This window comes from Procambarus clarkii, chromosome 22, assembly GCF_040958095.1.
Source record: "Procambarus clarkii isolate CNS0578487 chromosome 22, FALCON_Pclarkii_2.0, whole genome shotgun sequence".
NCBI lineage: Eukaryota > Metazoa > Arthropoda > Malacostraca > Decapoda > Cambaridae > Procambarus > Procambarus clarkii.
In genome coordinates, this window is record NC_091171.1 from 19489935 (window position 1) to 19562023 (window position 72089).

Here is a 72089-nt window from a genome sequence, read left to right on the forward strand (position 1 = left end):
TTCTCCTGTTGGTGTTGTCTGTTGTTGGTTCTCCTGTTGGTGCTGTGTGTTGTTGGTTCTCCTGTTGGTGCTGTCTGTTGTTGGTTCACCTGTTGGTGCTGTCTGTTGTTGGTTCTCCTGTTGGTGCTGTCTGTTGTTGGTTCTCCTGTTGGTGCTGTCTGTTGTTGGTTCTCCTGTTGAGGCTGTTTGTTGTTGGTTCTCCTGTTGGTGCTGTCTGTTGTTGGTTCTCCTGTTGGTGCTGTCTGTTGTTGGTTCTCCTGTTGAGGCTGTTTGTTGTTGGTTCTCCTGTTGGTGCTGTCTGTTGTTGGTTCTCCTGTTGGTGCTGTCTGTTGTTGGTTCACCTGTTGGTGTTGTCTGTTGTTGGTTCTCCTGTTGGTGCTGTCTGTTGTTGGTTCTCCTGTTGGTGCTGTCTGTTGTTGGTTCACCTGTTGGTGCTGTCTGTTGTTGGTTCTCCTGTTGGTGCTGTCTGTTGTTGGTTCTCCTGTTGGTGCTGTCTGTTGTTGGTTCTCCTGTTGAGGCTGTTTGTTGTTGGTTCTCCTGTTGGTGCTGTCTGTTGTTGGTTCTCCTGTTGGTGCTGTCTGTTGTTGGTTCTCCTGTTGAGGCTGTTTGTTGTTGGTTCTCCTGTTGGTGCTGTCTGTTGTTGGTTCTCCTGTTGGTGCTGTCTGTTGTTGGTTCACCTGTTGGTGTTGTCTGTTGTTGGTTCTCCTGTTGGTGCTGTCTGTTGTTGGTTCTCCTGTTGGTGCTGTCTGTTGTTGGTTCTCCTGTTGAGGCTGTTTGTTGTTGGTTCTCCTGTTGGTGCTGTCTGTTGTTGGTTCTCCTGTTGGTGCTGTGTGTTGTTGGTTCTCCTGTTGGTGCTGTCTGTTGTTGGTTCTCCTGTTGGTGTTGTCTGTTGTTGGTTCTCCTGATGGTGTTGTCTGTTGTTGGTTCTCCTGTTGGTGCTGTCTGTTGTTGGTGCTGTCTGTTGTTGGTTCTCCTGTTGGTGCTGTCTGTTGTTGGTTCTCCTGTTGGTGCTGTCTGTTGTTGGTTCTCCTGTTGGTGTTGTCTGTTGTTGGTTCTCCTGATGGTGTTGTCTGTTGTTGGTTCTCCTGTTGGTGCTGTCTGTTGTTGGTTCTCCTGTTGGTGCTGTCTGTTGTTGGTTCTCCTGTTAGTGCTGTCTGTTGTTGGTTACAATGTCATTCATTCTATTTTCCTCTGATGAAGGCGAATTAAACTGAAAACGCTTTTAGCAGTCTCTATTTTTCACATGCGTTTTTTTCCGCATTTACATATGTGTATATATATATATATATATATATATATATATATATATATATATATATATATATATATATATATATATATATATATATATATATATGTCGTACCTAGTAGCCAGAATGCACTTCTCAGCCTACTATGCAAGGCCCAATTTGGCTAATAAGCCAAGTTTTCCTGAATTAATATATTTTCTCTATTTTTTTCTTATCAAATGATAAAGCTACCCATTTCATTATGTATGAGGTCAATTTTTTTTTATTAGAGTTAAAATTACCGTAGATATATGACAAAACCTAACCAACCCTTCCTAACCAAACCTAACCTATCTTTACAGGTTAGGTTAGGTAGCCGAAAAAAGTTAGGTTAGGTTAGGTTAGGTAGGTTAGGTAGTCGAAAAACAATTAATTCATGAAAACTTGGCTTATTAGGCAAATCGGGCCTTGCATAGTAGGCTGAGAAGTGCGTTCTGGCTACTAGGTACGACATATATATATATATATATATATATATATATATATATATATATATATATATATATATATATTTGTATATTTTGGTAGCAGTCTTTCCTGTAGACATATATTATTAAATATGACCGAAATAGTAAGATTAATAATTCTAACACGAATTTTCTCAATCTTTCGTACATTTCTTTTCACTGTTGGAGGTAAATCAAAAATCAATTCTCCAAAATTCATTTTTATTTCTAGTCTGACGCGACACGAGCGCGTTTCGTAAAACTTATTACATTTTCAAAGACTTTAGTTCACAAATACACAACTGAATAGAACTTACGCATCTCCGATTTTATATCTACATTTGAGTGAGGTGGAAGGGGTGATGTGGCATTAACACAAGACAGAACAAGATGTGGCATTAATAGGGTATTAATTTCATCAACACAAGACAGAACAAGAAGTGGTATTAATAGGGTATTAATTTCATCAACACAAGACAGAACACGAAACAATGGATATTGAATAGAAGTGTTTGTAGAAAGCCAATTGGTCCATTGGTCCATGAAATATGGACCAATAGGCTTTCTACAAACACTTCTATTCAATATCCATTGTTTCGTGTTCTGTCTTGTGTTGATGAAATTAATACCCTATTAATACCACTTCTTGTTCTGTCTTGTGTTGATGAAATTAATACCCTATTAATGCCACATCTTGTTCTGTCTTGTGTTAATGCCACATCACCCCTTCCACCTCACTCAAATGTAGATATAAAATCGGAGATGCGTAAGTTCTATTCAGTTGTGTATTTGTGAACTAAAGTCTTTGAAAATGTAATAAGTTTTACGAAACGCGCTCGTGTCGCGTCAGACTAGAAATAAAAATGAATTTTGGAGAATTGATTTTTGATTTACCTCCAACAGTGAAAAGAAATGTACGAAAGATTGAGAAAATTCGTGTTAGAATTATTAATCTTACTTTTTCGGTCATATTTAATAATATATATATATATATATATATATATATATATATATATATATATATATATATATATATATATATATATATTGTGACGATAATCTCTTTCAAGCGAGATTGAGCCTGCTCTTCCCTACATATTTACGTCGTACAAGATACTATATTGAAGATACGTCCACCAGTATCGCCAAACGTTTTGCCCATTAAGCAAATCTTACCATGCACACCCCAACACACCGGCTACAGCCCTCCGTAACCAGCAAACTGCTCATTCTCCGCCTGCCTGTTGCTGATTGGCTGGTGTCTCGCCGCACCTGCACTCACGCCACCACCAAGAGTCGACGTCTGGGTCAAGAGTCGACGTCTGGGTCAGCAGCCGCCGTACTCCTCAGAATATCTCTGTGCTCCTTGGAGTTGACATCTCTCGCTAGTAGACTAAGCCTTGGCTGTCGTGTACTAAGGGAGGTGGCAGCTTGAAGCCAGTATTCCCAGCACCTCACTTATTTGATTTATTTTAACTTGCATTCTTGTCTTAGAGTAACTTTTCATTGCCAGTAATTATTCATGTTGTTTTGTTTGTTGACCTGTGTTGAATTTTACGAGATTGTCTTTATTCATGTCTTGTTTTCTAGAGTAATAAAAATTTCATTGTTTATATACTTTGTGTTTTGTGTGTCTTCCCATTACCTTACCACAGACGAAAGGACAAACTTCTCTTTTTTTTTATGTGACGAGGCCCTGCTCCCAGCTTTTGAAACAGCCGAACACCAACGCTTTACCGTCACTATATATATATATATATATATATATATATATATATATATATATATATATATATATATATTCATCTAACTTTATTTGAAAATGTCATTACACAAAAAAAGTTACAATATTGATTACATACAGGGTACAAGGCTGCTTGTCACAAGTTGAATAGCTCCTCCAGCTCCTCAGATGGCGGGCAGGAACCATGGATGCAGTGAGCATTTCCTCTCTAGATTGCCACACTAAGGCGCTGAAAAAGAAAACTGGCAGCTCTGGGGTCTCTAGTTGTTTCGATTAGCTTAGACCCCAAGATTAGCTTAGCATTCGATTATTCGATTAGCTTAGCTCATTCGATTAGCTTAGACCCTTACACGAGAAATGTGCTATCCAATATAGCACATTTCTGTGCTATATTGGATATAAATAAATATATCATTTAATCTGAATACAAGATATCAATATTTACAGCATACCTGAATTTGCCTTAGGGCCAGCATCTCTAATGGCCTAGACGGGGACGGGAAGCCGGCGGCTTGCCAAAGGTCCACAATTAAGGTTAGTTACTCATATTTACAAGTTAAATTAGTTTACATTGAGATGGGTGTGGAAGTGAAGTCAAGCAGCTGTAAGGGCCGGTGCTGACCTGGAGCACCTCGCTGCTGCTAATGTATTCTGCCTCGTACTCCGCTGACATCATACTCCAGTGACATCACCAACGGTCTCTGCTCCATCAGGGGGCGCGGCCGCGAGTCCTGCCTTCCCCCTCCCCCCACCCCCCACCATACACCTCCCCCCCCCCTCTCTCTCTCTCTCTCTCTCTCTCTCAGTAGCGTGTAATAGCTCATGAGATCATTCAAAATGTGATCTTAATATCACTAATGTCATCTCAATGTTGGATAAATAACTAACACAGATGTCTGCATGGCATAAATGGCATAAATGCCTGCATTCCTAAGTGGAGTGTTGCCCACACAATGGAAACACGCAATAATCGTTCCAATACCGAAGCCTAGTGACCTTGGCAATTACAGACCTATCAGTCTCATGTCATGCACTTGCAATTTGATGGAAAGGATCATTCTAAACCGACTGTTGCACAAAATAGGCAGGCTAGGGGAGGGGGTCAATGAATTTGTTAAACGACGGAGCACATTAATTTGTATACCTAATTACCTGGCTAATGGCAGTACTAGGTACTCTTTATTTGTTGACATCAAAGGAGCTTTCGACAAAGCACAAGTGATTGCGATCCTGGAAAAAATCTTGCGATCGTCGCTGAAATTAAGAGAGCTGTGAGGGTACTAACCAACCAGGGAAGAGTCATCAAGTTCTGTGGATCCCCTCCCATGTTGGAATATGTGGGAATGAACGAGCAGATGTGCTGGCTGCTGAAGGCGCTGAAGGAGACCATATTGAATACTTCATACCCAAGACTCTGCTACGAATTAGAGGTATTGTCAGGCAACATCACAGTGACAAGGTAACTGAGGAAACGAGGATAGAAGCACAAATCATCGAATCTGTACGATGGTACAACATGGTTGTAGCTGGCAATCCCAATCATTATGGACGAAGAGGAGGAGGACGAGGGAGAGAATCAGTCATAGCAAGAATCCGGCTTGGATACAAATATCCATGGCGATTCGGAATGGAAACAGTTGATCAGCGGAGTTGCAGAATCTGTGATGAGAGTGACGGACACCGCCTTGACCACTACCTACGTGAATGTGAACACCTGAGAGACATTAGTAATATGTGTAGAATAATACACCCCACATTGTTTGAGTTAGGAAAATACTATTTCTCAAATATTGATACTGTCCTTAAAAGATTCCCCCATTTTACACCCGCAAGATAACGTAAGCTTTTAAGGGTTGACAGATGTTAATCTTCTTGTTTGAAAAGCTGTTCACTTGAGACAGTTAAGCAAGTCCCAGCTGTGTCTGGGTACAAGTGACAGGATGAACAACCCGGCGGGTTTTCTTCCTATTGGAGAGTGTTGTACATGCTGCTATGGCTGTGTGTCCACTCACAAGATGAGTGGCGCTGCCCAATAAACTCGCCCCTCGCGGCAAAATTTTAAATAAAAAAAAAGTACTAGCCTGGTACAGTGTGTCGTCTGGTAGTGTGTGGGTGTAACAACGCGGTTAGTATAGAGCAGATGTACTGTGATCATGGCCGGTTATCTTGAACCTCTGAGTAGTATGAATCATACTGGAATGTTATCATTGAGTACTGAGCAGGAGGTGTAAGGTGTCTCAGTGTGTCCTGCAGTGTAGTGTGTCTCAGTGTGTCCTGCAGTGTAGGGTGTCCTGCAGTGTAGTATCTCAGTGTGTCCTGCAGTGTAGGGTGTCTCAGTGTGTCCTGCAGTGTAGGGTGTCCTGCAGTGTAGTATCTCTGTGTCCTGCAGTGTAGGGTGTCTCAGTGTGTCCTGCAGTGTAGGGTGTCCTGCAGTGTAGTATCTCAGTGTGTCCTGCAGTGTAGTATCTCAGTGTGTCCTGCAGTGTAGGGTGTCTCAGTGTGTCCTGCAGTGTAGGGTGTCCTGCAGTGTAGTATCTCAGTGTGTCCTGCAGTGTAGGGTGTCTCAGTGTGTCCTGCAGTGTAGAGTGTCTTATTGCCTGCTGCTTATTGTACGCTGCCTACAAGCTTCTCACGTATCACCAGAAAGTTGACGTGTGAACTACTGAATCTGAACAATCCGGAAACCTTTTGTAACCACAACATAAATATAAGACCTATCCTAACTTCTCCTAGCATTCTTTGGCCTAATACATGCTATCTTGGGTCTAATACAGTGCATATATGTGCTATGCTAGGCCTGGGAATATAAGTTTGCTTTTTTAGATTCATTGTTTCTCTATAAAATTAATTGTACACAAAAGTGGTTTATCGGTAGTTCATCACTACATGTGAGGTAGTTTCCATCAACTAGTTACTGTAAGTGAGTGTTGTTGCCTGCCTGGCTGCGTGCTGACGTGGCCGTTTTTGACATGGGGGGCCTGGCCATTCCTCCTGTGTTGAGGGTAAATTCCGTGGGCCTGGAATTCACGTGTAAGGCTGGTTATCCGGCCATTGGGTTAGTTATGTGCGACATGCTTCGTGTCCCGGTGGAAGCTGTGTATGGCGTTGAGCTTGTTACGGCCCACCGGGTGATTGTCAAGTTCGTGGGGGAGGAGGAGTATCGGGATTTCCTCCGGCGGAACGAGGGGCGTTCATTGCAGTTGCCGGATGGCGCCGGCTCCGTTACGATCTCGGACCGAAGTGGTGCCCTGACATATGTCAGTGTGCACGGTGCGCCCCTGGAGTTCCCTGAAGACCTCCTCCGGCGCTTCTTCGGGAGGTATGGTGTAGTCATCAGTGTGCGGGTGAACAAGCTGTCCTCGGGGAAGTATGCTGGGAAGCAGACGAATGTCCGTACATTAGGTATGCGCCTGCGGTCGGATATCCCATCTTCTGTCCGGCTGCTGGGCTACTACGTTCGGGTGTACTATGCCCGGCAGCCCCGTACTTTTTTCCGGTGTGGCCAGTTGGGGCATCAGGCTGCCGGGTGCTCTGAGACACCTGCTGCACCTGTTAACTTATTCCGGGAGGAGGATTTCCCGCCGCTCCTTCAGGGCGTGGATTCCGGAGATGAAGTGGAGCAGGTCCCAGTCGCTGCTGATGCGGCCCCCCCTGCGTCACCCGACACGCCCCCGGTGCTTGTTGTCCCTCAGCCGAGTGCGTCTGCGTCTTCCTCGACTCCTGCTGCTGCGCCTGGTCCTGCACCCTCGCCAGGTGTTCCGGCTGTGCTGGGTGTTGGGGGGGGGGCTGCGGAGCATCCTGTTGTGTGCGGCCCGGTTCCCCATGTGATTGAGGCTGCTGCGGTACTGCGACGGGCGTTGGTTCGCCCGGTTCGTGAGGGCCGTGGTTCTGGGTCCGCCTCCGGCTGTGAGGATGTGCGGCCAGTGCCCAAGCGTTCTAGGCGCTCTTCTACTGCTTGGGCTGATATGGAGGACTACGACGCGGGTGGAGCTTCGGGAGATGGTGTGGCGATTCCGGGTGCCTCGTGCTCTACGACGCTGGTGGTGGCTGATGTCCATGTGTCAGCTGTTGACGATGATTGTGCGTCTAATTTACCTCCTGTTCTTTCTCCTGCAGAAGGTTCTCCGCAGTGGGAGGTGGTTGCTCCTACGGGCGTGGATGGTGTGGATCCTGGTGCGAGCCGAGGCATCAAGCTGGTGCTGAAAAAGGATGCCAAGCGTGGGGGGTCCCAGCAGGTACAACGTTCGGTGGTTGACGAGGGGCCCTGTGAGGCAGCTGAGGAGGCTCCCAGTGTGCTGCCCATTGCCCGGCCTCTTGGGAAGATGCCTCTCCCTCTCATCTTGGCCTCCGGAGTGGCGAATGATGCTGACCATCCGTTGAGTTTTGATATTGTTGACCGTGTGCGTCCTGATCCGTGGTGCCCTTCTACCATCTGGATTCGTCGGGCTCAGTGTTTTATTGTAGGTGTGCCAGAGTTAATGCCTGATCCTCGTACGCTCAATAGTGGCCATGTTTCGGAGGACATTATGCTACTTTGGGAGGCGTATTGTATTCGCTTCCCGGCGGACGAGTGGCCGGACAAGTATGAGATCTTTTCGTAGTCTGTGTGCTTGCTGTGTGTTTGGTGTGGTGTTGTGATGTTTTGGTGTATTTTTTCTTGTGTTTTCTTGTGTTTTTGATGTCGGCCCTTCAGGCCGGTGTTTTGTGACTTTGTATGGTTGTGTATTGATTTGTTTGTTTCTTGATGTACTTTGTTGTTGCATTCTTGGTCCTTCAGGCTAGTTGTTGTGTTTATGCCTGATTTGTTTTCAGGTGTGCGTGTTTATTGTAATTGTTTATTTTGGCCTCGCCTTTTGTTTACGGGGCGGATGGCTTGGTGTGTGTGTTTTTTTTTATTAATGTATTAATTTTATGTTGCTTTACCTGTTGTACGTGTTTGGACAGTCTTGTGTTTGCACTGTTCTGTTTCCTGCTATGCCTCTTGTTGTATGTTTTGTTTTTCTGGAGGTGTTGTTTTGTACTGTGATTGTTGGATTGCCATTGTATTCTGTTTTGTGCTTTGATGTATGCTGTATTTTTCATGTTTTTCTTGCGTATGTGTTTTGTTGTGCTCGGCTGTCGGCCCTTCTGGCCGGTGGTCTATTGTTTTCCTTTATGTATTCTGTATTTTTATTGTATTTAATTTGCATGTTCTGCATGTAAAAATAAAAATAAATAAAAAAAAAAGTTACTGTAAGTACTATTATTTGAGGAAGTTGGGCTGGGTACTGTCCCCCAGCCCACCGCAGCACGGCGGCCCACCGCACCCCAGCACGGCGGCCCATCGCACCCCAGCACGGCGGCCCATCGCACCCCAGCACGGCAGCCCATCGCACCGCAGCACGGCGGCTCATAGCACCGCAGCACGGCGGCCCATAGCACCGCAGCACGGCGGCCCACCGCACCCCAGCACGGCGGCCCACCGCACCCCAGCACGGCGGCCCACCGCACCGCAGCACGGCGGCCCATAGCACCGCAGCACGGCGGCCCATCGCACCCCAGCACGGCGGCTCATAGCACCGCAGCACGGCGGCTCATAGCACCGCAGCACGGCGGCTCATAGCACCGCAGCACGGCGGCCCATCGCACCCCAGCACGGCGGCCCATCGCACCCCAGCACGGCGGCCCATCGCACCCCAGCACGGCGGCTCATAGCACCGCAGCATGGCGGCCCATAGCACCGCAGCACGGCGGCCCATCGCACCCCAGCACGGCGGCCCATCGCACCCCAGCACGGCGGCCCATCGCACCCCAGCACGGCGGCCCATCGCACCCCAGCACGGCGGCCCATAGCACCGCAGCACGGCGGCTCATAGCACCGCAGCATGGCGGCCCATCGCACCCCAGCACGGCGGCTCATAGCACCGCAGCATGGCGGCCCATCGCACCCCAGCACGGCGGCCCATCGCACCCCAGCACGGCGGCCCATAGCACCGCAGCATGGCGGCCCATCGCACCCCAGCACGGCGGCCCATCGCACCCCAGCACGGCGGCCCATCGCACCCCAGCACGGCGGCTCATAGCACCGCAGCACGGCGGCCCACCGCACCCCAGCACGGCGGCCCATCGCACCGCAGCACGGCGGCCCATCGCACCGCAGCACGGCGGCCCACCACACCGCAGCACGGCGGCTCATAGCACCGCAGCACGGCGGCTCATAGCACCGCAGCACGGCGGCTCATAGCACCGCAGCACGGCGGCCCATCGCACCGCAGCACGGCGGCTCATAGCACCGCAGCACGGCGGCCCATCGCACCCCAGCACGGCGGCTCATAGCACCGCAGCACGGCGGCCCACCGCACCCCAGCACGGCGGCCCATCGCACCGCAGCACGGCGGCCCATCGCACCGCAGCACGGCGGCCCACCACACCGCAGCACGGCGGCTCATAGCACCGCAGCACGGCGGCTCATAGCACCGCAGCACGGCGGCTCATAGCACCGCAGCACGGCGGCCCATCGCACCCCAGCACGGCGGCTCATAGCACCGCAGCACGGCGGCCCACCGCACCCCAGCACGGCGGCCCATCGCACCGCAGCACGGCGGCCCATCGCACCGCAGCACGGCGGCCCACCACACCGCAGCACGGCGGCTCATAGCACCGCAGCACGGCGGCTCATAGCACCGCAGCACGGCGGCTCATAGCACCGCAGCACGGCGGCCCATCGCACCGCAGCACGGCGGCCCACCACACCGCAGCACGGCGGCCCATAGCACCGCAACACGGCGGCTCATAGCACCGCAACACGGCGGCTCATAGCACCGCAGCACGGCGGCCCATCGCACCGCAGCACGGCGGCCCACCACACCGCAGCACGGCGGCCCACCACACCGCAGCACGGCGGCCCATAGCACCGCAACACGGCGGCCCATCGCACCGCAGCACGGCGGCCCACCACACCGCAGCACGGCGGCCCATAGCACCGCAGCACGGCGGCCCATAGCACCGCAGCACGGCGGCCCACCACACCGCAGCACGGCGGCCCACCACACCGCAGCACGGCGGCCCACCACACCGCAGCACGGCGGCTCACCGTCTCACCCGCCCTCCTAATCTCATCAAAAGAATTTATTAGAATGAATTAAGGTTACCCGGTGGTAAAATGCTGGCCTCCATGTGTGCTTGTGGTCAGTTACCAGTTGTGACCACATGATCAGTTTCTTCCCCTCCCCCTGGTCACGTGGTGAAGGCTGGTTCAGCAGTTTGCGTGATATTACGTTGTCTCATATCAAAGAGTATCATGTCTGGGTACCGCGGCAACAACGCTCATGTTCACCACCATCACTCACATACTTCTTTTAATGGATTAGATCTCCGGCAACGCCGTAAAATGTTACCCTTGTGTTATGTTATGTTGTTGTTGCTGTTGTAGATTTTGGAGGCGATGAGGATCGTGGGATCGGATGCGCCCCGGCGTAAAGGGATAATCGCGAAGGCCGGAAAGGTGAAACGCCAAGCCTAATCGCGAATCGAGTGACGCCAATCACTGGAAACTAATATGTCTCGCGGCAAAGAAACGCAGACAGGCAGATGATTGGGGAGCCCCAGGACTCAGGGTGACAAGCACCGGCCCCGCCCCACACACGGTGCTTGTCACCCTGTGTGGGGCACAAGCACACGCCCCGCCCCCTCCCCTCACTGCGAGACAGAACAGTTAGAGGAGACATGATCACCACATACAAGATTCTCAGAGGAATTGATAGGGTAGATAAAGTCAGACTATTTAACACAAGGGGCACACGCACTAGGGGACACAGGTGGAAATTGAGTGACCAAATGAGCCATAGAGAAGTTAGAAAGAACTTTTTCAGTGTCAGAGTAGTAGACAAATGGAATGCATTAGGAAGTGATGTGGTGAAGGCTGACTCCATACACAGGTTTAAATGTAGATATGATAGAGCCCAATAGGCTCAGGAACTTGTACATTAGTTGATTGACCGTTGAGAGGCGGGACCAAAGAGCCAGAGCTCAACCCCTGCAAGCACAACTCGGGAAGTACACAGGGAACACCGGGTAGCAAACCAAAATCTCGGCCCCCAACTAGAACACAAAAGTGTTCCAGTGCCTCCTAGCAGAGCAGACGCCGGCCGCCCACCACGGCTGAGGGCCTCCCTGGAGCCCACCAACACCCGCCAACCCCCGGCACCTCTCGGCCAAGCCGGCGCCGGACACCGTCACCCCGTCGGGAGAACCAGCCACGTAAAAAAAAAAAAAAATCTACCAACAATCCCGTGACCCAAGGCAATATGTGCGCCAGGCGTCGTACAAACTGGACTGTTGAAGAGGAATGCTAAATGGCAGTAGCAAATTCAAATCGCAAAACAAAACGTGATAGGCGACTCCCAGGCGGAGGCGGAGTCCAGATGTCCGCTCGGCGTTAAAACCAGGAGTCCCCTTGTGGAATGTGCCTTTTCCGAGTCGCACCACTGACGAGATGAGCTGCTCATGTCAGAGAACAATTACCAAGTTGGATAGTCAGATAATCTCAACCATTTGCCTGCGCGACGGTGGACCTGTAAAGGGCTGACGACAGTCCGCGCCAGTTCACTGTGACAGTCACTAGAGTTCCCGGATAAAATTTGGATCCCAATAGACTCCGGACCTTCACGACATGTGTATATGCGGTTAGTTATGTTTTTGTTTCTTATTGGTGAAAGCTAGCAGCGCCATGTCTGGTGGCTGGTAAGGTCTCTATACATAATATAAATCATGGTTTACTTTTGTAAATCCAAGCAGCTTGTGTTACATTATCAAGGTGTAATCTAGAGCAGGTACACCCGCCTTGCAGTAAAGGTGATATGAAAGCTGTCTGAACCTCAACACAAGAACAACCATAGCTGGCAGCTGTCTCCTGGTGGAAAAGGCTGACTTGACCAGCTGTCAGCTGCTGGTCAGGTGGAGTGGTAGTGACAGTTACTGTAGGTCGCTGTTTGCTACCGCTCCTGGACAGTCCTGTTGTCTGCCTCATGCTACCGTTGCTGGACAGTCCTGTTGTCTGCCTCATGCTACCGTTGCTGGACAGTCCTGTTGTCTGCCTCATGCTACCGTTGCTGGACAGTCCTGTTGTCTGCCTCATGCTACCGTTGCTGGACAGTCCTGTTGTCTGCCTCATGCTACCGTTGCTGGACAGTCCTGTTGTCTGCCTCATGCTACCGTTGCTGGACAGTCCTGTTGTCTGCCTCATGCTACCGTTGCTGGACAGTCCTGTTGTCTGCCTCATGCTACCGTTGCTGGACAGTCCTGTTGTCTGCCTCATGCTACCGTTGCTGGACAGTCCTGTTGTCTGCCTCATGTTACCGTTGCTGGACAGTCCTGTTGTCTGCCTCATGCTACCGTTGCTGGACAGTCCTGTTGTCTGCCTCATGCTACCGTTGCTGGACAGTCCTGTTGTCTGCCTCATGCTACCGTTGCTGGACAGTCCTGTTGTCTGCATCATGCTACCGTTGCTGGACAGTCCTGTTGTCTGCCTCATGCTACCGTTGCTGGACAGTCCTGTCGTCTGCATCATGCTACCGTTGCTGGACAGTCCTGTCGTCTGCATCATGCTACCGTTGCTGGACAGTCCTGTTGTCTGCCTCATGCTACCGTTGCTGGACAGTCCTGTCGTCTGCATCATGCTACAGTTGTTGGACAGTCCTGTTGTCTGCATCATGCTACCGTTGCTGGACAGTCCTGTCGTCTGCATCATGCTACCGTTGCTGGACAGTCCTGTTGTCTGCCTCATGCTACCGTTGCTGGACAGTCCTGTCGTCTGCATCATGCTACCGTTGCTGGACAGTCCTGTTGTCTGCCTCATGCTACCGTTGCTGGACAGTCCTGTTGTCTGCCTCATGCTACCGTTGCTGGACAGTCCTGTCGTCTGCATCATGCTACCGTTGCTGGACAGTCCTGTTGTCTGCATCATGCTACCGTTGCTGGACAGTCCTGTCGTCTGCCTCATGCTACCGTTGCTGGACAGCCCTGTTGACTACCTCATGCTACCGTTGCTGGACAGTCCTGTTGACTACCTCATGCTACCGTTGCTGGACAGTCCTGTCGTCTGCCTCATGCTACCGTTGCTGGACAGACCTGTCGTCTGCCTCATGCTACCGTTGCTGGACAGACCTGTCGTCTGCCTCATGCTACCGTTGCTGGACAGTCCTGTTGACTACCTCATGCTACCGTTGCTGGACAGTCCTGTTGTCTGCCTCATGCTACCGTTGCTGGACAGCCCTGTCGTCTGCCTCATGCTACCGTTGCTGGACAGACCTGTCGTCTGCCTCATGCTACCGTTGCTGGACAGCCCTGTCGTCTGCCTCATGCTACCGTTGCTGGACAGTCCTGTCGTCTGCCTCATGCTACCGTTGCTGGACAGACCTGTCGTCTGCCTCATGCTACCGTTGCTGGACAGCCCTGTCGTCTGCCTCATGCTACCGTTGCTGGACAGCCCTGTCGTCTGCCTCATGCTACCGTTGCTGGACAGCCCTGTCGTCTGCCTCATGCTACCGTTGCTGGACAGACCTGTCGTCTGCCTCATGCTACCGTTGCTGGACAGCCCTGTCGTCTGCCTCATGCTACCGTTGCTGGACAGACCTGTCGTCTGCCTCATGCTACCGTTGCTGGACAGTCCTGTCGTCTGCCTCATGCTACCGTTGCTGGACAGACCTGTCGTCTGCCTCATGCTACCGTTGCTGGACAGCCCTGTCGTCTGCCTCATGCTACCGTTGCTGGACAGCCCTGTCGTCTGCCTCATGCTACCGTTGCTGGACAGCCCTGTCGTCTGCCTCATGCTACCGTTGCTGGACAGACCTGTCGTCTGCCTCATGCTACCGTTGCTGGACAGCCCTGTCGTCTGCCTCATGCTACCGTTGCTGGACAGACCTGTCGTCTGCCTCATGCTACCGTTGCTGGACAGCCCTGTCGTCTGCCTCATGCTACCGTTGCTGGACAGTGCTGTCGTCTGCATCATGGCCGCACCAGGTGCCCATCACCTAACCCTTGCCAGCAGCGTATGTCATCAACATTCAGTAATGTTGTCATGGCCTTGAGGCCCACCAGGAGCAAAGTTGATCACTGGTGCGGCAGCCGGCACAGAGTGCACACCTGTTGCAGGTGTTCTCGCCTCACTCCACTCCTGGACTCACCACACCTTTACATACCGTCTAATACATTCGATGCATCTGTTCACCAGCAATAAATAGGTAGCTGAACGTTAGTCACCTATTGTGAGTCGCATCCTGCAAAATGGTCAGTCGATGGCTACGGTGATCTGGATAAAGGCGAGTCTTCCTGTTAGGCTTCTGGAAGACTGGTGGACTCTGCTCCCACGACCCCTCCCTCACGACCCCTCCCTCACGACCCCTCCCTCACGACCCCTCCCTCACGACCCCTCCCTCACGACCCCTCCCCCACGACCCCTCCCTCACAGCTTTCTGGGCGCCTGACATTCAGGGCGCTTCGGATTCGTAGTCCTGAGGTTCCGTGTTCGATCCCCGGTGGAGGCGGAGACAAATGGGCAAAATGTTTCTTTCACCCTAATGCCCCTGTTACTTAGCAGTAAATAGGTACCTGGGAGTTAGACAGCTGCTACGGGCTGCTTCCTAGGGGTGGAGGCCTGGTCGAGGACCGGGCCGCGGGGACGCTAAGCCCCGAAATCATCTTAGGATAACCCACACCTCGTCTGAAGCCTTGGTCATCTAGTTTTCCCTGGAAAACAACTCTCCGGTTGATTTACAACCAGGTCCCCAATTACTGCTGGGGGAACATTTTGGAATTAGTGCTCCGTCACCTTCCCCATCCAAGGCATGAACCCTGGTGACGTTGTTGGTGGCGAGAATGTTACCAGTGCGCCACAGGGAAGTGTTGCCGGCGCTGATCTACAGTACACACGCATTGTTACACACACTACGTCACACTTATTATACAAGCTACCAAGTGGAAGATGAACTCCCTCAGGAACTAGATAGGAAGCTCTGAGGGTCGACATCACACCAGCCTGTCCCTTGAAACCCACATCAAGAAGATAGTATGAGCGACATATAGTCTAACATATGAGCTATCTTTTAAAATATGTATCTATCACGTATGTCAGACCCATATTGGAATATGGGGCTCCAGCGTAGAGTCCATATCTGGTTAAACCCATGACGATGACAGTTGAGCAGTGTGCCGCCAAACTAGTCCCAGAGCTAAAACGTAAGAATTACGAGGAAAGGCTACAGGAATTTTACTTAGCGTAACTAGAAGACAGAAGACTTAGGAGAGACATGATTATCACATACAAAATTATCAAGGCAGTTAAAAGAATAGTTAAAGACAATTTAGTGTGGGAGGTACTAACAACTCTTCCTCTTACAAATTACGTCACTTTTCGCTCATATTCGTTACGGCCAAAAGAAGACGTAATTTGAAAATGATAAATAATTGTAAATATATTTTGGACTATTTATTCTTCAAAAGTGAATGTTAAGGGTCCTCTGGTAGGTTAGGAGGGCAGGAAGTTCTCCTAAGGTAAAGAGTTAATTAAGGGTTAAAGGGTTAAAGGGGCCTCGTAGCCTGGTGGATAGCGCGCAGGACTCGTAATTCTGTGGCGCGGGTTCGATTCCCGCACCTGGCAGAAACAAATGGGCAAAGTTTCTTTCACCCTGAATGCCCCTGTTACCTAGCAGTAAATAGGTACCTGGGTCAGCTGTCACGGGCTGCTTCCTGGGGGTGGAGGCCTAGTCGAGGACCGGGCCGCGGGGACACTAAAGCCCCGAAATCATCTCAAGATAACCTCAAGATAAGGTTTCAACACGTCATGAAAATCGTTAATTGAAAGTTTCGTCTCCTAACCTAACAGCCTAAGCCAAAGGAGCCAATCAGAAAACGGGACATTAGTACGTCACTTTCGTGAGCAGATTTAATTTTGAATTACGTCCTTTTTTTTAAGCCTGAGTGCGCATACGAGCGAAGAGCGACGGAATTTAAAAGAGGACGGGTTGGACCAGCCTGTTGTGGGTCGCATCCTGGGGCGAGGTCAGTAATTCGACCTTCGGGGGGAGGGGGCAACGATATAAACTTAATATGTATATAAACACAGGCTGCCTGTCTCCGGGCACAATGAATTATAATAATAATTGTTAATAGTATTATCTTTATTGCTATTATTATTATTATTATTATTATTATTATTATTACTAGCAGTACCCGGACACGCATTGGTGTGGCTCAGCAACTTGAGCCACACCTTCATGCTGAGCCACACCTACACCCAGGTGGTGTACACCCAGGTGGTGTACACCCAGGTGGTGTACACCCAGGTGGTGTACATGGTTCCTGGCGTGTGTGTGTGGGGGGGGGGGGGGGGGGGAGCAGTCACACTCATGCCTTGCTCTCCACCCACCTGGACCCTTCATCACCCACCTGGACCCTTCATCACCCACCTGGACCCTTCATCACCCACCTGAACCCTTCATCACCCACCTGGACCCTTCATCACCCACCTGGACCCTTCATCACCCACCTGGACCCTTCATCACCCACCTGAACCCTTCATCACCCACCTGAACCCTTCATCACCCACCTGGACCCTTCATCACCCACCTGGACCCTTCATCACCCACCTGGACCCTTCATCACCCACCTGGACCCTTCATCACCCACCTGAACCCTTCATCACCCACCTGAACCCTTCATCACCCACCTGGACCCTTCATCACCCACCTGGACCCTTCATCACCCACCTGGACCCTTCATCACCCACCTGGACCCTTCATCACCCACCTGGGCCCTTCATCACCCATCTGGGCCCTTCATCACCCACCTGAACCCTTCATCACCCACCTGGACCCTTCATCACCCACCTGAACCCTTCATCACCCACCTGGACCCTTCATCACCCACCTGGACCCTTCATCACCCACCTGGACCCTTCATCTCCCACCTGGACCCTTCATCACCCACCTGAACCCTTCATCACCCACCTGGACCCTTCATCACCCACCTGGACCCTTCATCACCCACCTGGACCCTTCATCACCCACCTGGACCCTTCATCACCCACCTGAACCCTTCATCACCCACCTGAACCCTTCATCACCCACCTGAACCCTTCATCACCCACCTGGACCCTTCATCACCCACCTGGACCCTTCATCACCCACCTGGACCCTTCATCACCCACCTGGACCCTTCATCACCCACCTGGGCCCTTCATCACCCATCTGGGCCCTTCATCACCCACCTAGGCCCTTCATCACCCACCTGGACCCTTCATCACCCACCTGGGCGCTTCATCACCCACCTGGGCCCTTCATCACCCACCTGGGCCCTTCATCACCCATCTGGGCCCTTCATCACCCACCTGGTCGCTTCATCACCCACCTGGGGCCTTCATCACCCACCTGGGCGCATCATCACCCACCTGGACCCTTCATCACCCACCTGAACCCTTCATCACCCACCAGGGCCCTTCATCACCCACCTGGACCCTTCATCACCCACCTGGACCCTTCATCACCCACCTGGGGCCTTCATCACCCACCTGGGCCCTTCATCACCCACCTGGGCGCTTCATCACCCACCTGGGCGCTTCATCACCCACCTGGACCCTTCATCACCCACCTGGGCGCTTCATCACCCACCTGGGGCCTTCATCACCCACCTGGGCGCATCATCACCCACCTGGACCCTTCATCACCCACCTGGATCCTTCATCACCCACCTGGGGCCTTCATCACCCACCTGGGCGCTTCATCACCCACCTGGACCCTTCATCACCCACCTGGGCGCTTCATCACCCACCTGGGGCCTTCACCACCCACCTGGGCGCATCATCACCCACCTGGACCCTTCATCACCCACCTGGATCCTTCATCACCCACCTGGACCCTTCATCACCCACCTGGGCCCTTCATCACCCACCTGGACCCTTCATCACCCACCTGGACCCTTCATCACCCACCTGGGGCCTTCATCACCCACCTGGGCGTTTCATCACCCACCTGGACTCTTCATCACCCACCTGGGGCCTTCATCACCCACCTGGGCCCTTCATCACCCACCTGAGCCCTTCATCACCCACCTGGACCCTTCATCACCCACCTGGACCCTTCATCACCCACCTGAGCCCTTCATCACCCACCTGGGGCCTTCATCACCCACCTGGGCCCTTCATCACCCACCTGGGCCCTTCATCACCCACCTGGACCCTTCATCACCCACCTGGACCCTTCATCACCCACCTGGACCCTTCATCACCCACCTGGACCCTTCATCACCCACCTGGGCCCTTCATCACCCACCTGGGGCCTTCATCACCCACCTGGACCCTTCATCACCCACCTGGACCCTTCATCACCCACCTGGACCCTTCATCACCCACCTGAACCCTTCATCACCAACCTGGACCCTTCATCACCCACATGGACCCTTCATCGCCCACCTAGACCCTTCATCACCCACCTGGACCCTTCATCACCCACCTGTACCCTTCATCACCCACCTGGACCCTTCACCCACCTGGACCCTTCATCACCCACCTGGGCCCTTCATCACCCACCTGGACCCTTCATCCCCCACATGGGCCCATCATCACCCACCTGGGGCCTTCATCACCCACCTGGACCCTTCATCACCCACCGGGACCCTTCACCCACCTGGACCCTTCATCACCCACCTGGGGCCTTCATCACCCACCTGGGCGCTTCATCACCCACCTGGGGCCTTCACCACCCACCTGGGCGCTTCATCACCCACCTGGGCCCTTCACCACCCACCTGGGCGCTTCATCACCCACCTGGGCCCTTCATCACCCACCTGGGCCCTTCATCACCCACCTGGGCCCTTCATCACCCACCTGGACCCTTCATCACCCACCTGGGCGTTTCATCACCCACCTGGGGCCTTCATCACCCACCTGGGCGTTTCATCACCCACCTGGACTCTTCATCACCCACCTGGGGCCTTCATCACCCACCTGAGCCCTTCATCACCCACCTGGACCCTTCATCACCCACCTGGACCCTTCATCACCCACCTGAGCCTTTCATCACCCACCTGGGGCCTTCATCACCCACCTGGGCCCTTCATCACCCACCTGGGCCCTTCATCCAAACCTGGACCCTTCATCACCCACCTGGACCCTTCATCACCCACCTGGACCCTTCATCACCCACCTGGACCCTTCATCACCCACCTGGGCCCTTCATCACCCACCTGGGGCCTTCATCACCCACCTGGACCCTTCATCACCCACCTGGACCCTTCATCACCCACCTGGACCCTTCATCACCCACCTGAACCCTTCATCACCAACCTGGACCCTTCATCACCCACATGGACCCTTCATCGCCCACCTAGACCCTTCATCACCCACCTGGACCCTTCATCACCCACCTGTACCCTTCATCACCCACCTGGACCCTTCACCCACCTGGACCCTTCATCACCCACCTGGGCCCTTCATCACCCACCTGGACCCTTCATCCCCCACCTGGGCCCATCATCACCCACCTGGGGCCTTCATCACCCACCTGGACCCTTCATCACCCACCGGGACCCTTCACCCACCTGGACCCTTCATCACCCACCTGGACCCTTCATCACCCACCTGGGCCCTTCATCACCCAACTGGGGCCTTCATCGCCCACCTGGACCCTTCATCACCCACCTGGACCCTTCATCACCCACCTGGACCCTTCATCACCCACCTGGACCCTTCATCACCCACCTGGGTCCTTCATCACCCACCTGGGGCCTTCATCACCCACCTGGATCCTTCATCACCCACCTGGACCCTTCATCACCCACCTGGACCCTTCATCACCCACCTGGACCCTTCATCACCCACCTGGACCCTTCATCACCCACCTGGACCCTTCATCACCCACCTGAGGCCCTTCATCACCCACCTGGACCCTTCATCACCCACCTGGACCCTTCATCACCCACCTGGACCCTTCATCACCCACTTTGACCCTTCATCACCCACCTGGACCCTTCATCACCCACCTGGACCCTTCATCACCCACCTGGACCCTTCATCACCCACCTGGACCCTTCATCACCCACCTGGGGCCCTTCATCACCCACCTGGACCCTTCATCACCCACCTGGACCCTTCATCATCCACCTGGGCCCTTCATCACCCACCTGGACCCTTCATCACCCACCTGGACCCTTCATCACCCACCTGGGGCCTTCATCACCCACCTGGGGCCTTCATCACCCACCTGGACCCTTCATCACCCACCTGGGCCCTTCATCACCCAACTGGGGCCTTCATCACCCACCTGGACCCTTCATCACCCACCTGAACCCTTCATCACCCACCTGGGCCCTTCATCACCCACCTGGGGCCTTCATCACCCACCTGGACCCTTCATCACCCACCTGGACCCTTCATCACCCACCTGGACCCTTCATCACCCATCTGGACCCTTCATCACCCACCTGGACCCTTCATCACCAACCTGGACCCTTCATCACCCACCTGGACCCTTCATCACCCACTTGGACCCTTCATCACCCACCTGGACCCTTCAACACCCACCTGGACGCTTCATCACCCACCTGGACCCTTCATCACCCACCTGAACCCTTCATCGCCAACCTGGACCCTTCATCACCCACATGGACCCTTCATCGCCCACCTAGACCCTTCATCACCCACCTGGACCCTTCATCACCCACCTGTACCCTTCATCACCCACCTGGACCCTTCACCCACCTGGACCCTTCATCACCCACCTGTGCCCTTCATCACCCACCTGTGCCCTTCATCACCCACCTGGACCCTTCATCCTTCACCTGGGCCCATCATCACCCACCTGGGGCCTTCATCACCCACCTGGACCCTTCATCACCCACCGGGACCCTTGACCCACCTGGACCCTTCATCACCCACCTGGACCCTTCATCACCCACCTGGGCCCTTCATCACCCAACTGGGGCCTTCATCACCCACCTGGACCCTTCATCACCCACCTGGACCCTTCATCACCCACCTGGACCCTTCATCACCCACCTGGACCCTTCATCACCCACCTGGACCCTTCATCACCCACCTGGGTCCTTCATCACCCACATGGGGCCTTCATCACCCACCTGGACCCTTCATCACCCACCTGGACCCTTCATCACCCACCTGGGTCCTTCATCACCCACCTGGGGCCTTCATCACCCACCTGGACCCTTCATCACCCACCTGGACCCTTCATCACCCACCTGAGGCCCTTCATCACCCACCTGGACCCTTCATCACCCACCTGGACCCTTCATCACCCACCTGGACCCTTCATCACCCACCTTGACCCTTCATCACCCACCTGGACCCTTCATCACCCACCTGGACCCTTCATCACCCACCTGGACCCTTCATCACCCACCTGGGGCCCTTCATCACCCACCTGGACCCTTCATCACCCACCTGGGGCCTTCATCATCCACCTGGGCCCTTCATCACCCACCTGGACCCTTCATCACCCACCTGGACCCTTCATCACCCACCTGGACCCTTCATCACTCTCCTGGACCCTTCATCACCCACCTGGGGCCCTTCATCACCCACCTGGACCCTTCATCACCCACCTGGACCCTTCATCATCCACCTGGGCCCTTCATCACCCACCTGGACCCTTCATCACCCACCTGGACCCTTCATCACCCACTTGGGGCCCTTCATCACCCACCTGGACCCTTCATCACCCACCTGGACCCTTCATCATCCACCTGGGCCCCTCATCACCCACCTGGGCCCTTCATCACCCACCTGGGGCCTTCATCACCCACCTGGACCCTTCATCACCCACCTGGGCCCCTCATCACTCACCTGGACCCTTCATCACCCACCTGGACCCTTCATCACCCACCTGGACCCTTCATCACCCACCTGGGCCCTTCATCACCCACCTGGGCCCTTCATCACCCACCTGGACCCTTCATCACCCACCTGGACCCTTCATCACCCACCTGGACCCTTCATCACCCACCTGGACCCTTCATCACCCACCTGGACCCTTCATCACCCACCTGGACCCTTCATCACCCACCTGGACCCTTCATCACCCACCTGGACCCTTCATCACCCACCTGGGCCCTTCATCACCCACCTGGACCCTTCATCACCCACCTGGACCCTTCATCACCCACCTGGACCCTTCATCACCCACCCGGGGCCTTCATCACCCACCTGGGCCCTTCATCACCCACCTGGGGCCTTCATCACCCACCTGGGGCCTTCATCACCCACCTGGGCCCTTCATCACCCACCTGGGGCCTTCATCACCCACCTGGACCCTTCATCACCCACCTGGGGCCTTCATCACCCACCTGGGCCCTTTATCACCCACCTGGGGCCTTCATCACCCACCTGGGCCCTTCATCACCCACCTGTGCTTTTCATCACCCACCTGTGCTTTTCATCACCCACCTGGAGCCTTCATCACCCACCTGGAGCCTTCATCACCCAACTGTGCTTTTCATCACCCACCTGGACCCTTTATCACCAACCTGGACCCTTCATCACCCACCTAAGCCCTTCATCACCCAAGTGTGCTTTTCATCACCCACCTGTGCTTTTCATCGCCCACCTGGGCCCTTCATCACCCACCTGGGGCCTTCATCACCCACCTGGGGCCTTCATCGCCCACCTGGGCCCTTTATCACCCACCTGGGCCCTTCATCACCCAACTGTGCTTTTCATCACCCACCTGGACCCTTCATCACCCACCTGGGCCCTTCATCACCCACCTGGACCCTTCATCACCCACCTGGGCCCTTCATCACCCACCTGAGCCCTTCATCACCCACCTGGGCCCTTCATCACCCACCTTGGGCCCCTCATCACCCAAACCATCGATCCCGAGCTCGATTCCCGGGTGGAACAGAAATGGCTGTCCACATTTTCTTCTCCAAATGCACCTGTTCACCTTGCAGTGAATAAGTACCCGGGAATTAGGCAACTGCTTTGGGGTTGCATCCTGAGAAGGGCCTGTGGTTCGACCTTCGGGAGGACCTCGAAACAAGCGTATATCCACAGGCGTCCTGTCCCCAACAAAGGGACTTAGCAGTGTGAGGTGAGCAGTGCCCCAACAAAGGGACTTAGCAGTGTGAGGTGAGCAGTGCCCCAACAAAGGGACTTAGCAGTGTGAGGTGAGCAGTGCCAGAGGTGGTGTGGGCGCCCTCAAGTGAGGCAGCTTCTGCAGTGCTTCCTCGTGTTACCCACATGTTTATATTATCCTCCTCCTCCTCGTTCTAACCATGCATGTCATTCCTCTTATTTATATTACTCAACGAACCAGTCGTCGTCATCATGTCTAACGAGGCCCTCATGTCATGTCTTGGTGTATATAGATGTGTAAACAAACTTTACCTGATAGTGGCAGTGCCAGTGGAATACATTGCCTGTACATATTAACTGTTATTTTTGTTAGATTTGGTTAGACTGGTTAGGTTGGATTGGGTTCGATGGGTTGAGTTGGATTGGGTTCGATGGGTTGAGTTGGATTGGGTTCGATGGGTTGAGTTGGATTGGGTTCGATGGGTTGAGTTGGATTGGGTTCGATGGGTTGAGTTGGATTAGGTTCGATGGGTTGAGTTGGATTGGATTCGATGGGTTGAGTTGGATTGGGTTCGATGGGTTGAGTTGGATTGGGTTCGATGGGTTGAGTTGGATTGGGTTCGATGGGTTGAGTTGGATTAGCTTGGGATGAGCTAGGCTAGGCTGGGTTAGATATAATAGGACCCATTATCACCACACCAGAAATAAATATCTCTTTGATATCCCCAGGGTCAAACTTAATCTGTGTAAACACTCTATGCAAATTAAGGGACCTAGTCTATGGAACTCACTCCCTAGTGAATTGAAAAACTGTAAAACTTTTGCCTTATTTAAAAGCAAAACCAAAAAGTACCTAACTTCATCTTCTTAGTTTCCTACACTGAGCTTTAAATTTGCTCTGTATCTAGTGTTACCCAATCTCCTAATTTTTATGTAATATCAAACAACCTTATCATTGTGTTCATTGCTGTCTTCTTTTATGTGCTAGCCATATGCTGCATTGTGACTACCAATTTTTGTCAACTACCATTCAAGCTGTCATTGCAATCAATCTTATATTGTTTCTGCTGTATTGTGCCTACCAATTTGTTGTCAACTACCATTCAAGCTGTCATTGCAATCAATCTTAGCTACCTATGTACCTACAATTTTCTCTCATCTTCTTTTTTTTAATTTCATGTAACTGTTATCATTTTTTTGTCTATAAATTTTGCAAGTATTTACCTCCTTAAAATTTTCTTAGATTAAGGACCTGCCCGAAACGCTGCGCGTGCTAGTGGCTTTACAAGACTGTAATTACCATATTTGTATCCTCACATTCCTTATGTACATTCTTGTATATGCATAAATAAATAAATAAATAAATAAATAAATAAATAAATAAATAAATAAATAAATAAATAAATAAATATGTTTTTAGAGTAGCGATGACAAAAAGTAGAGCATACTTTCTCAGGCATGAGACCCTACTCAATACTTCCTCTATGGTGCACACACGAATCACCGCAACAGGTGAGCCCCGAGCTGCGCCTCGAGGCAGTTTACAACAAAAGCACGCACGGAGCAACACTCAAACTGATCACCAACATTCAGTACTAAAGCAACAAGAATTACAAATATTTATTACTATGTACCAAGTCCTCGAGGAATATTAGGACATAATGCTGCAGATGAAGAGGCAACAAGTGTCAACCAGTAGCAGAAATACAGACACCAACGTCTCACAGAATCTCGCACAAATAAACAATTAGATTTACAACAATATAGATGTGAAGGTGATATCAGAACACAGCAGTTACTAGGTCAGCATCTGCGGGATGGCACAGAATGTTGTCTGGTCCTCATACATGCAGATTCAGTTATAAAATGACCATTATCCACATTTTTCATAGTTCTTGATGCACTTATAAAAGGTGTGGTGTCTTCTGCTGTCTTCTACAGTTGTATACTCACCTTGTTTACGGTTCACTTCACCGGTGATGTGTTCCTTCAGGTGAACACAACACACCAACTCTCCATATTCAACTTTAGTCTGGTGAATGGTACAAATACGTTACTTATAACTTATCCATTCATATACATATGAATGTCATCCTAAAGCGTGCCAGCATTGTATGGAAGCTCGAGATAACTTCAGTTTGGTAAATGAACAAATCCACAAGGACCGTGACGAGGGTTCGAACCTACGTCCGAGAGGATCCCAGACGCTGCCTTAAACAGCATGATGCATTACGCTATTGTGATTTCTGTGTGTGTGTAATTCAATTTGGTATTTGTCGTTGTTCTTAGATCCTCTGCTTGTCTCGAAGGGTTTAGAATCCCCCAGTCTGTGCACCAGGCGCTTGTCTACACTCAGTACCTCAAGTCATTTTGTTCTCCAACCGAGCATCCCATACACGACTTACTGTAAGACACAATCTTCCTGATTCTAAGTTTCTCTACCTATTTTATAGTCATCAACAAACATGCTCATATAGTGGTTTATTGCGTTAAGTCATGTATATACACTAGAAACACATGTGGCGCTTACAACAATAGTTTGGTTACTCCACCTGGAACTTTTCTCTATAATGAATATTGTCTGCTCACTGCTGGTCGTATTGACCACTCATTAAGGAAATGTTTCATCCAGCTGAGGAGCCTAAGTTATGACAATATTTGTTATTTTCCAAATTTGCTTTCAATGTGGCACATGAACTTTCAGATTCGTCAGTATGCACTTTGCTCATCCATCACTTTCTTGAAACATTGTCATGAATATCGATCATTGTCATGAAAACAGTGAGTTTGATGCCCATTAAACTATGTGCATCACATTCCACGCACATAATTTTCTATACCAGACTCCAGATTACTTTGGAGTTCAAAGGGACTGGAAAGACTTTGCACATTCTTTATCCCCATTTCCCTTGTGATTCTCCTAGGTATTTTGCTCAATACCAGAGAGAATATTGATAATGAGAAAGTGAGAATTCAGTTTCTCATTTCCTTCAATATTTTTAATCTATTCATGTCTTCGTTATTGTTGGTATTCTTCCTTCCAGCAGGGAAGTGTTGAAGACTGTCTGGAGGGGACAGCTTAGTTCTTCAACACATTCTCATAACAAGTAGGATATTTGTTATTGTCTTGGTACTTTATTTATTGATAATGTTTGAAATAACTTTATCACTCGAATAACTTTTCTCCATTTGTTGTAAGAGCTTGTTAGTTCCCATGTTTCCTCTCCTCAAATGATTCTTCAGTATCAAATACAAACTAGAATTTTAACTAAGATTTGGGGCATTTCTTCGTGTTTCAGCACAACTGTTGTCCACCGTTAGTCTCTGCGTGACGCCTCTTACGTCTAACTTATCACAATATTAAATTATTCACTAGGATTCCGTTTATTATTTTCTGAAATTTCGTTATAATAATACAGTAATTCCCGTTGTTGGGGACTGGAAGCCAGTCGGGTGGGGGTGTGGAGTTGGGACCTAGATTTAAACCTATATTACTTATATACACAGCCTTCCTGTCCCCGAGAAAATTTATTATATACTTTAGGCTTGTATCGAGGTCTCCAGGGCCGAACACCTGCCTCCCGGTATGCAATCTCACAACATTTGCCTAACTCCTATTCCTATTTACTGCTAGGTGAACAGAGGCATTAGGTGAAGGAAACGTGCTCAACCATTTCTGTCCCTCAAGGGAATCGAACCAGGGATCCCCCGATTGTAACTGGTAGTCATGTCTCTTATAAATGAGGTCTTTTTATATTTAATTTCCTCCCCTTTGCAACATATTTAAGCTGCCAGTTAGCTTCTTTCTGTCTTAGATTTAATATATGTTAATTATATCACTCCTTTAGTATATACTTTTCACACATTTACACGCATGTCATTTATATCACATCCATTACGAGCTCGTATCTTCAATCAGCTGCTGTGAAAAGCAAATCAGTTCAGCATGATTCCCACTGAGTTAATCTAATCTATTTCGCCCCTGTGTGATAGTGTGTCGTCACTCACGTGATAATATCATACCATAGTTATGTGTCGACGAGCTCCAGCCTCTGGTATACGAACCCTGACACTTCTGTTCGCATACAAGTCACAGTGGACCCAAAACTTAACGGACTTAAAACCTTCCTAACTTTATCCAACTTAACCCAAACTAGCCTAACCTAACTCAACAATGAGTGTTGAGCAAGGTTGTGTGTTGGGGAGTTTGTGTGTGTTGTGGGAAGTGTGTTGTGGGAGATTGAGTGTATGTGTACATTTGTATTATGTGTATATGTATATAGCTAGACAATGTATTCTTTGATAATAATAATAATAATAATAATAATAATAATGATTTTCTATATAATAGGAGAGAATGTGTGTCTGTTCAAAGTTGGAGGCCAGACATAGCTGACCTTACCAAAATTGGCATGATATATGTTCTGGGGTTGGGGACGAACATAGGCTGGTCGGGGTAGGCCGAAGTTAAATGATGTAAGACGTATTATTAATTATTCCCTCCCTCCCCCCCCCCATCATCCATTTCTCACGGATACAATGCTGGTCAACTGAGAAATATTGGGGAGGTGACCCAAGACTTTTTCACCATCAGAAAAAATTATTTCCTTAAACACATAAAGTAGTTTTATTCCTCCTTACCATTACGTAATATTTTACGAAAGAGGGGCTAAGCCGCTGGGGGAGGGGGGGACTGGGAGATGGGGGAGGGAGTGAGTGATGGGAAGGGAATGGGTAATGGGGGGGGGGTGATGGAGGGACTGGGTGATGGGAAGGGAATGGGTAATGGTGGGTTGATGGAAGGACTGGGTGATGGGGGGAGGGACTGGGTGATGGGGAGGGAATGGGTAATGGAGGGGGTGATGGAGGGATTGGGTGATGGGGGGAGGGACTGGGTGATGGGGGGAGGGACTGGGTGATGGGAAAAGGGGTACGAGGGAAGGGAGGGAGGGAGGGAGGGAGGGAGGGAGGGGTGAGTGTGAAGGGCGAGGAGTGGGGGGCGGAGGGGCGGGAGTTGGGGAGAAGTGGGGAGGACTTAGATGGATGAATGGAGAGTTAGCTGAGTAGATGGGTAGATAAGTAGATGGATGGATAGAAAGATGGAAGGATAGATGGATTGATAGATGGATGGATAGATGGATGGATAGACGGACAGACAGACAGATACATGCATAGATAGCTGGATGTATAGATAGATTGATAGACAGTTGGATAGAGATAGGGCGGAGGGATAGATAGATGTACAATGTATGGATAGAAGGAGAGGTGGGTAGATGAACTGACATATTTATGGAAAGATGAATAGATGGCTGGATACACACAGACCCGGGCAACGCCGGGTAGCGCCTCGTAATAATATAAATAGTTGTTGTTATATAAATCGGTAATATACCGTAGAAAGAACAGTTTCAGTACCTATAACCATCTCATATATTATCTGGATATATCAATAGAAGAAAGTCTTTCGTTGTTTAATCCAAGAAATAAGTATTTTCTCCTAATATAATTACTATATTAGCCTTAGGGGCCTGACGACTGAGTAGACAGCGCTCGGGATTCGTAGTCCTAAGGTTCCGTGTTCGATCCCCGGCGGAGGCAGAGTTTCTTTCACCCTGATGCCTCTGTTCGCCTAGCAGTAAACAGGTACCTGGGAGTTGGACAGCTTCTACGGGCTGCTTCCTGGGGATGTGTAACAAACAGGAGGTCTGGTCGAGGACCGGGCCGCGGGGACGCTAAGTCCCCGAAATCATCTCAAGATAACCTCTAGATATATTAGATTATATTTGTCAAGGCTATTTATTGTGCGGCAGCGGGACGTCTGCATGTGGCCCGTATGATCACTACTTGGTGATGAGTACACTTTATAGGGAACGACAGCAGCATTTGTCAACATTTGTGTGTAATTTAATGCGTATCCGGCAACATATATAAATAAGTCACATTAACTAAGAAAAAAAAATAAAAATGACGTCAGCGGCAGCCAATGAGCGTTCGCGTAGTGTGAGGTAAAAGGGCGAGTCGCGGCCGCTCACCATCAGTTGCCCCCAGACCTTCAGTGTGCATACACGCAGTGTCGTACTCTCTCCTCCCACTACTGCATTATGAGCCGTGCTACTAAGTCAGGACTTGCCGCTGAGGCTCAGTCCAAGGTAAGATGTTAGTGAGCCTCGAGACCCGAAGATCACGTCAGAAAATATTTGATAATCGGAGTTGGTAGTATTGATCCCATGTCTTATCCTCGATGCTGGTGCGAGACCGCCTGGAGGCGCGTTTGAAAATGTCCTGACGTAGGTTGTGGTGCTGACGGTGGCTGTCAGCTCCCTGGTGGCCGGGTGCTGCTGACGGTGGCTGTCAGCTCCCTGGTGGCCGGGTGCTGCTGACGGTGGCTGTCAGCTCCCTGGTGGCCGGGTGCTGCTGACGGTGGCTGTCAGCTCCCTGGTGGCCGGGTGCTGCTGACGGTGGCTGTCAGCTCCCTGGTGGCCGGGTGCTGCTGACGGTGGCTGTCAGCTCCCTGGTGGCCGGGTGCTGCTGACGGTGGCTGTCAGCTCCCTGGTGGCCGGGTGCTGCTGACGGTGGCTGTCAGCTCCCTGGTGGCCGGGTGCTGCTGACGGTGGCTGTCAGCTCCCTGGTGGCCGGGTGCTGCTGACGGTGGCTGTCAGCTCCCTGGTGGCCGGGTGCTGCTGACGGTGGCTGTCAGCTCCCTGGTGGCCGGGTGCTGCTGACGGTGGCTGTCAGCTCCCTGGTGGCCGGGTGCTGCTGACGGTGGCTGTCAGCTCCCTGGTGGCCGGGTGCTGCTGACGGTGGCTGTCAGCTCCCTGGTGGCCGGGTGCTGCTGACGGTGGCTGTCAGCTCCCTGGTGGCCGGGTGCTGCTGACGGTGGCTGTCAGCTCCCTGGTGGCCGGGTGCTGCTGACGGTGGCTGTCAGCTCCCTGGTGGCCGGGTGCTGCTGACGGTGGCTGTCAGCTCCCTGGTGGCCGGGTGCTGCTGACGGTGGCTGTCAGCTCCCTGGTGGCCGGGTGCTGCTGACGGTGGCTGTCAGCTCCCTGGTGGCCGGGTGCTGCTGACGGTGGCTGTCAGCTCCCTGGTGGCCGGGTGCTGCTGACGGTGGCCGGGTGCTGCTGACGGTGGCTGTCAGCTCCCTGGTGGCCGGGTGCTGCTGACGGTGGCTGTCAGCTCCCTGGTGGCCGGGTGCTGCTGACGGTGGCCGGGTGCTGCTGACGGTGGCTGTCAGCTCCCTGGTGGCCGGGTGCTGCTGACGGTGGCTGTCAGCTCCCTGGTGGCCGGGTGCTGCTGACGGTGGCTGTCAGCTCCCTGGTGGCCGGGTCGCGGGTGCTGCTGACGGCGTGTACACTCGTAAAGCTGTAAATGTGTAAGAGAATTCCGTTAATGTAGCTTACGCTGTGGTGGTGTCCGTCTCAGCACTGAATATTCCCAGCTAATAGGTTGTCCAACTAATCCGTGCTCTCCCACCCAAACAAGATGTGACTGCTTCAGGAGCCCCACTTCACACACTAGTGCTTGAATCGTTGGGGGGTTTGCTTCATTGTGCACCCCATACCAGTCTTAAGAGTGGTAGTAGGTAGGGTTAAACACTTTATATTATTAACATCTTTATTGACAAAATTAATTACAATTTTGCCTAATCTGAGGATTTTGATAGTCTTATTAAAGTGAGGATAATGCTGGTATTACCTGCACATAATGGGCTAGCTGAGGTGCTAAACCCTGAAATACGTTGAGCTAAACAACGCATTTTGCAGTTTTGATAATCTAGTTGATGTGCTCGCTTGTGTTGATTGTTACTCAGTTTATCAAACTGAGGCCGTAACACGTGTTAGGAGTGTATTCTCGGGTTAGGTAGTGTAGGTAGGCGTGGCAGGGTGTTGAAGCAGGTGGGCGTGGCAGGTCCCGCTCGGGGAGGTGGATACGGAGCGCCCCTGTTCTCTAAGGTGTAGCGAGGCATTCTTCCATACAGGCCGGGTTACAATACAATACAATTTTATTTAGGTAAGGTACATACATACAATAAATTTTTACAAGGATTGGTTGACTTGTAGGTAGAGCTAGTACATACAATGCCTAAAGCCACTATTACGCAAAGCGTTTCGGGCATGATAAACTTAAATGACAAGCTTAATACTAATTGAGCATAATGAGTAGAATGAAAACATAGATGAAAAAGCAGCACAAATACAATTATGTCGACAAACAGCGCTCTTTAAAGAAAAAAACAGACATTGGTTGACAATAGAAGGGTAAGGTAGGTTACAGGGAATTTATTAGGTATAGCTTCGCTTTTAACTTAAACTGGTTGAGAGAGGTACAGTCTTTAACATGGTTGGGAAGGTCATTCCACATTCTGGGCCCCTTGATTTGTAGAGCATTTCTAGTTTGATTAAGTCGTACTCTAGGAATATCAAAACTGTATTTATTTCTGGTGTGATGCTCATGGGTTCTGATACAACCTTCTATGAAGCTTTTGAGATCAGGATTGGCATTATAGTTTAGCGTTTTATATATGTATAATACACATGAGAGAATGTGCAGTGACTTAATGTCTAACATATTCAGAGATTTAAGTAGGGGTAGGTTAAGTAGGTTGTTGCGCCCATGGGTGTATACCTAGAAATTATTCGGGGAATTATCCCTAAAATACAGGCGTCATTAGGATGGAGACCATAGAATACATTATGACAAACTCGAAAGATAAGTTATGAACTGGTGTAAGTGGTAACTGTTTTTTTCTTTGTTCATAATATAATTTATTATGGGGAAATATTAATTTAGGTTGCCTGCGGTACCCCTTGTAACATCTTATCAATGAGTGGTGTGCAACAAGATTATGTAGGCCTATATGGACAAACTGTTAACCCTAATTAAATTATACGTCCACTAGCTGTCACCGTGTCTTGCCCCACATTGCTCTGCGCCTTTTGACTCTTGCTCTGCCGGTCGCATTTACAGTTTTTACTCTTTAGTTGATTATGAACCCCCATCTACTAAACCACTGAGCAATAGTGGAAAGATTATTCGCAAATGGTTACCTTGAGGTGCTTCCGGGGCTTAGCGTCCCCGCGGCCCGGTCGTCGACCAGGCCTCCTGGTTGCTGGACTGATCAACCAGGTTGTTGCACGCGGCTGCTCGCAGTCTGACGTACGAATCACAGCCTGATTAATCAGGTATCATTTGGAGGTGTTTATCCAGTTCTCTTGAACACTGAGGGGTCTGCCATTTATGCCCCTTATGAGTAGTGGAAGCGTGTTGAACAGTCTCGGGCGTCTGATGTTGATGAGTTCTGAGTACCCGTTGCACCTCTGCTTTTCAACGGGGGTTATTCTGCACATCCTGCCATGCCTCCTGATCTCGTGTGATATTTCTGTGTGCAGGTTTGGGACCAGCACTTACTTTAGTTTCCTCGTGTAAATTATTATGTATCTCTTCCGCCTGCGCTCAAGGGAATAGATTTAGGCTCTTTAGTCGGTCCCAGTAGTTTAGATATCTTACTGAATGGATTCTAGCAGAAAAGGATCTTTGCACGCTCTCCAGGTCGGCAATTTCTCCAGCTTTGAAAGGGGGCTGTCATTGTGCAGCAGTACTCCACTCTAGAGAGCACAAGCGTTTTGAAAAGTATCATCGGTATATCATCTCTAGTGTGAAAAGTTTGTTATTCAACCTGTCATTTTTCTTGCAGTTGTGACGGCTACTTTGTGTTCTTTAAAGGTAAGGTCTTCCGACATGAGTACACCCAGATCCTTTACATTGCCTTTTCGTTCTATGTTATGATTTGCCTGAGTTTTGTACGTGGTTTCCGTTTTTATATTTCATTTTTTTTCCGTAGCGCCTGAGCTGGAACTTGTCTTCGTTAAACACCATATTATTTTCTGTAGCCCACAGAAAAACTTGATCTACATCTGATTGGAGGTTTGCCGTGTCCTCTGTTGCCTACTCATATAAATCCGTGTCATCTGCAAAGGATGATACAGTGCTATAGATTGTGTCCTTGTCTATGTCCGATATGAGAATGAGAAAAAGTACTGGAGTACCCTGGGGAACTGAGCTCTTCACGGTTGATGGGCTGGATTTTATTTTGACTATTACACATTGGGTTCTGTTACTCAGGAAATTATAGATCCATCTGCTTATTTTTCCGGTAATTCCTTTTGAGCGCATTTTATGTGCAATAACACCATGGTCACATTTGTCAAAGGCTTTTGCGAAATCTGTGTAAATTACATCAACATTTTGTTTGTCTTCCATGGCATCTAATGCCATGTCATAGTGGTCCAGCAACTGTGACAGGCAAGAGTGCCCTGTTCTGAAACCATGTTGTCCGGGGTTATGGAGATGCTGTGATTCCATATATTTTGTGATCTTACTACTTAGCGCGCACTCAAAGACTTTTATAATGTGCGATGTTAGTGCTATCGGTCTGTAATTTTTTGCCTCTGCCTTATTTCCAACCTTTATGGAGTGGTGCTATCTCTACTGTTTTTAGTATGTCGGGAATAACGCCAGTATCTAGGCTTTGTCTCCAAAGAATGTGAAGGGCCTGCGATAGTGGTTTTTTACAGTTCTTGATGAATATGGAGTTCCAAGAATCCGGGCCTGGTGCAGAGTACATAAGCATACTGTTTATGGCTTCTTCAAAATCTAGTGGGGATAGGGTGACGTCTGATATATGATTTGATGTTGGTATCATCCATGAAAAATTTATTTGGGTTCTCAATCTTAGTGTGTTTAGTGGCTCTCTGAAAACAGTCGTACTGCTTCCTCAGTAACTCGCTCATTTCTTTGTTGTCATCGGTGAAAGTTCCATCTCCCTTTCGCAGGGGCCCGATACTAATGGTTTTTGATCTTGATTTTGCATACGAGGAAAAAATATTTCGGATTTCTCTTTCACTGATGGCCTTTTGCTCTCTGCCTCTCCTGGATTTTGTATGATTCTTGTAACTAGAGTTCAATTGTTTCTATATCTCTACCTAACCTTCTTCACCGTTCTTGAGATAGGGTGCGATTCTCAAGTTGTTCTGCGATTCATTTTCTTCGCCTATAGAGGGAACGACGTTCCCGTTCCAATCTGCATCTCCTTTTTTTTTTTTATTAGGAGTATGCGGTTTGAACAAGTTTCTAGTGCTACTGAGCTTATTTTTTTTCCACGCACTGGTTCAGGTTTGCATTTTCTAGCTGTTCTTCCCAGTTTATTTCTGTGAAGTCCTGGTTTATTTGCTCCCAGTTTCTGTTTATTATTGAAGTTGAATTTTTTTATATATACAAGAGTTGTTACAGTCTTGTACAGCCACTAGTACGCGTAGCGTTTCGGGCAGGTCCCTGGAATACGATCCCCTGCCGCGAAGAATCGTTTTTTCATCCAAGTACACATTTTACTGTTGCGTTAAACAGAGGCTACAGTTAAGGAATTGCGCCCAGTAAATCCTCCCCGGCCAGGATACGAACCCATGACAGCGCTCGCGGAACGCCAGGCGAGTGTCTTACCACTACACCACGGAGACTGTTAATTTGCTGAAATTTGCTGAATTTGCTGAAATCTCCTCCATCGGGAATGGTTTTGAAGGTCTGTTCCCCATGCTTGTCAGAACTTCAATTGAATTAAGTTGTGAACTGAGTAACAGGTATTTGTAATCATTGTTCCTGATCAATTTATCATTATTGGTGAAAATAAGGTCCAGCGTGTTCTCCTTCCTAGTTAGTTCTACTATTTGCTGGTTTAAGGCAAACCTGTCGCACATCCGTAGCAGGTCATTTGCATGTGCCTGTTCATTTAGGCTACTTCCTGGTATTCTTTGATATTACTGTATTGGCCAGGTGCTTCCATTTCAGGTGTCGTAGGTTAAAGTCCCCAAGCAGGATGATGTTCGGGGCTGGATTTGTGAGGTTTTCCAAGCAGTGTTCTATTTTCATTAGTTGGTCTTTAAACTGCTGAGGATTTGCCTCCGGTGACTTGTATACTAGGACAATAACTGCATTTAGGATCTCTATTTTGATTATCAGCACTTCCACCATATAATTTGTGGTGTTTAGCAGCTCAGTACAGATGAGCGTCTTTGATGTAGAGGCTGACCCCACCCAGTAGTCGGTGTTTCCTGTTACATCTGAAAAGATTGTAATCTGAGATCCATATTTCACCATCATGGTAGTCCTTTTGTGAGTTTCAGTTAGGGCTGCAAACACTGCATTTGCCTCATTAAGGAGACCATCTATAAAATAAACTGTTGTATTGGCATAGAAATGTAGCAAAATTCATTTTAGGTAAGCTTGTTATGAGGAACTAGGTTGGACATGTACAGTCTATTTACAGCCTTAAGTGTTCCGTGTATGAAAAATGAGGTATTTATTGCCACAAGCGGTTACCACTTTCAGGAATTAACCAGACCCAGCCTGAGCTAATTTATACAGTAATCTATTACTATACAATAGACACCCTCCCCATTCCTTTCCGCCAAACATACAAAATCTTATCCTTCGTTTTGAATGTTGTGCATTAAAGCAGTGCCATAGAAAGTTCAGTGGAGCACCATTTGCAATTTCCGTAGAGATGGGCCTAATCCATTGATTAATGCAGTAGAAGCCTACATTTATTAACTTTCACTCGCCTCGAAAAGATTTAAAATATTTAAAATGTGTTAGAACTATAATAAAGTTGACAGGTGTGTGTGGGATTACCTTTTGCTTCAGTTCATTGCCGGGACCCAACCTGCTCGTGTACACAGGTGTTAAGGGGCTCCACTCTAGTTTATTTCTACCTGCACAAGTTGGTACAACGTTCTCACAGCTCCCTGACAAGAGAGAGCAAGCTTAGCTTAGTTGCCAACACCCACACATCGTGTCAGCAAGGCGGACAGCCCGCCTGCTTTCATAACTCGCTAAATAATAAAATAAAGAGCCTTAAAGAGAACATGTGCGGAAGCATCGGAGTGTGTGTATATGAATGCTACACAGTATTCATCTATAGACATCCATATATGGAGAAACACATGCAAAGAACTTCTCACACACTCAAAGCTACCTGACAAGAGGGAGCAAGCTTAGCTTGGCTGCCAACACCCACACATCGTGTCAGCAAGGCGGACAGCCCGCCTGCTTTCATCTCGCTGTATTTCCCACTTCTAAACTTCCCTTCGCCTAAGCCTCTCCTTCCTCTTTACTCCCAAAGGGAAAAAAATGGGGAGGCATTGCATCCCATGCCGCTGGGTGTCCGGGAGGAGGGGGGGGGGCATCGCATTCCCTGCCGATTAGTGTCGGGGTTTGGGGGGGAGAGGCTTTGCATCCCCTGCCGTTGGGGGGTCTGGGGGGGGGGGATCCCCTCCCATCCCCTGCCCCTGGGTTATAGGGGGAGGAGGCCTCACATACCCTGCCGCTGTGAGAGGTGGTATGCATTTTATATTATACTAAAGTACCATACACGGGTACATGTATTTCTATATGTTATAGAGTATCCAAGTCTTTTAATACCACATGCGTTTGTGGGCTGTGAAATGCGTGTTTACCGCTACATCCCGTTGGGTAACTTGGAGGTGAGGTTACACAGACGTTCACACAGTGTGCGGGGTCCCTAGCCGCGTGACCTCTGAAAGACCATGAAGTCACCACTGTTGCTAAGACGGTACCGGCTCTGAACGATGCCGTATGGGACGGCAGCAATCTGGCAACTGCTCATTTTTAACCCCTGGCTAGGCTCACGATAAGTGTTGAATTTGAATGCACGTTTTACAAATAAAACCAGAATAAGCCATATAGGAATTATAAGACGACTGGTGTGCAGAGCAGTCAAATGTGCCGAATTTTAATAATTGTGTAAAAGCTGGCAAACGCTGGCAACTAGTGATTAGGTGCAGCAGATCCGGGTTTGGAATGACGCGCAATGCTTATCTGTTTTGTTAAGCCGACGAACGTGCAAGTTCTAACGTTATGACGTGCAAGTACTCAGTTTGTCTTTTCTTATGGAAAGGTTTACCAATAAGTACAATTTATACACACGAACTGTGGTAAAATTGTCGCGTTTGACCAGAGCCATAGTATAGTACTTCATTAGTTGATAGGAAAAGTATGCAGGCGATGAGTCACAATAACGTGGCTGAAGAATAGAAGGTGAAGGGACGACGACGTTTCGGTCCGTCCTGGACCATTCTCGAGTAGATTGTGATAAGGAATGATTGATTGATGAAGATTAAGCCACCCAGGTGACACGGGCATGAATAGCCCGTAAGTGGTAGCCCTTTTGAGCCATCTCTAGTATCAAGAGCTGATACTGGAGATCTGTGGAGGTTCGACTGCACCCTGCATGACGGGAGATGTCTCCCGTGGTGATGAGGAATTGATTGATTGATGAAGATTAAGCCACCCAAGAGGTGGCACGGGCATGAATAGCCCGTAAGTGGTGGCCCTTTTGAGCCATTACCAGAATCAAAAGATGATACTGGAGATCTGTGGAGGCGCAACTGCACCCCACGTGACGGTAGATGTCTCCCGGACTAAATGGTGTGATGAGGAAGTAGAGACAGGCAACAAATAGGCTAGAGAGGTGAGCAAAGTGTAGTAGAGGAGATAGTAGTAGGAACTGCAGAGGGCCTATTGGCCCATACGAGGCAGCTTCTATTATAACCACCGAATGAGAAAGAGATAGTAATAGGAATAAGAAGAGGATAGTAAGGGAACGTAAAGAAAACCAAAGAACAAAAGAGAGAAGAAAGAATCTTCATCAATCGTCAATCTTCATCACAATCGACTTGAGAATGGTCCAGGACGAACCGAAACGTCATCGTCCCTTCACCTTCTAGTGTGTGGTCCAGTCAACATAGGAAAAGTATTCAGTTGAGGCACAGTGTGTGTGCTCTGATTTCTGCTTTTGTGGCATCTACTGCTTTTGTGCTACCACTCTGGTAAGAAAATTGGGTACATTAAACTTGGCGGCCAATGATTGTTACTCAAAATATACCAAATAAGACTGCATTAGCCGAAATCTTAATTATGACATCGGTTGTATGTATTGACTGCCAATGGTTGCAATTTTAGTTTGCTTAGCTAAGATGTTTAGGGTATAGTTCCTGATCCCTTGTGCTCCTGAAACTTGTACACCGCCGCCGCCGATGACAACGCTAGAATATTATCATACTAACGACCTGCATATTTAATATAGAAAAGCTGCTGCTGCGAAATCTGGCCAGATAGTTGACGTTACTCTCACAACAGTAAGCAGAAAAGTACGAAATACTGCAGATGTGAAACTAAGCAAAAATTTGTTAGCTTTTTTGGGTTTGATTTCTGACAACTTGTGCACCAAGTGGTAAATAGGTACCAGACTACTTGTGACCCATATGGGAACCTCGATAATTATTATTAACAGACCTCATGGTACTGACAACACGCAACACTTAAATAATGACTAAAATATCTTTATCGTTCATATGGAAAAATAATTGTAGTTATATTGTACAATGAAAGCACACCCCCTTGTAATGTTTATTACTGACAAAAAATAAAAACGGTAAATTTTCTGTGTCTGTCTCTGTCTCTGTCTGTCTGTCTCAATCCCCCCATCCCCCATATACAACCTCTGCATATTCTAATTCTGACCTCGCAAACGTTGTGAACAATTTCTTGATTTTGCCATCTATGTGCTTGGAGGTTATAAAAGTTAGAAAGCATAGCATGCCGGCCTCAGTGTTTCTGGTCGTCAGGTGACGGAATGGTTCTACCCAGAACCATCCCAAAATCGTTCCTTATCAGAATTCTTTAAAAAAAATCACTTGATAGGGTGTGGGGCCTATTTTCTTCTATTCAACTTTCCATAACGTAGCATTTATTCCCATTGAATTTGTGAAGTGTTGCTTCACTTAAGTCTTCTTGAAGGGCAAGACAATTGTCTTAAGTTTCTTTCCAAGTAGCTTAGCGTCATTGGTAAACATGTTCATATACACACAAATCACAATAGCGTGATACATCAAATGAACAAATCCACAAGGGCCGTGATGAGGGCCCGTGGCCAATCAAGGGCTTAGCAATCGACTAAGATGCATCTGGGATCATCCCGAACGTAGGTTTGAACCCTCATCACGGCCCTTGAGAATTTGCTCATGTTCATATACACAGAAATAGTTCATTTGATGTATCATGCTATTGTGATTTGTGTGTATATGAACATGAACAAATCCTCAAGGGCCTTGATGAGGGTTCGAACCTTACTTCAGAGATGATTCCAGACACGCCTTAGTCGACTGCTCTACAACCTGGTCATGGGCAAAGAGGTAGAACCTCTGGTTGACAGAGCCCTGGTGCATGGGTAAATTGTGTAAAACCCCAGTTTGTGTCTCGGAGAGGCTGTGGGATCCGTGTGAGGGCAGTAGCACTCTCTGTTGCAATTCTTTTGACCACGTCGTGGCGCAGTCGACTAAGGCGCATCTGGGATCATCCCGGACGTAGGTTTGAACCCTCATTACGGCCCTTGTGGATTTGTTCATGTTCATATAGTTGTTCCTTCTGGTAGATCGTTTATAGTCAATGAGCATTACTGGTGCAAGAACTGAACCCAGTGGTTACTCCACTAGTGACACTTCTCAAATTTTACCTTGCCTCGATTACTGCTCTCCTTTTTGTTAGTTCTACTACAGTACTTCAGTAGATGTAGTACAGACTTTGCTAAGACTTTTGATAAAATACCTCACGAGACTAGCAAGGAAATTACAGGGACATGGAATAAATGGTTGAATAGTAGAATGGATAAAATAATGGTTAAAAATACAAAACAAAGGGTCGTGCTAAACAGGAATGAATCTAACTGAAGAAATGTAGTGAGTGGGGTACTTCAAGGGTCCATGTTGAAGCAAACCCTTTTCGTCATGTACATCAGTGATATCTATAGAGGAAAATATTACAAACCACATCAAATTTTACTAATAATTCATTGTGTTGCGGGACATAACGGCTATATAGCCTACCTGAGAGAAGGCCGTCCTGTGTTGCGGGACAGGCAGTCAGTTTACGCATACAGTATGTTAGGCTTCTATAGAGGTCCCCTCCCCCAGGGTCGAATTACTGACCCTCCCCAAGATGCAACCCTACAACAAGCTGACTAACTCCTGGGTACACATTAACTGAAAGGTGAACAGGGCATTAGATAGGAAATGTGCCCAACTGGTTCTGTCCCATCTGGGATTTGATCCTGGATTTCTCGATTGTGAGTAGAGATTGAACCAGACTGTGTTATTTGGACCCTAAAGATGGCACTAAAATTTATGGTGAAGTGGGAAGTGAAAGACCTGACATGTGGGGCATAACAACCTACATCACAACTACCAAATTAACATTACCTTGCAGCAGATTGAAGAAAAGGACCTTGAAGTCAGAATCCATCATTTGCTGAAAGGTGTAAAAGTGTACCTTGTACCTCTTAACAGAGGCAGTAAAAAAAGTGACCAAACCATAAAAAATAATAGAGCATACTTTTGACTTTAAGGAAAAGGTGTTATTCAAATGTTTAAATCTCTGGTGTGCCCCCATTTGGATTGTACAGTATTCAAGCCTGGAAGACATCTTTTATAAAAACATGGTTGCTTTGGAGAACCTTACCTTGGAGTTTTTCCGGGGCTTAGCGTCCCCACGGCCCGGTCGTTGACCAGGCCTCCTCGTTGCTGAACTGGTCAACCAGGCTGTTTGACATGGTGGCTCGCAGCCTGGTTGATCAGGTATCCTTTGAAGGTGCTTGTCCAGTTCTCTCTTGAACACTGTGAGTGGTCAGCTAGTTATGCCCCTTATGTGTAGTGGAAGCCTGTTGAAGAGTCTCGGGCCTCTGGTGTTGATAGTTCTCTCTGAGTACCTGTTGCCCCTCTGCTTTTCAATGGGGGTATTCTACACATCCTGCCATGCCTCCTAGTCTCATGTGGTGGTATTTCTGTGTGCAGGTTTGGGACCAGCCCCTCTAATATTTTCCACGTATAGATTATTATGTATCTCTCTCGCCTGCGCTCAAGAGAATACAGATTTTGGCCCTTTAGTCGGTCCCAGTAGTTTAGATGTTTTACTGGGTGGATTCTAGCAGTAAAGGATCTCTGCACACTCCAGGTCAGCAATTTCTCCAGCTTTGAAAGGGGCTGTCATTGTGCAGCAGTGCTCCACTCTAGAGAGTACTAGCGTCTTAGTGTCATCATCGGTATATGGTAAGAAGATACACTGGGCTGTCAAAGTACTGTACATATCGGTGATTATATGGTACATTTTTACAAAACTGCTAACTAGTTGGTTTTTGTCATGAAAAGGTTTATTGCTTGGTATAGTTAAATAGACAATATGGTATTATTAAAAAATGGACTACAATACTGGTTTTCTTTAGTTTTTAGATTGATAAGATTTTACTGTTTTAGTAGTAGTAGTACCACTGGAATAAGCATGTCTTTTTCTGTGTGCAAATATTAAAGAACATTTTTTTTTTCTAATCTATAGAAGAGTACAGTATAGGGAAGAAATGGCAAACTGTAGTCAAAGTATTGACTACTGTACAGTACTGTGTTTTTCAAGGATAATTTGTAAGTATGTTTCATACATAGTAAGTGATGATAAAATGGTATTGTAAAGGAAACAAAATGATTTTGTGAATTTAAATGCTATGTATGTTTGGTTAAGTGTTTACCCCTTTATATCTTTAAAAAATTTAATGTAAATTATTTGTTTATGCCCGAAACATTGTGTAATAGAGTAACGTGTAACTCCTATCCCTACAATTGTTTTACTTTTATATTCTTTGTACACGCACTCTTTTGAATAAAAATTATTGTACTATTTTTGGTGGTGGTGAACAAAAATCTTGCATCGATATACAAGCAAATACAGTACAGTATTTAGTTTTCGTTTGTATTTTTTCAAAACTACTAGATAAAAGTTAGTTTTTGTTGTATTTCGTTGTATTGATTATGAATTTTTTTTTTTATTATTTTTCTACCACAGACGTGGCCACACATTTACAATGCTAACCAGCATATATATTTTCTTCTGTCCTCCATGGACAGGGTTAGAGAAGTGTTAAACATACAGTTCAAGGGTTTATTGAACGCTCAACCACAGAAGGTGATTCGGTGCTTTTAAAATGCTAAGCTAACCTACATACGTAAATACATAGATACACAGATTAGATTATGAAGTGGTAGAGAACCACTTCTCAACCATACCACTGAAAGTGGTATGAATTAGGCAGAGAACTTTAATGTATTAATCTTTTCAGGTTGAGGCAAAGTACAATGAGGATCAGGCAGCAGAGTGCTTGGAGTGGATTGCTACCATTACTGGGCAAGATTTTGACAAGTCAGGAGCTGCAGACAATTTTTATGAAGTTCTGAAGGATGGGCAATTGCTTTGCGAGTAAGTTCAGTGACAATTTTTTTATACCATTGTATTCAAGGTTTAAAATTAAATAAATCTACCAACTTTTAAATATCTAAAGTTAATCTCATTAATATGGCTGGTTTAATATGTAATAGGTACAAGAAAGTTCTGTTGACACATTGTAGTGACAATGCTAATTGACGTTGTCCCAGTGGTAGACTTTAGAGCACAAGCCAAACCATATCTACCTACCTTGCATGATGCCATGCTGTACCTAAAACTTAACTGCTTTCAAATTATTTGAGCTATAAATTAATGGTAATGAGCTTTATCAATGGTTCTAGTGTTGATATTGCTAAAAGATGTCCAGATTTTGCCTTTTCTTGGTTGTAACAAATATTAATAGGCACTGAATGTTGACCATCAGCTTTCCCATGATGTGTGTACAATTACTCTGCCGGAAAACTATTAGTGTAAAGATTTAAAGTGATTGCCTGAGCACAAAACATCTTGAACGCAAGAAACCTTGTTCCTCTTGGTGCATGATTAAACCCAAAGGGGAATCTTGCCCAAGGCACAGTGGTCAGTACTATTACTGTGTATTTAGGACATGCGTCCCGAAATAAGTCTGGAGGAGGGGTTTGGCCCACAACAGTTTGTCAACATTTATTCAGAGTAGCAATGGGTCAGTAGCAAGGGATCAAAGATATATGCAAAAAGGAAGATGTATTACTTAGTCTAAACACTAAAGGTAGTAGTAGTTTATTTACACTATATACATAAACAAAGGGGCAGTTGCATTCTTGTCAATGCAATGCCAAGTCTTGCAAATGGCCCAAATAAGCGAGTTAGGTCATAATGAAATCTACCTTTTCATACAAATTGGTATCCTAACTTAACATTAGTTTGACCCTGCTAATTAAAAAGAATGTGGGAGGGAGACAAGGGTCCTGAATAAAGGTACACGAGAACATATGACATACAGAATAATATATGGACTGTGAATGCACCCTACCTCGGAAGCTAATCTTGGCACCAAGGTGTTCGTTAATCATTCACTTCCTATAGATGATGACCACTTTGGAAATTTTCCCTAGTTGTTTGTATAAGAGGTTGGGTGTATAGTCCTACACGCTGTAAATTCTGCTGATTCATGTTGCATCAATAGCAGCGAAATTGGACAGGTGAACATAGGGCTCATCATGTATAAAATAAATTAACACTTAAGCAATAAGCTTTGAAAACTGGTACTCATTTCTTGCAAACACGGTCATTCTTGGAAGATATTAGTGATGTGATATATAAATGAAAATCATTTTGAGGCAACGGAGTAGTTCTGGCTTGGGCTATAATGGTACAACAGCCAACAAGTTGGGTAGAACAGGTGTCTGGGAATCAACAGAATACAGCTTTGAGTCGCTCCATTGCTTCAGTGATTTTTCATTCTTGATGCCCACAGCCTTGCAAATCTACAAACATTACATGTGAAAAAGCAGTTAGGACTAGTCATTCCTTCAGAGATACTACTGTGAAGTTATATTGTGATGGCTTTCTTACTGCTAGAAACACTACTACATATACAATAGTGTATATATACGTCTTGTGTACTATCCATAACAGGATCACAACCCTATCCTATGAAAATCTACTAATATGCTTAGCAGCTCGAGTCTTGAGCTAACATGATTGAGATTAATAATTTACCTGAATTTACCTGAAGCCCACTAACATTAATAGCCACAAGGTTGTAAGGCACGAGGTTGGAAGCCGTACTCTTAGAGTACAACTAACAAAACCCGTTCTTACTTTCTTATAAATAATGTGAGGGATGTTTGTCTGTGTCTCCCTGTCTGTGCTTGTCTGTGTGTCTCGGTGATAATGGGGTAAGTGTAATTCTTTAGGGTGGAAATGTTTTAATTTATTAGCCCAATCTCTTGCCTTACAATGAGAGCAGGAAGCTGGCAGCTTGTCAAGTCCCCCCCCCCCCCTAATTGTCCTTGTCTTTTAAAGATGGATTTTAAAATGTAACAGTTTTGGCAGTTACGGCTTCGGCAGGTAGGTGGTTCCATGGGTTAACCCTATGGGTGAAAACACATCTTCTGTTCTCAGTCCTACATTGTGGCTTGTTGAGCTTGAAACTGTTACTCCTTGTTTGTGTTATATCTGACCTTTTGAAGAAATTGTCTGGATCAACAGCCTCCAAATTGTTCAGTACTGTATGTATTTTAATTTTCAATAAGATCTGCCCTGTCATGCCTAGTTTGCAAGGTTTTTAGCCCTTTGGCCCTCAGTTGTTCCTAATGTGAGAGTTGACTTGGCTCTGGAATGATTTTTGTTGCCTGGGGTTTCACTTTCTCCAGAGGAGCCAAGTCCTTCTAAAGATGAGGTCTCCGTGCTTGGATACAGTAATCGAAAGGGGGGGGGGGGCTCACTGGAGATTTATACAGTTGAATCACTACCTTGTTTGACTTGGTCAAGGATATGCTTGATTATTCCAAGGAGTTAACTATTTTGACTGCTGCTCCTACCTGTTGTGCACATATTAATGAGTGGTGGATTTTGACTTAAGATCCTTTTCTTCATCAATATGCTGTAATGTTATTAATTTGGAAGTTTGTAGCATGGGTTGCTATGCCCCACATGCAAGAGGGCATAATTTTCTTGTCATAGATGTAAATTATATAACAAAATGGGTTGGGCCCAAAATGAGAACACCCCCCCCCCTCCCCCACCCCCCGTGGTGCTCCACTTACCTCATTTCTCGGGTTAGATTCATTCCCATTTACCATGACCATTTTTTTTTGTTTTAACCATTGCTTTATACATTCTAGTATTCTACCATGTATTCCATGTGCCTGTAATTTCCTTGCCAGTCTTTCATGTGCTACCTTTTCAAAGGATTTATCAAAATAGCAAATTTAGCACAAATTTGCAGATGGTTTAGAAACTGACAGAATTACTGTACAGGTTTTTATTCTTATCCAATTTTGTGTAGCCCTTACTGTAGGGCTGTACAAAATGGAATAGGGTTCAAATTGAATAAGAAATGGTTCATTTTTAAAACTCTCATAGACTCCTTGAGTATCTATATAATATGCCCAGTAGTGAGCATGTCACTAGATATCTTTGCCAGTCTAATTTAAGTGTGTTGATTTTTATTATTGTCCTGTAGTCTTAGCAGAAGTTATAAAAAATCCCCTTTTCCCCCCCCCTTTCCTTTCCCAAGTTTGGGTTTCCCTTCTCAAGCTTGGGTATGATTGTTGTATGTGCTAGCAATTTACTCTTATTTTTACTTTGGAAATATAAATAGATTATTTTAATTTACTGAAGCTTTTTAAGTTTTTATTTGCTTCTTTTTTTCAGAGTAATTAATGCCCTGAAGCCTGGACAAATAAAGAAGATTCAGAAATCCTCCATGGCATTCAAGTGTATGGAAAATATAAACCAGTTTGTGGATGGTGCCAAGGCTTGTGGCGTCCCCTCCCAAGAGACATTCCAGACTGTTGACCTGTGGGAGCGCCAAAATCTTAATTCTGTTGTCATTTGCATTCAGTCACTTGGAAGGAAGGTAAGGGTTATAGATTAATCTGCTTTGGTAATTTCTATTGCACTATTTTAGTGTAATATATTAGAGCGTGTCGACGTGTCAAATGAGAAATGCATTAAACAGCTAGGCTATTAAAGTTCTACATTGTCAAATGCCCGACAAATAGTCGGGTAATTTCTTTACTCACAATTGCGAAGTCCTGGTTTGAATCCCAAGTAAGACAGAAAGGGTTAGGTGCATTTCCTATTACCTAGTGCATCTGTTTACTTAGCAGTAAATAGGTACCCAGTAGTTAGTCTCCTTGTTGTGGAGTTGCATCCTGGGGTGGGTCAGTAATTTGAACCTCGAGGGACCTAAATATAAGCCTAATGTATGTGTGTGTATACATTGCCAGCCTGTTTGCCGACACAATGAATTAAAATTAAATGTAAAAGAATAGCATGTAGCAATTGTATCCTAGGAGGCGGAGGTTAAATCGGGAATAAGAACGTGGAAGTGGGAATGGTTTTTTTAGAGTAGGAAAGTTTGATGTGCTAGATCCATGCAAGATATAGGGAAAAGGAAATGAGAGGAATGTATGTTAAAAGAATAAGAATGAAGGAAATATGAATGAATGGAGTGTATGAAAATAGTGGCATGGAATAATGAAAAAAACTTGTACCTAATTAAAGGTGATTGTGTGCGAGATAGTTTGTAACCGTAAAGATGGTGGTTACTGCATGTGCACCAAGTGATACAGGTGAGAATGTATGGGTTTATTTGAAGCAGCCAAAGATAATAATTCATATGATACTCATAACGTGAAATGATTATTGTTATGGGGACCAAAAATGTGTGACAATGGAAAGGTTTTTAAAGTACAGTATAAGTGCAACAGGGAGACTGTTTAATGGTAACTGATATTCTCTAAAGATGCAGGTGGTGCTTATACCGTGTGTGTGTGTGTGTGTGTGTGTGTGTGTGTGTGTGTGGGTATGGTTAAATGTAGAGGCTGAACCAAAAATGGAATGTGTTAGAATTTGAAAGTTGGCATAGAGGGATAGTGGCACTGTACCAGATAATTGGAGAAAAAAAAACCTATTGTACTGTACTACTAGCAGCCCGTCCTCCAAAAATGGGGAAGTAAATGTAACAGCACAAAAGTGCAATTATGTACTATTCATAGCAGTCAGGAATTGTACTTATTTTCACTTAGTATTAAATCGTACCTGTACTGTCAAATATACATTGAATATTTGAGTTTACCTGGAAAGCTAAATAGAAAACCACGACCTTATCTGACCGTCTTAGTGCTTGAAGATAAGCATTTTATTGCTTTTTAATTACAATTAGTACTTAACCTATAGCTACATTGATATTACAGCTTTATAAAACTAACAAAATTTAAATATATCAATAAATTGTAAAGTATCTCGGGATATTTTCAAATTTTGTATAAAATCTCTTGTTTAATAAAACTGAAAAAATTCCTGATATTTAAAATTTGTATATACAGTACTGTAGTATTTGAACTTAGTCGTTCTAAAATTCTGAGTGTCTTAACAGAAAACGAGGAGAATAAATGGGGAGGTAAATGTAACAGCCCCGTAGGTGCAATTATGTACCATGTATGACTGTAAGGAAACGTACTCATTACACTTAGTTTTAAATCGTACTGTAAATTCGGAGGATGGGTTGACTACTAGATAGTAAAGTAAGGTATATGGCAGGATAGTGATTAGAATTTTAAAGGTATTTAAGGAGAATTGTTAAAAGTGAACAAGGGGGGGGGGGTCGCCTGTGGTGGAAGATGTGATGCGTGGATATAACTGCATCAACGCCTTTTTGTGAAAGTATGTAACGTTGCAAGGTGTAAGAGCACATGACAGGTCTTTTGAACATGTATTACATGTATGCAGTTGTCTGTTTTGCTAAATGCTGTGAAAAGTTAAGTATGAATCAATACAGTGATGGGTTTTGTATTATCTGTTCAGTGGCTTAGGAAAGTTTATAACTTACACAATTAAATAATTTCCTAAAATGGTACATTACTATTAAAACACCATTAAGTTTTTTTTTCTTTAGCCAGTGTATATTAAAGTAAACATCAATAAGAAAAATTGCAGAAAGGAATTCTCTGGATATTTTGTTTGATTACTCCAAACATCTGGAGGTAGCAGTTTATTTGAATAATTAAGACAGCACTGTAAGTGAATAATAATTAATCATTGGTTTTGTCAGGGGCAGGCAGCCTGTATGTGTATACAGTATATATGTTAGGTTTGTATCGAGGCCATCCCCAAGATCAAACTACCGACCTTGCTTAGGATGGAATCCCGCACCAGTTGAATAACTCCTGGGTACCTATAACCTGCTAGGTGAACAGACATTAGGAGAAAGGAATGTGCCCAAGTATTTCTGTCCTACCTGGGATTCTCAATTGCAAGTTGAATGAACCCAACTGTACTACCAAGTATGGTATTGAATGACAAATATGATGTTGTAGAGATGAAAGTTAATGTGAAATAAGAACACAGGATGTGTTAATAATTTGTGCAGTACAAGTTCAGAATACAGTAGGGAAAAAGGTAAGACCTGGTTAGAAAATGGTGGGAATATAAGCAGCCAGAGGGCAGCTTGAAGGAATGGTAGTACAGATTCTTGTTGGTTGCAAGACGGTGATCTAGTTTTCTATTGTAAGGGGACAGGAAGGTAATTAGGCTTAATGAGGTCCCAATAAGTCGGTAACTGACTGACCTTAAAGATGCTACCCCATATTAGTTACCTAGCTCCCAGATGTATATTTACTAGGTGAACAGATTAAAGATAATTTGCCAAAACATCTGTCCTGCACTAGTCAAACCTGGGGCCTTTCTGGTTGTGAATTAACTGCTCTGACCACTGCACTTCAATAAAGCTATAGCATTAAAAACTATATAATCTGTGGGGCATGTGTGGTGTTGAGAATAAAGAAATGAAACTTCATAAATTGAGAAACTCCATAATAAATGTTGACCAAACCACACACTACGAAGTGAAGGGACGACAATGTTTTGTCGTGAAATCTAATCGAATGGGAATATAATTCCCTCCTCCCTTTTCTTGACGTTCACAGCTCTGGGTTCTCTTTTTATGTCTACTGCAAACCCATGCATCGTGGCATGTACATTCCCGTTTTCTCTACAATCCTCCTTCTGTTAAGAAAAGTGTCCTCATCTCTCTTCCTCCGCGCTCTACGCATCAGAGACCCTCGGTGTCTTGATTCTGAAATTGCTTTTATCTACAAATCATTCTCTCGCCTAGGTTACCCTTTGCTTTTTATCAACTGTGCCTACTCTCAAGCTAAACGAAATTTCTTTCACCCTAAACCTGCTTCCAACACTAGTAGCACTGTGCTCTGCCTTCCTTTCATATCTGAACTCAAAAGTTTTACTTAAACCTTTCGTCATCTTGACATAAAGCTCGCCTTTCGACAAACTAACACACTTCGTAGCAATCTAGTTCACACTGCTCCTCCTGCTTCCACCTGCTCCTGCTTCTAATGCTGCTGGTGTCTACTCTATTTCCTGTTCGTCTTGTCCTCTCTAATACTTTGGTGACACTGACTGTGCACTTAATGACAGACTTGAAGAACACAAGTGTTAAGTCTGCAGACACAAACAATGCTCTCTTCTGTCATGTTAGGGATTCTAATCATCCTATTGATTGGTCTTTCTGCAAAATAATCTTTCTTGCCTCTACTCTACACAGATGCTGTCTTGTTGAATCGGCTCAAATTATTCCTATTATTATACCCTTTATTTCACCTTACCTTTCATACCTTTTGCATTGCTCTTCTTCCTCTTAAGATTTTCTTCTCGCCTCTCTCTTGCCTATTTATTGCCTTTTAACTCCTTCCCTCATCACAATCGACTTGAGAATGGTCCAGGACGGACCGAAACGTCGTCGTCCCTTCACTTTCTAGTGTTTAGTTTGGTCAACATATTTCAGCCACGTTATTGGGACTCGTCTCCATAATAAATTGCAAGAATGAGGAGAGCATCTTGAAATCGGTTTGTGCCATGTTAAGCAAATATGTGCTGGGAAAGTCTAGATTGAATTTGAGGGTAAAATAGGAGTGGGGGGGGGGGGGTGGGGATCTTATAACAGTTACTTAATCCACAACAAGCTCAAGAGTCTGAATGCTTTGTGAGCAACAAGAATTGTCTTGCGTCTGGCAGGGAAGATACGAACAATTACACGTCGACAAGCGTGTCCACTACTACAAGGTAGTTTATTTAGTTCAGTTTTGACCTCTGGTTTCCAACTAAAGAACCCAGGGTCGTAACTGTGGACATAGTGAATAAGTGGGGAGGAAGAAAGCAAGTGTGGGGACAATAAATGGGACGTGGTAATGGCCAAAGGCCTGGTGCAGTTCGTTTGCAAAAGGAGAACGAATGTATTTGGTTATTCTGTACTTTACATAACTGCATAAACACCGCTGTACACCCAGATCTCATGAAGTGAAGATGTCTAGATCATTTAGGCTCTTGTTTATTGGTAGTGTTGTAAATTGTGTAATTAATAGAAGTGCCATTTTTATTTAATTGTTTAATCTTAAACTTTTTTTTGCTGTGTTCCTTTCTTGTGCCTACCAATCCCAAGAAAGTTAAAGATGGGTTTGATGTATGTGTTTATATATTTTGAAACCCACATAAAATATCCTTTGTACATTTTTAAACCTTTTGAATTGTATTTCAGGGTGCCCAGTTTGATAAGCCTTCAATTGGTCCCAAGGAAGCAGAGAAAAATGTTAGACAGTTTAGTGAAGAGCAGCTCAGAGCCTCTGATACAGTGATCAGCCTTCAGTATGGCTCAAATAAGGGAGCAAACCAGGCTGGAATGTCTTTTGGCAACACTCGTCATATGTAAAGGCAATTCCACTTACAAAAAATTTTCACCAATTAAAAACTAATTTTATGGTTGATGGAATGCATAATTGTGAAGTACATAGTATAAGAAGTGTGTGTGTGAGAGACTTTGTTCAGGTTATTGCCAGTTGACCCGTCATCGTTAAGAAACTTTCCAATGCTGATTGTATGGCTTTGGGGAAAATTGTTAGTGAATCTGTATTAATGACTCTTGAGGAAAAAGGATAAATTTTGTGCATTGCAAATATTAGTATATTGATTTTATTGCATTTTTTGAAGATAAATTTAAGATTCCAATAATTAGTTTTAATATTCAAGGGCCCCAATACAACCTAAATGGTTAGCAGTATTTAACACTAGCCATAGCATTTAAAGTTAGAAGTCTTTATCTTAATATGTGAATAGAATTTCGAATCCATCGTGGAGACAATAAATAATGTATAGTACAGTATGTTAATGGAATTTCTTGGCTTTTGTTATTACTGAATAGCAACAGGTATTTGCCAGAGCACATAAATAATGTTTACAGATTATATTTAATAATTTATGATTTATTTGGTAGATAGCTTTCATCCTTCCCCTCTCCCCTCTAAGACTCGTTCAGTCATGTATGGTTATAATAGTTCTGAATCTCGTTTTGTCATTCTTTGAAAATAATTGAATTCTTATTTTCTAATGAATGATTATGAATTGTTTAATTCTAATCATTCATTCTTCATGTGCTATCACATTCCAAGTTCATAAATTTTATACGAAAAATAAAATTATTTACTAATGAGTAGTTTCTCTGTCATAAAATAAAATATAAGCCACAAATAGTAGTAGTAGGCATCCGTCAATCCCGTGGGGTTATGGAGTTGTGCCCTGGGTGTCTAGCTGTTGTAGTGTAGTTGGATGCAGCGCCTGCTGTGGCTGTGAAGGCCAACCCGAGAATGACAGTCTCGACTGCAGCGAGCCCAGATAAACGCCGAAGCGGGTGCGTCTGACAATGGTTGAGACCTCCTCTGAAATCTTTTATCCTCCGCCTGCCTCTTCAGTTCATCCTCGAATTGCTGGAGTCCCTTCTGCACTTTACATCTCCAGGCAGATCTCTCCGCAGCTGCTGCCTCCCAAGTGTTGATGTCGATGTTCATCTGCTTGAGGTCGCGTTTGCAGGCATCTGAAACGCAGCCGAGGTCTTCCGGTGGGTCTCCTTCCTGATGCCAGTTCTCCATAAGAGGTCCTTCGGTATGCGGCCATCGACCATGCGTGTGACATGTACCCGCCATCGCATGCGTCTGTTTCAGGAGAGTGAACATTAAAGGGACTCCTGTTCTCTAGAGTACAGTGTTGTTGATGTGGTCTTTCCACGTGATGTCAAAGATGCGTCTCGGGTTCCGCATGTGAAAGGTGTTAAGCCGTCTCTCCTGGCGAGAGCGCAGGGTCCAGGATTCCAAGCCGTAGAGAAGTGTACTCGCCACACATACCATGTAGACTTGTGCCTTGGTGTGCACTGTCAGTTTGGCATTTTCCCAAACGCGATTTGTGAGCCTGGCCAGTGTTGTTGCGGCCTTCCCGATACGCCTGTTGAGCTCGGTGTCCAGGGAAAGGGTGTCTGAGATTGTGGAGCCCAGGTACACAATCTCGTGAACTGCCTCTAGCACAGTCTTCTATATTTATACAGGGTAGCTCATTGACATCTTGTCCCATCACCTGTCTTCTTCAGGCTGATTGTCAGGCCAAATGCGGAACAGGCTGCGGCAAAGCGGTTGAGTAGCTGCTGCAGGCCTTCTGCTGTATGTGTGGTGATCACTGCGTTGTCGGCAAAGAGGAACTCCCTGAGGATTCGCATCTGTACTTTTGTCTTTGCTCGGAGTCTGGATAGATTATAGAGCTTTCCATCAGATCTTGTACAGAGATAGATGTCTTCCGTGGTTGTTCCAAAGGCATGCTTGACAAGGATCGCGAAGATGATGCCGAACAGGGTTGGAGCAAGAGCACACCACTGTTAATGTTGAATGGTTCAGAAGTTGAGCTGTCGTACACGACTGTCCCCTTCATGTCCTTGTGGAACGATTGTATCATGCTGAGTAGGATGGGTGGACAGAAAATTTTGGCTAAGATCTTGAAGAGTCCGTCCCTACTCAAGAGGTCGAAGGCCTTTGTAAGGTCACTGAAGGCAATGTACAAGGCTTTTCTCTGCTCCCTGCACTTTTCTTGAAGCCGTCTCAGGGAGAACACCATGTCAGTGGTCGACCTCTCTGCTCGGAAACCACACTGTGACTCTGGGTACACTCTTTCGGCAAGAATCTGAAGCCTGACCAAAACGACCCTAGCGAAGAGTTTGCCAACGACGCTGAGGAGGGATATGCTGCGATAGTTGTTTACATTGCTTCTGTCACCTTTATTTTTGTAGAGTGATGATGTTTGCATCTTTCATGTCTTGTGGCACCGAGCCCTCCCTCTAGCACTGGCACAGAAGTTCATGAAGCTCAGATTTAAGTGTTCCACGAGCGCACTTTAGAACTTCAGGCGGAATCCTGTCATCTCCTGGGGCCTTCCCTGAGGAAAGTGAATCCACTTTCTCAACTTCTTCCACAGTTGGTTCAAGATAAAGTTCTTCCATGATGGGCAGGCACTCAATTGCATCCAAAGCCTCTACGCTGACCAAGTTCTCTCTGGAATAGAGTTCGGAGTAATGTTCCACCCAGCGATTCATCTGTTGATCACGGTCTTTAATGATCTCTCCAGTGGCTGACTTTAGAGGAGCCGTCCGATTTTGTGTAGGGCCTGTTGCCTCTTTTGATCCCTTCGTACATGCCTCTTATGTTGCCGACAGTGGCCGCAGTCTGGATGCTGGAACAGAGTCGAAGCCAGTAATCATTAGGACAACGCCTCGCAGTTTGTTGAATTCTATGTCCCTCGATAGAATTCTTGGCGACTCGGATACTTTTGATATCGTTCGCCTTATGCGTTTTTGTTCTCGTATTGGCATCCTTGGTGATATTTAGCGCCCTCTGATTATTTTGCGTATTTGATGGTGCTACATAGCCTTCCCGGTTTGGTGCCTTCTTTTGATAATTACTTGTTGAATTTTACTGCGGGCAGTACGGAGGGCCTGTAGGTTCCTTTCTGAGGGCAGGTTCTTGTAGGATGAGAGCTTGTCTCTCTTCCTCTACGAGGGGTAACAGTTCCTCTGCACTGGCCTCGAACCAATCTGCTGACTTGTTCTGCCTCTTACCGAAGGTGGACATGGCAGTGTTGAAAATAGTGCCCCTGAGATGTAACCACCTCTCACTTGCGCTATCGCAAGGTGGTACAGGAAGGGCATTTACCAGCGCCGCAGTGAATTCCTGCACCTTGTGAAGGTCACGGGTCTTGTTTACGTTAATGCGTGGTCTTCCCTCCTTTGCTCTGTGGATTTTCCTGGGCTGGAACTTTACTCTGCATACGACGAGAGAGTGGTCGGTGTCGCAATCTGCGCTCTGGAAGCTGCGGGTCAGTTTGACATTACTCAGATTGTTACGCCCTGTAAGCACCAGGTCGAGTTGGTGCCAATGCTTAGACCTGGGATGTCTCCAGGAAACCTTATGCTGGGGCTTGGTGTCGAAGAACGAATTGGTGATGCAGAGATCATGACGGGAGCAGAACTCCAGGAGGCGCTGCCCACTCTCATTCATCTTCCCAAATCCAAACTGGCCCAAGCAGGAAGGCCAAGAGCTGTGATCAGAACCAACTCTTGCATTAAAATCTCCCAGGAGGAAGACTGGCTCTTGTTGAGGTATGTCTCCGAGAGCTAGGCAGAGGTCATCATAGAACTTGTCCTTCGCTTCGGTAGAGGAGGTCAGTGTTGGTGCATAGGCATTGATGAGGCTGACCATTCCTGCTGCTGTATGAAGCTGAAGTTTGATGATCCTTGCAGACCCCTCCATAGGCGGTACTATGGACCCTAACAACCTGTTCCTGATGGCAAAGCCAACGCCATGCTCCCTTACCTCTTCTGGTGGTTTGACCTGCCAGAAGAAGGTAGTCCTTCTCCCGTATGCTGCCGGTTGCGGGCAGACGTGTCTCCTGCAGGGCGACTATGTCCATCTGGAGCCTGTGTAGTTCATTGTTGATCACAGCTGTCTTGAGGACGTCGTTCACTTCCAGTAGATCTCCCGAGAGACCCAGTGTCATGGTCCTTACATTCCATGTGCCCAGTTTGAGAGCTGGGTGGCTCTGTTTTTCTTTTGCCTGGTGCATGGGTTGACGATCCGCTTGTTGGATTGTGGCCTAAGCCCCACGCACTCAATGGAGCAGGCGGACCGTGGCGGGACAGCACCTTATTGGCTGGGGGCTGCCCAGCTTGAGGCGGGCAGTAGCTGTCCTATGAAAAAGGATAATTTCTCCCACCAACGGAAGCAACCCCTGGACTCTACGCCAATTGAGTGGTAGGCTTATCACCGGTAACTGTCACTTCCCGTGTTAAGCCATCGCCAAAGCAATGCTGGAGTGTCCTCTCCAGGGCACAGGCCTGGGCAGTAATTATGGAGGATCAGCTGTTGCCCATGCAGCAGATCCACCCTCTCCACGCCACCGATGTGAGCCAAGGGAAGGGCAGGCGCCGATACGCTTGGCACCAGTGTCGTCGCAGTTGTCGTCGGAATGTAGCTGTAAACAGCTGCAAACTGCCTTAGGGACTCCGACTCCTGATTTTTCCTCAGGGTTGACTCCCGAAGTCTTTCCCATGAGTGGGTTTAGCCACAAGACAGCAGAGGTTTGAATTCAGGGTTTTCCTTCCCCTAGATGAGCTGCCTTTCCAGGCTAACGAGTCCCATCTGCCCGAAGCAACTGGTTTTAAGGTGCCAGAGGCCCACCTTCGCCCCTTCTCCTGTTGGTAGAAGCAGTTCCGCCAGGCCTAGAGGCTAAGCCACACATGCAGGCTAGGAGCTAGACTTGGTTGTCAGAGGCTATTTGAGACGCACGCCATCAGGGGCACTTTACAGGCTGTGGGAGCTTATCTCTACAACCCTTCCTCCCGGCAATAACAACCCTTGGAACCAAGCCATAAACAGTTTTAAGGTTTTCACCAACATCAGTTGGCTCTTTGGTAATCGTACGAGATTTTAATCCCTCAGTATTGCAGGGGACACTTGTGAATGTTCCCTTCCACCTGATGTCTGTTCACGTGTAAGTTAAGAGGCTCCTGGGAGTTTTGGAATGCATCTGGGTAAGATGTCAACAATACATTAATACTGGTAGGATCAGTTGGTAAAATATTTTAAGCTAACAGCTTTAAATCCTTCACAATGGAAAATGTAATGAAAATGGAATCACAAATGAAAATGGAAAAACCAAATGTAAAATGTAGTCCCTCCCTTCCCAGTCGGAAAGAAGGTCTTCTTCCTTAGTCCTTTCCCATCCCTGCCCGTTTGTTCCGGAGAGTGGTAGCAGTAATAGAGCTATTTGACACCACTATTGGTGGTAAAGTCCCCTTCTAATGATGTGCTTTCTCCAGAGCACCCTGTAGGTTTTTCTCTTAAGTCATCCTTTTCCCTCCGGTACCACCTTCCTCGCTGGACCCTGTTAGTTCGCCTGTGCACTTTTTCCGTGCCCCTTTGCCAGTCATCAATGCTCTTTGCCGAGTTTGCTTGTGCACTCCAACACTATCTGATCCTGATCTTGATCCTACCTGATTCTGTGCTCTTTACTAATCTTCTTTCTTTTCTTGTCATAGCTCTTATTTCCTATGTTTGTTCTTCAATGGAATATCCATGATTTTTTATGGCTAAATCAGCGAGCTGCCTCATCTGATGTAGCAGTTTTCACCCTTCGGCATTGTACGTCTCCAGGAACCAATGCTTGACATTCGTCCTGGTCAGTTCTTTGATTATTCCTTCGTCCTCTTCCAGCTTTTGGTACCCCTAACTCTACTGCTTTCTTGATCGAAAATTGTTACCTTTGTTTCCCTTCTTTTTCAGTCGAATGTTCATTTGTACAGTACTACCGCTCATTTATTTGTGAATAAATGGTACTCCATGTGTTCCATAAATCTCCCACCTGTTCAGATTTGTCCTAATCTCGAACACCTTTTATACGCATTATCCAGAGCTCGTGCTCCTTTTGGACAATTGCAAGTCGTCGTATTCTCTGGGGTAATGTGCTTACAAATTCCCGAGGTCTACTGGAACCTACAAATTCCCGAAGTCTACTGGAACCTTGCATCCTCTCTATTTCTCTCATGGATTCCGGAAAACAGACACAATTACTCTCATTCTTGCATCGTTTTTTTTTCTTTTCCTCTCCTCCATTTACATAGACCTGACTTGGGAGTCCCCAATAATGGACCATTTTCTATTCTAATTTAATTTTCCTTCTGTCCCTCCTCTCCCCCATCCTGAGGCATAGTGGAATCTATTCTCTCTGCTGCTTTTTCCTGCCCGTCAGGTGTCTTGCTCCTGTGCTCCCTCCTTTTTCGTAATGTCATAATGGACGCTCCTCTCCACTGTCCCTCACTATGCCTCCTATGCGCTATGCAAACCATGGTGCAACCCGTCTTCGACCCAAGTCCATTACATCCAGCAGTCGACCCCAAAGACGCATTCATCTAGTTTAACATGCTGTTCATTCAAAACAGGAATTTTCTTAAATATAAATTATTATAATATATTAGCATATTGTGTATATATAGGCATAGGATAGGTGTTTAGGTTCTGTTGGCAATTATTTGTATTTGTAGTACGTGAGTGAAGCATTTACAGTGTTGTGGTTCGAACAAAATTCGTGAGTGAAGCACTTGTTTCGGACGTCATCAGTCGAGTCGTGTGTAAACCATTTTTCATTCATAAATGGGGTTTGGCAGATGCACGGAATCACTTTTGTAGCCCGTCTTCCAAACAAAGACCCAAAAGTGATTCCATGCACCCGCCAAACCCCCTGTTTATGAATGAAAAAAGATTTACAAACGACTTGCAACAGATTTTGTTCGAACGGGCTTCTTGGAGGACGGGCTTGCAGAAGTGTTCTTTGGTGGAATATGGTCTGTGTTCAGGCTGTGTACGGAATCATGCACCCGCCAAACCGTAATTAGGCAGCCTGAAAGAGGCAACGTTTCCGAAATACTCCTAATTCTTTTTTTCTGTTTAGGAAGAAGTGCAGTGGCCCATAGGACTATATAATATTAGTTAATATTTTGTAGAGGAATCTTTCTCTAGCATGTTTCAAATGCTTTCAAAATTTAAATCTTGAACAGTACACTGAATATGGTAAGTGTGTTCTGTTTTTACTGCTTGTGTCTAAGGAACACCTGATTTACCCTGGGGCCACTAGCCCTATAGCGGCCTCTACGAGGACAGTTAGCTGAAGGCTTATCGAAGGTTCTCCCCCACCCCTCCCATTTGCCTTCCTTTTCCAGGAAAACTGTATTTTGAAATTCAGCAGTTTTGGCAGTTACCGCTTCAGCAGTTAAGCGGTTCCATGGGTCAATAAACACTGATGTGTTTCTGGTTAAGGAAACAAAATTAACAAGGAAACAAAGACAAGTTAACAAAATTGTCCTTAAAAATTATTATATAATAATGAGGTTGAAATCTTTTGAGTTTTAGATAGTTTAGTTTAGTTCATTTATTATGCACCCCATACCCATCTTGTGGGCGGTAGTGGAAAGGGTTACAGAGGCACATAATGGGCTCAGGGACTGAACCCCACAATTCATTTAGCTAAGCAAGTTACAATCTTGATGAGCTAGTTACAAAATTCAATATAAGTCATCACATCAACAATGGGTTCGAGATCGACCTCAAGTACAGGTTCTAAATTAAGCAACTGACATATGTGGAGAGCTAGTGTCACAAGTTATATGTTTGTCCTGCACACCGCCCCCCATCCAGTGGGAAGCGGTGGATAGGTTACAATCACTTAGTTACTACCTACAGATAAATACTATTTTATGTAAATGACTGGAAAGTCACAAGATGTGTTATGAATGCTATTGATGGATCATTATATTAACAGTTGGTTATTGTCAGGTTGCAACCTAAAAGTTGTTCTTCTGAATGACCAGCTTTGGACATCCTTCTGTCAGTACTGTATTACAGTACTGACAGAACTCTTGTCAGTACTGACTATACTTTTCAGTATATACCTTTTAGTATCCAATTTGTTGTTTCAGTATCTAATATTTCATACACTATGTGTAAAGTTTGATTGATCATAGTAATTCTAAAATCCTAGAAAATAAATATAAGTGGTTTTATGTTAATTTATCCTTGAGGATTTATTTATTAACTAGCAGTACCCGGCCACGCGTTGCTGTGGCTCAGCTTTGAGCCACAGCAACCTTCCCTGTCCCCCAGTCCTCCCCACCATTCTCTCTTCACCCGTCTCCTCAGTCTCCCAACCATTCCCCACTCCACCGTCCCCTCGTCCTCCCCACCATTCCCTACTTCATCCCCTCTTCCTTCCCACCATGCTCCACTCCCTTGTCCCTTTGTCCTCCCCACCATTCTCCATTCCCTCATCCCCACCATCCCAAACTCCCCCATCCCCTCGTCCTTCCCCACCATTACCCTTACCTTGTCCCCTCTTCCTTCCCACCATCTCTCACTTCCGTCCCCTCGTCTTCCCCACCATTCCCCACTCCCTTCGAGATAGGAATTTTACGAGGTAGGAATAGAGCTGTTTGTAGATAATTTTTTTCAAATATTTTTGATAGAATGGGTAGGTTTGATATTGGTCTATAATTGTTTATGTCCGCCGGATTGCCTCCTTTATGGACTGGCGTTACTCTTGCTTTTTTAAGGATATCAGGGAAGGTGTGACACTCTATAGATTTGTTGAACAGTAGTGCTATGGGTGGGGCAAGGGCATGGGAGGCGCTCTTGTATACAATGGACGGAATTTCACTGGTGTTCCCTGCCTTGGTTTTTAGAGAGTGTATGATGGACACAACATCTGCCGGGCTGATTGGTGAGAGGAGAAGAGAGTTTGGATAGCTGCCTGAGAGATATGTGTTAATATGTGTCTGAGTCTGTGGGATTTTTCTGGCAAGATTAGCAACGTGAACGTAGAAGACAATGAACAGAAAAAAAGAGAGAAGAGAGAAAGAAAGATAAGTGGAAGGATAAGCTTATGTTAGGTCACGTTTGTTAGAAAGATCAGAGCATTTGAGTATATACTGTACTGTGAAAGGGAAGAGTCCACAACAACAAGGGCTCAAGTTCATGTTGGGTACATTGTGTATTAGAGCCGATTCAACAAGACGGCGTCTGTGTAGAGTAGAGGCAGGAAAGATTGTTTTGGAGGAAGACTAATCAATAGGATGATTAGAATCCCTCACATGACAGAAGAGAGCATTGTTAGTGTCTGCAGACTTAACACTTCTTTTGTGTTCAAGTCTGTCATTAAGTGCACAGTCAGTTTCACCAAAGTATTAGAGAGGACAAGACGAACAGGAAATAGAGTAGACACCAGCAGCATTAGAAGCAGGAGGAGCAGTGTGAACTAGATTGCTACGAAGTGTGTTAGTTTGTCGAAAGGCGAGCTTAATGTCAAGAGGACGAAAGGTATTGGTAAAAGTTTTGAGTTCAGATATGAAGGGAAGGCATAGTACAGTGCTACTAGTGTTGGAAGCAGGTTTAGGATGAAAGAAATTTCGTTTAGCTTGAGAATAGGCACAGTTGATGAAATGCAAAGGGTAACCTAGGCGAGAGAATGATTTGTAGATAAAGGCAATTTCAGAATCAAGAAACTGAGGGTCGCTGATGCGTAGAGCGCGGAGGAAGAGAGAGACGAGGACACTTTTCTTAACAGGAGGAGGATGGTAGACAAAGAAGTGAATGTACATGCCATTATGCATGGGTTTGCGGTAGACAGAAAAAGAGAACCCGGACACAGAGCTGTGAACGTGAACGTCAAGAAAAGGAAGGAGGGAATTAGATTCCCACTCAACTTTGAAATGGATAGAAGGAGCCAGATTGTTAAGAGAGGCGAGGAAAGGCTGGAAAAGACTAAGGTCATGAGGCCATAAAGCAAAAATGTCATCAACATGGCGAAGCCAGAGAGAGGGACGAGTATCAATAGAAGGAAGAAGAACAGTTTCGAAATATTCCATGTAGAAATTAGCAAGAACAGGGGAGAGAGGGAAACTCATAGCGACACCGAAAGTTTGAGTGTAATAATTACCGTTGAAAGAGAAAGAGTTAGTCAACACAGAGCCTAATGTGTTCAAGGAAAACGTCAGTGGGAAGCGGGAGAGGAAGAAGGCCCTCAGACGCCTTCTGTCTAAGGAAAGAGAGAACGTCATCGAGCGGAACATTAGTGAATAGAGAGTCAACATCAAGACAAAGCATCTTACAAGAGGGGTTGCAGGCACAGTCTTTCTATGAAGTCCTGAGAGTGACGAAGGTAGGATTACGGGCTCGCCATATCCCGTGCTACATGGACACTTCGTTCTGAGTAGCTAAATCTGAAACAACAACAACAACGAAGGTGGGCAGGGGAAAAAGTGCCAAGGTAAGGCGTCAGGGTTTTTAGCGAGCCAGGAGGCAAGATGATAGCCAACAGAGCCCCGTGAAGAAATGATAGGACGAAGATGAACACCAGGTTTATGAGTCTTAGGAAGACCATATAAATAAGGAAGAGAAGGGCAGATGACACAGAAACGTTTAATGAGATCAAAGTCAGGAGGACAAAGACTAGAGAGCTGTCTTAGTTTGTGGTTAAAGGAAGTTTTGAGGCGATCCAAAGGGTTAGAAGTCAGAGGAGCATAAGTGCGAGAGTCAGAGAGCAAGACTTCTGCTTTTCGGAGGTAGTCCTCACGGTCAAGGACAACCACCGAATTGCCTTTGTCGGAAGGAAGGATAAGAATAGAGTTGTTAGATTTCAGGGAGGCAAGGGCAAGCTGGAAGCGACGATGAAGGTGGTGATTTTTAGAAAACAAGCTGTCAAGAACGGGATAAGGACCCCTCTAAAGGCAGACAGATTCGAAAGAGTACTAGAGTTAGAATTAACAAACCTGTCAAAGGAACTAATGAGGTCAATGCCACAGCGCGGGCCAGGGAAAATAGCAAAAGAAAGACCAAGGCCAAGAAGTTCTTGCTGGTGCTTAGAAAGAGGGTAGGATGAAAGGTTGGTAACACAGTCAGAGAGAGAGTATTTGGCCCAAGGACTGTTGGAGATCAGGCGTTGAAGTTTGTTGTGTAGTGTGGAGGAGTGGTGGGCAGAGGACACGTGAGCAGTGTCAAATGAAATGGGAAATATATTGCATAGATCACTGGGAAGAGAAGAGGACAGAAAGCGTTGATGTTGACGAACAGCTAGAAAAGCCTCGTCAACTTGCAAGGAGGTGGCATGAATAAGTTCTTGAAGAAGAAGGGGGGCATGTTTAGGAAAAGGAGATCCAGAAGTGTTGAACCAGAGAAAGTGAGATAAAGAAAGAGAGAGAACTTGCTCAGCAAGACAGTCTTTAAGAAACCTGAGCTGATACCAGAAAAAATACATCTTAAAGGGATAGAGTAGCTATAGGCTATTTCTATCCCCCGCGGGGGACACTAAAAAGCCCCGAAATCATCTCAAGATAACCCTCCCTGCCTACTTGTGGTCGATCTCGAACCCATTGATGATGTGACGACTTATACTTTATTTTGTAACTGGCTCAATAAGATTGTAACTTGCTTAGCTAAATGAATTGTGGGGTTCAGTCCCTGAGCCCATTATGTGCCTCTGTAACCCTTTCCACTACCACCCACAGGATGGGTATGGGGTGCATAATAAATGAACTTAACTAAACCATCCTATCTGCCTCAGCTCTATCATACGTTCCCTGGCCTCAGCCAGGGCCGCTTGAAAGAGCCTAAGCATTTCAGCAGTGCGGGTCCTTCTATAAGCTAGTCCAATTCTTCTGGCAGTGCGTTTTAGTGCATGCAATTTGGAATCATTATAATAGACAGAATTGCTATGACCAATGTAATTTAGGTTACGCGGCCTGGACGATGAATGAAGTGATTTTATGAACTGTTCGATAGTACCTGTGAGTTCATTGTTGAACTCTTCCTCTGAAGAAGGCTTAAATGAACTGTACCATGCTGACACATGAGCAACAAAATTGTCTCGCTGATCGATGGGCTCAGCCAGCCTCTTCCGCTTGAACATTCCGTCTTCGGATGGAGCTTCCGATGCTTACAGTGGCTAATATGGGCAGATGATCAGACGCCATATCTGGCACTATTGACCAGGCGCACACGGTGTGGGAGACCTTGACACCGAGACATAGATCAAGAATACCTCCGTAGATATGCGTCGGTTCAAGGTCACCCACAATCTGTGCATCATCGTGACTACCTAATAGTGACACCAGTTGGTTGCCGTTACGATTATTGAACTGTGAATTACCAATATTGCTATGCCTAGCGTTGTAATCACCTATAATTATGGTAGGGTCAATCTGAATACAGATAGGATTGTCAGTATAATTTAACTTATCACTAGGAGCATACAGGTTAAAAATATTGAGGGCAGAGTTCCCCTTGTAGATCCTCACACCATGATACTGAAGCCCTTCGGTGGAGTTGGCTGGTAAGGAAGGGATTTCTTAAAATACAAATAAATAAATAAATAAATAAATAAATATGTTTATTCAGGTAAGGTACATACATACATACAAGTGATGTTACATTAATGGATTGATATATAGATAGAGCTAGTACATACAATGCCTAAAGTCACTATTATTAATCGCAATGCGTTTCGGGCAAGAAAAACATTAATATAATAATAATAATAATAATAATAATTTTTATTTAGGTAAAGGTACATACATAAAGAGATTTTACAAAGTTTGTTGGCTTTATAGATAGAGCTAGTACATACAATGCCTAAAGCCACTATTACGCAAAGCGTTTCGGGCAGGAAAAAACACTAATGACTAAAGCTTAAAACTAATGGGTAAAAAGAAAAAAATGCGTTGAGTACAAATAAAAATAGAGGTAAAAGAGGGGGGAACATTGTTGAAAAAGCAGCACAAATACAATTACAAATTATTACAGAAAATTACATTCAAACAGCGTTGATTTGAAAAACAAAAAAAAACAAAAAACATACATGGGTTGACAATAGAGGGGTAAGGTAGGTTACAGGGAATTTATTAGGTATAGCTTCGCTTTTAACTTAAACTGGTTGAAAGAGGTACAGTCTTTAACATGGTTGGGAAGGTCATTTCCACATTCTGGGCCCCTTGATTTGTAGAGCATTTCTAGTTTGATTAAGTCGTACTCTAGGAATATCAAAACTGTATTTATTTCTGGTGTGGTGCTCATGGGTTCTGTTACAACCTTCTATGAAGCTTTTGAGATCAGGATTGGCATTATAGTTTAGCGTTTTATATATGTATAATACATATGAGAGAATGTGCAGTGACTTAATGTCTAACATATTCAGAGATTTGAGTAGGGGTACCGAGTGCTGTCTGGGGCCAGAATTGGATATTGTCCTATTAGCAGCTTTGTGTTGAGTAATTAGAGGACGTAAGTGATTTTGGGTAGTAGAGCCCCAAGCACAAATACCATAGTTGAGATATGGATAGATAAGGGAGTAATAGAGAGTCACCAGGGCAGGGCGTGGTACATAATATCTGATCTTAGAAAGAATGCCCACAGTTTTTGAAACTTTTTTTGATATGTTTAGAATGTGTCCCTGGAAATTCAGCTTGTGGTCAATGATAATGCCAAGGAATTTGCCATCTAATTTGTTACAAATTTGGGTATTGTTTATTTTGAGATTTATTTGATTAGAGGATTTATTGCCAAACAGAATATAGAAAGTTTTGTCAATGTTAAGGGTGAGTTTGTTGGCAGTTAGCCACAGATGGACTTTATTTAGCTCAGTATTTACTGTGGCATTTAGAGCAAGGGGATCAGGACTGGAGTAAATGAAGGTTGTGTCGTCAGCAAATAGAATTGGTTTGAGGTGTTGGGAGGCATTTGGAAGGTCATTAATGTAGATGAGAAAGAGGAGAGGGCCAAGTATGCTGCCCTGGGGAACACCAATGTTGATGGGTAGGGTGGGAGAAATTGTATTATTCACAGAAACACATTGGAGCCTGTCAGTAAGGTAGGATTTGAGGTATTGTAGGGAGTGTCCTCTGACACCATAATGATGTAATTTAAGAAGAAGGTTTTGGTGGTTGACAGTATCGAAAGCTTTACGCAGGTCCACAAATAACCCAACAGGGAACTCATTTTTATCAAGAGCTATCTAGAACTTAACTTAACTTAAAGAACTTAATACTAATTGAGCATAAAGAATAAAAAGTGTTGAGAACAAATACAAATAAAGATAAAAAAAAAGGGGGAACATGACTGAAAAAGCAGCACAAATACAATAGGTTGACAAACAGTGTTGATTAAACAAAAAAAAAATTACAGACATGGGTTGACAATAGAGGAGTGAGGTAGGTTACAGGGAATTTATTAGGTAGTGTTTAGTTTTTATCTTAAACTGGTTGAGAGAGGTACAGTCTTTAACATGGTTGGGAAGGTCATTCCACATTCTGGGTCCCTTGATTTGTAGAGCATTTCTAGTTTGATTAAGTCGTACTCTAGGAATATCAAAACTGTATTTATTTCTGGTGTGGTGCTCATGGGTTCTGTTACAACCTTCAATGAAGCTTTTGAGGTCAGGATTGGCATTACAGTTCAGCGTTTTATATATGTATAATACACAAGAGAGAATGTGCAGTGACTTAATATCTAACATATTCAGAGATTTGAGTAAGGGTACCGAGTGATGTCTGGGGCCAGAGTTGGATATTGTCCTAATAGCAGCTTTGTGTTGGGTAATAAGAGGACGTAAATGATTTTGGGTAGTAGAACCCCAAGCACAAATACCATAGTTGAGGTATGGATAGATGAGGGAGTAATAGAGAGTAACCAGGGCAGGGCGGGGTACATAATATCTGATCTTAGAAAGAATGCCAACAGTTTTTGAAACTTTTTTTGATATATTTAGAATGTGACCCTGGAAATTCAGCTTGTGGTCGATGAGAACGCCAAGGAATTTGCCATCTAATTTGTTACAAATTTGGGTATTGTTTATTTTGAGATTTATCTGATTAGAGGATTTATTGCCAAACAGAATATAAAACGTTTTGTCAATGTTAAGGGTGAGTTTGTTGGCGGTTAGCCAAAGATGGACTTTCTCTAGCTCAGTATTTACTGTGGCATTTAGAGCAAGGGGGTCAGGACTGGAGTAAATGAAGGTTGTGTCGTCAGCAAATAGAATTGGTTTGAGGTGTTGGAAGGCATTTGGAAGGTCATTAATGTAGATGAGAAAGAGGAGAGGGCCAAGTATGCTGCCCTGAGGAACACCAATGTTGATGGGTAGGGTGGGAGAAATTGTATTATTCACAGAAACATACTGGAGCCTGTCAGTAAGATAAGATTTGAGGTATTGCAGGGAGTGTCCTCTGACTCCATAATGATGTAATTTAAGAAGAAGGTTTTGATGGTTGACAGTGTCAAAAGCCTTACGCAGGTCCACAAATAACCCAACAGGAAACTCCTTTTTATCAAGAGCTGCGTGAATTAAGTTAATCATACTAATAAGTGCATCGTTAGTGTTTTTTTTGGGTCTGAAGCCATATTGACAAGAGCTAAGTATATTGTGTTTGGCTAGAAAAGAGTAAAGCTGCTTGTAGATTAGTTTTTCGAATATTTTTGACAAGTTAGGCAGGATTGATATAGGTCTGTAGTTGTTAACATCTGTGAGATCACCACATTTGTGGACAGGGGTTACTCTTGCTTTTTTTAGAATGTCAGGAAAGGTTTGGAGTTCAAGTGACTTGTTGAAGAGCAATGCAATAGCAGGGGCTAGAGATCTGGAGGCTTTTTTGTAAATTAAAGTTGGTATCTCCTCGAGGGCACTAGACTTGGTTTTAAGGGAAAGGATTATTTCATTGACATCAGTGGAACTAGTAGGCTTTAGGTACAGAGACTGTGGATAGTTACCTGTAAGATAGTCCTTAACATCAGTACAGGAAGATGGAATATCATTTGCAAGGGATGACCCAATGGAAGAGAAGAACCTATTGAACTCAATAGCAGAATCAGAGGCTGAAAGCTGACCAGCGTTATTGGAAAGGAGTGTTGGAAATACAAGAGTGACTGGATTGAAGGTTATAGACAACAAAGGGGGGTAATATAGGGGGTGGAGACCTGGTGGGAACTCTGCACTCCTGAAGGCAGACGCATCAATGGGCTCGATCATCACTTTGTGGTGGAGATCAGGAAGTCTTTTCCTGAGTGACGCTATGTTCAAAGCGAGGAGGACCGGTAGCTCACAGGTGTAGAGGCATACCTACACCCAAGATCCTTAGTGTCTGATCTCTTCTTCTATGGTATGATCTTCTCCCCAGCATGTGGACAGAAGGGTTGTCCATGATGACCCACTTCAGCAAGAGGTATCCCCAGCAGCACTTGAACCACAAAGAACAAGCATTCAACAAGACTGCTGCTCCATCAGATTATTCAGCTAAGAGTGGACAAACAGAGGAGAGGGGTTGCAGTCCCATTACTGTGTTCGAGGCACGGCCTGAGATGGACCAGGGGACAGTAAGATTACTTTCCAGGGGTAGTTCCCACACCACCACCACAACTACCAGCTGGGGAGCTCAAGTGTCCACAACTACCAATATTCAGCTTTGTGACAATGAGTCATCTCATTGTGTGCAGCTTACTTTGCATTCAGAGAGTCGTGTTACACTACATGCTCCTGAAGAAATCTGTGAGGAGCTACGAAATGTCACCCAACAACAAAAGCAGCAGCAGAAAAAATAACAGCAGCAACAGAAGCAGCATCCAGAGTAACAAAAGCAGCAGCAGCCGCCAGACCAACAAAAGCAGCAGCAGCAGGAATTACATGAAAAGGTGTCTAGGGTAGAGATGGGGAGCAAAGCTGTTGATGAAACGGCAGAAATTGTACCTGAACGAAAAGAGAAGCATGAGGAGACTCTCCTTCACCCAAAGGAACATATTAGCATTAGCAGTGGAAAGGATGACGAAATTATACAGGAATTGCGAGCTTCAACAGTTAGTATAAAGGACAGAATAAATATTTCATATGGTGTTATTGATAGTCTTCAATCACTCGCTGATCATGAGCTTGCAGAAAGTGTAACAGTGTCAGCAGAATTCATCATTGACCCCTATCATGAAAGCCAAAATCCATGCAAGCACGTCTCTGATGATATACTAGTAGTAACCTCGATTATAAAAAAATATGAGTTAATGAAAAGTGTAACTAGGGAAATATGTTGACCAGACCACACACTAGAAGGTGAAGGGACGACGACGTTTCGACTTGAGTCGACTTGAGAATGGTCCAGCACGACGGACCGAAACGTCGTCGTCCCTTCATCTTCTTGTGTGAGTGGTCTGGTCAACATACTTTAGCCACGTTATTGTGACTCATCGCCTGCATAGGCAAATATGCAAGGAAATGGATGCTTCAAATGAACTATAAAGGCAAATAACCAAGAAAAAAGGGCAAAGATTGAAGATCTATCACCCAAAGAAAACACTGGCATATGCCGAGTGAGGAAGAAGTTGAAAAAAGATAACTTTTTTACCAATTGAAATTCCTATTGAGGCATCAAGAGAATCTTTGTGGAAAAATCTAGCAAGAAATGAATTTGAAGACCCAGCTGCTTTAAGCAAAGATTTGTTTATGTAGCAAATGAAGCCACAGCACCATCAGCACACCGTCTGACGACACTCATGATAACTTCGAATTCAAACGAATCGACCGACGATGCAGAATGCATGCAAACGACTCAACCAGAAAAGAAAGGGAAAACGATATTCCTCAGGATCTGAAACGAGAAGGAAGTAGTATGGTAGTTATGGAATAGTCTGAACAGCAAGAGATGGGAATAGTACAGTCAGCAGTTGTGAGCGAGCGTCTTTCTGGAAGTGAGAGTGGCGCTGTGCCTCGTGTAGAGCGCCATGTGAGGCCAGCACCTCGTACCACTACCTTGCTTAAGGTAAAGGTGGAGAAGAGACCTGTTGGCAGCCATCCTCAAGTACGAGAAAGAATTGCACATGAACACCAAACAGTAGTCCGGGCACATTCTGTAAAGGAGGAGATGCATGGACTAATGCAAGAAGTGAAGGTAGCAACTAGTCAAATAAAGCAGGAAGTTAAAGAATTGCGACAAGGTGACACACCTACTCCTGACACCCCACAACTTTGTAGGAGTTTAAGGAATTTTTGAACAGAGAAGGAGAACAGGAACAAGAGCGTCTTCCAACAATTAAAGAGATTTGTCGTAAGAATGAGTTAGATGCTTTTGTCAGCACTGGAGGTGAGCATCTATGTGAAGATTGGCAGTTTAAACTTGGATCAAGTGTAGCAGTACAAAAGTGTTTCATCCCAGAGCAAGTTGTTCAGTCTGACTTTGTTGACTCTACGCATCCCAACAGTCAATATTCTTCTTTGAAGGCTTACTAGGCTGTGTCTGTTAACCCTTCTCGAGCTGCCTAGTTCACACCCTTCTCCCGTAAAATGGTTCCTGATGGATACTTTGACGAATGTATGATTAAATCTGAGCTTGAGAGCCCCTCAGACTTTGTAGATTACAGTGATTTTTGCCCGGTAGATAGAATAAGTTGTGCATTATCTCCTGATGGTAAAGAACAAGACCAGTCTAAGCTTAAATTCTGCTTGAGTAAAGTTTGTAAACTAACATTCAAGGGGCTTCATAAACCTGAAAGTAGGAAAGTTGATGATCATTGGGAAAAATGTATTAGATAGAGATAGTGAAATTCCAGGAACAGCTAGCTGTAAATCATAAATTTTGGAAAAAAGTGGGTTAAAATTAAATATTCATAGAGGAATGAAGTCATCATATTATAAATTAATAACTGTAGTGGAGCATGACACAGTTAAAAATATACATGATGAAAGAGAAAAAAGTAGAATTGGGGAACAGAAACCAAATGAAATTTGTGTGAAAGGAATGAAAGAGCCAGTGTTAAATAATGGAGTGTCTGTACTATGGGGCCTAGTATTATCTGGAGTATTATCTGGAGTGTCTGTACTATGGGGCCTAGTATTATCTTAGAAATCTAATACTTGATAACAGACTGAACAAAAACCACCTAATTATCGCAGGGGACTTTAATATTGACCTCTGCGAGCCAGAACACCCTACTGCTGTTAGCTTCCTCAACTGTATGAATTCCTGCTTCCTCATACCCTTAATCACTAGACCTACTAGAATCACTGATAGCACTGCCACGACTCTAGATCACATCTGGACCAACATAACCTCTCCGCTTACTTCAGGTATAATCACCGATAGCACTACAGACCACTACCCCACATTTCTCTTAACTAACATTAGCAAACCACCTCTAGAAACAAGGGAGTTAAGCTTTAGGCTGCACAATGAAACTGCTATAAACAATTTTATAACTGCTGCTGATAATGTCAACTGGGAGTCCGAGTTAGGTAACATAGGGGACATCAACCTAGCAGTGCAATCCTTTCTACAAACAACTCTTAGCTTTTATAACACCCACTGTCCTAGGCTTACAAAACAAGTCACAAGCAAAAGGCTTAACAATCCTTGGCTTACAAAGGGAATACTGAAATCCATTAACAAAAAACACGACCTTGAGAAGAAGTATAGGTTAGGAATTGTCTCCAAAGAATTCTCAAAGAATTACTCATTATTGCTATCTAAGATAATTAGACGAGCCAAAACTAAATACTACGAAGATAAATTTACTCAAATAAAGAGCAACATTAAACAAACTTGGAGCACAATTTCACAAATATTGGGATCAAAGAAATCTTTAAATAACAAACCGACTCTCCTGTCTAATAACGATGGTCAGCTTTCAGCCTCTGATTCTGCTATTGAGTTCAATAGGTTCTTCTCTTCCATTGGTTCATCCCTTGCAAATGATATTCCATCTTCCAGTACTGACATTAAGGACTATCTTACAGGTAACTATCCACAGTCTCTGTACCTAAAGCCTATTAACTCCACTGACGTCAATGAGATAATCCTTTCCCTTAAAACCAAGTCTGGTGCCCTTGAGGAGATACCAACTTTAATTTAGATTCAGATTCAGATTCAGATGTTTATTCAGGTAAGGTATATACATACAAGTGATGTTACATTAATGGATTGATATATAGATAGAGCTAGTACATACAATGCCTAAAGCCACTATTACGCAATGCGTTTCGGGCAAGAAAAACATTAATATCTAGAACTTAATACTAATTGAGCATAAAGAATAAAAGGTGTTGAGAACAAATACAAATAAAGATAAAAAAAAAAAAAAAAGGGGAACATGACTGAAAAAGCAGCACAAATACAATAGGTTGACAAACAGTGTTGATTAAAAAAAGAAAATAACAGATATGGGTTGAAGAGGAGTGAGGTAGATTACAGGGAATTTATTAGGTAGTGTTTAGTTTTTATCTTAAACTGGTTGAGAGAGGTACAGTCTTTAACATGGTTGGGAAGGTCATTCCACATTCTGGGCCCCTTGATTTGCAGAGCATTTCTAGTTTGATTAAGACGTACTCTAGGAATATCAAAACTGTATTTATTTCTGGTGTGGTGCTCATGGGTTCTGTTACAACCTTCTATGAAGCTTTTAAGATCAGGATTGGCATTATAGTTTAGCGTTTTATATATGTATAATACACATGAGAGAATGTGCAGTGACTTAATATCTAACATATTAAGAGATTTGAGTAGGGGTATCGAGTGATGTCTGGGGCCAGAGTTGGATATTGTTCTAATAGCGGCTTTG

The 72089-nt window shown here is 45.8% G+C and overlaps 4 protein-coding genes across 4 annotated transcripts in view; 1 reads left to right on the forward strand and 3 right to left on the reverse strand.

Moving 5' to 3' along the window:
- The window catches only part of LOC138367430 (AAC-rich mRNA clone AAC11 protein-like), a 9467-nt gene extending 457 nt beyond the window's left edge, over positions 1-9010 (reverse strand). Inside the window, exons 1-2 of the mRNA XM_069329083.1 lie at positions 8711-9010; positions 1-1154 (exon numbers count right to left, since the gene is read on the reverse strand). The exon at positions 1-1154 is cut by the window's left edge and continues 457 nt beyond it. Of these exons, the coding sequence (XP_069185184.1) occupies positions 1-1154; positions 8711-9010 (1454 nt within the window). The remainder of the gene's footprint in view (positions 1155-8710) is intronic.
- A 3215-nt stretch (positions 9011-12225) lies between these two features.
- Positions 12226-13458, reverse strand: LOC138367431 (uro-adherence factor A-like). The gene has a single exon (XM_069329084.1). It carries the CDS (start codon positions 13456-13458, stop codon positions 12226-12228), a length of 1233 nt encoding a protein of 410 aa, XP_069185185.1.
- Positions 13459-13665: 207 nt separating this feature from the next.
- LOC138367432 (protein rtoA-like) lies at positions 13666-14466 on the reverse strand. The gene has a single exon (XM_069329085.1). The coding sequence runs from the start codon at positions 14464-14466 to the stop codon at positions 13666-13668; it is 801 nt and encodes a 266-aa protein (XP_069185186.1).
- A 15064-nt stretch (positions 14467-29530) lies between these two features.
- Chd64 (calponin 3) lies at positions 29531-52078 on the forward strand. The gene is made up of 4 exons (XM_045741554.1): positions 29531-29687; positions 42767-42903; positions 46231-46435; positions 51134-52078. The coding sequence occupies exons 1-4, from the start codon at positions 29640-29642 to the stop codon at positions 51302-51304; spliced, it is 561 nt and encodes a 186-aa protein (XP_045597510.1). The 5' UTR covers positions 29531-29639; the 3' UTR covers positions 51305-52078.
- Positions 52079-72089: the final 20011 nt, after the last annotated feature.

Bases quoted from the DNA above. Each gene is read 5' to 3' on its own strand.
- LOC138367431 (XM_069329084.1), bottom strand. From the start codon at position 13,458: ATGAGGCAGACGACAGGACTGTCCAGCAACGGTAGCATGATGCAGACA.
- LOC138367432 (XM_069329085.1), bottom strand. From the start codon at position 14,466: ATGATGCAGACGACAGCACTGTCCAGCAACGGTAGCATGAGGCAGACG.
- Chd64 (XM_045741554.1), top strand. From the start codon at position 29,640: ATGAGCCGTGCTACTAAGTCAGGACTTGCCGCTGAGGCTCAGTCCAAG. The intron at 42,904-46,230 runs GTAAGTTCAGTG...TCTTTTTTTCAG, and splicing joins GATGGGCAATTGCTTTGCGA to AGTAATTAATGCCCTGAAGC. The intron at 46,436-51,133 runs GTAAGGGTTATA...ATTGTATTTCAG, and splicing joins TTCAGTCACTTGGAAGGAAG to GGTGCCCAGTTTGATAAGCC.